Raw genomic sequence first — 72,089 nt, forward strand, 5'->3', positions numbered from 1 at the left:
ATTGCAGCATCTGCAGTACAGGCGATGCAGATGACTGCTTAGGAACCCAATTGCTCTCATTAGATCTTACTTCATGCATCTAAAATTCAACTCCCCTTTGCATGTGTGTGAAAATTGAGCAAGGTACAATCCCCTGGCTCTTTTCTTTTTTTTTAATTTATTTTTGATTTCTCCCATAATTTTGAATATTCCTGGATTTAGCTTAGAGGAGGGAGGGAAAACTTCCAAACTCCTTCCTCTCCCCAGATATTTAGTCAGTACTGGTTTCTTTTCCTTTTTTTTTTTTTTTTTTTTGTTTTGTTTTGTTTTCAGTAAGACCTCGTGTAAAAAAGCAACCAACAAATCAAGTTAGACTGTTGTAATTTGGTCAACCACTCGGGTGCTATCCATATCCACCATTTCAACACACTCTATTTCCTCACGGTTTTCAGGATTCTTCTTTTCTTTCCTCTTCTTCTTGGAGGGTGGCAGGAAAGTCAGTATCACAGGTAAAATGGCAAAGCAGTGAAAGAAGGTGACTAATGCTATTAAAAACAAGCACCTGAACAGTGTACGGGTCAGATTTGAAGGCACAGCTGCAAGAGGAATCAGACCAACAATATAGCAGAGGTAGCTCTGCAAAATAGCTACCCCATGCACTTCCAGGGCATTTTTCACCCATTTAGTTCTTGTGAGCTCTTTGCCCAGGACAAAGGTTGATAACAGTGGAGCACAGTTGTCAATTGTATAATTAATTCCGTAAATTAAGCACAACACAGAAATACAATCTAGTTCCACTTTCCACAAGGTCATAAAACCTATAACTCCAAATTCAACCGAGGCAACAGTTAGAGTGAGCCAGACATTGATCAGAGAGTCTGCGACCAGGAATGCAGAGAAGAAGAGCAGAAATAAAGCACTAATGCAGGAGTTTTGTAAGGGGGCTCCCACTGAAGAGGCATAACGATCCATGTACACAAATGATGGATTGAAAACGATGAATTTCACCTTGGAGGTGAGAGAGAGCTTCCTCAGGGTCTCCAGGAGGTCATAAAGTTCTTCCCTCTTGGTTTCCATTGTCTTTGCCACCAAGAACATCCTGGAGGCCACAACATCAACTTCATTGTTGTATTTCTTGGAGAAGATGATATCCTCTGAAAAATGGGCAAACTGAGGGGTCTTCAGGAAGGAGTTCCTCAACATATCAGTGAAATTCTTCTTGGGCAATCCGGTAGATATGTTGAGTTTCCTAAGGTAATTTAAGTAGCTTTCGAACCAAGATATCCTCACAAAGCCCTTGGTATACTCCAGCACGTCCTCCTGGACACTGGTGTTCCAGTACTCGATTGACTCGTAGATGTAGAACCCAATCACTGGGCTGTAGTTACTGAAATACTTCTGCTGGGCAGCTGTATACTCGATGGTTCGTGTCGCAGTCGCTACGATGTTGCTCAGCTCTGACCCTTCACTGACCTGCAGGTAGCCCATTAAGGCAAAGGAAATATAAACAAGGTAAAAGAGAACTACAAAAGGCTTGACATAAGTGTTTGTTATCCAGTCACAATAATAGCGTTTCAGGAACCACACCAAAAGATGACTCTCGTAAGTGTTCGTTTCCTCTGAATCATCTGTGTCCTCACTGAATTTGGCTGTCAGAAGAAACCTATACCATGCAGGCTTCTCTTGCAATACCTCTGGCTTTGGTACCTTTCTGCAGAAGATACTATGCTGGTAGTTGTTTTCTATGTAGCCAGTAAACACCAGGCTGGAACCATAAAAGGAGAGTACATAGAGGTAGTTGAAGAAAATTGCAATACAGGAATTGCAGCAGAAAATCCTGGCTGCTTCAATGTTAGTGAAGGGACTGGCACCTATTCCAAAAGTGACCAGGTACATGGCAGTGGTGAGAGAAAACGAGAGCATGGAGTCTGCAAATACGGCTGCAGTCCTCTCTTTAACGTGTTGGTCTTCTCTAGTTTTTCTCCAGGAGGACAACATTTCAAAAGTCCCATATAACCCATGACCTACAATAGAGAACAAAGTGAGTGTTTAAAGTACTTGAATCAACACGTGGAAAAATGTAATGTGGACATGCTGAAAACTCAAAGATGACACAGCCATTACCCGTGCTTGAAGGAAATGTCCTGCAGAAGAGAGAAATGATTATGGAGGTGTGAGCCACAGGAGTGCATTTGCTACCTGACTAGGAAGCCTTACTGCCAGAGCTTGAGAGTTCTACATCACTGAGATTCATGGGTTAAAGAAAAACGATTCTTTTTTCTGGTTGGCTGTTTCATTTCATTATTTCGGAGTGCCTGTGATGGAAGGTGCTTTCAAATTAGTTTTTCCTGGTGATGGTATCTGACCTGTGGTGAAAACAAACAACTACAACCTGAAGTGCCTATGCAGGAAGCAGAGCAGTAGTTGGCTGCTTTGTAGAAAATCTGTAAAAAATGGAAATTCCATATAAGCTGAAAATTGTCAATTAAATTAGTCACTGATTTGTCCACGTCCTGTACAAATTTTCTGTCAGGAAAAAGAAATCCTAGAAGCAGGACAAAGAAAGCACAAATAAATTTTAGAGATGCAGAGTGGTAGAGCTGATACAGAGCTGCTTAAGGCATTGGTCTTCTTTATATATCTAAGGGCTTGTAAAAACAAATACAGCCATATTTTCCTTGGCAATGCCTACATTTGATAATGTATTTAATTGACTCTTAAAATGGATATACCATTCACGAAAGGAGATTAAGATCTGCTGACCTAAAATCTTGTGTTTAACCCCCAAGTGCAGGTAAATCAGGAAAAGTACATGGTTTTATCTTAATCCTTGGTTAGTTGTCTTCCTCTTAGAGTTTCTATTTTGTGACTGATAATCAAGATGCACTTGGAGGACATAGACATCTGCTCTTTCATAGTAGACCTGAGCTGGGAACTCAGCCATTGACCAGCTACCAGGTGAGAGGGGCTGAGGTAAAAGTAGGCTGATGATTTACAGAGATGAACAGAATATAGTCTTCGTAGCACACCTAAAATGTAAGACTGTAATATTTTCTCATAATAATTCGTATTAAGTTCATCTTTACTTAACAGACTCCTTCTATCTAATCCAACCCTCTTTGCTGCCTTTTAATTCCTCCTCCTCGTTCTTTTGCATATTTTACTGTCACCTGTCTACCTCTCTGGTCTGCTCTTAGATTATCTTCAGAAATTCCCAACAGCTGTGTTTTGCTCTTACCCATCTTCCCTCATAATCAGTGCTAAATTAGTTGCTGATAACAGTGAAGTGTAATCACTGGACTTTTGAAATTGATGCTCCAGTCAAGCAGGTCAAGGTAATTCACAGATCTCTCTTAGAATTTCAGGCTGTCTGCAGAGTACCAAAAGTGCTGTATCAGCTCTGTTCTCTCCACCTGTAGACAATTATCACTTCTGCTACAAGGGCTATAAATAGCTGTCAAGAAACCTCAAATGAATCAGGTATTCTGGGAACTGGAAGACCATGGGATATATAAGGGGGTTGGAACTAGTTGATCTTGAATGTGCCTTCCAACCCAAGACATTCTAGGGGTCTATGATCATGTTTATTCTTAAATGCATCATATAGGCTAAATATTTAATTAACTTCACAAAATAACCCTTTTGTGGTCAGCACCTTTAACTGGAGAGGCAGTTGTAGCTGATTCACTCCATCCTTCCTGAAATCCAGATTTTAACAGATGACAGAGCTGGCACTCTGTTAATGCTGAAAAGAATAGGTATTTTATAAAGAATTCACAATACAGAGCTCACGAGATAACAGGACAGCTGATGTATCTCCTTATCACCGGGTAACAAAGCCCGCACTCTCATGTATATCAGATATTTTACCTATTTTGTTATTTAGAGTCACGGCATGGACCTTGAATGTCCAATTTGTAGCAATATTACGGTTCTGGTTTTGGCATTCATCTTAATTTTCCCAAACAATGTTTTACAGCTGCTTTCAGAGGCCAGGTCGAGACTGTCAATTTGATAACTAGCACTGTGCCCCCTCTTAAAGCTAATGGGGAATACTGGAACTCCCCAGACATAAAATCAAGCAAAAAGCACAATCAGTGACTGGCACCCCGTTGCTAATTATGCTTCAAATAGTTATGTTCTAGGCTCAGTAGGGAAAGCTATTAAGCTTGCTTTCAGTGTGTTCTTTGTAAAGACAGACTGACCTTTATTTAAATGTAACTGATCACTTGCCAAAGCAGGGAGTGAGAGGTTTAATCCATTTATGGCTCCCATAAGTCCTGCAGACAGGCTTCTCTGAGAATTTCACATGGCATCATATGCATTAGCTTTGAGTGAGCAAAACAGAATAAAATGAGGTCATTGAATATTACAAATTACTTCCATCATGAGCTTTAGCTATAGCATGCTTTTGTAAAAAAAAAACATTTCAACGTTAATAGGCTCTTGCCTAAAAATACTCAAATAGTCATATTAATTTGGAAAGCCTTTGATTCTGCAATGAGAGAAAGAAATTAGAGCTAGTTAAATATGATGCTAAACATGACTTTTTAACAGGTATAAGATTTTGGATAATGTCTGATAACATGATTTCCAATATCACACACTTTCTTTAAGTAGGAAACATAAAACCACACTTTCCTGATATATAGTTTTCAAGACTACCCTAAAATGGAATCTGATTTAGAGAACTGCTCAAGTAAATGCATGAAGAGGCGTCACCACATGTGCTCCACAAAGCCAAGAGAAAAATATTTGGATACTCTTCTATTTTAGGATAGGTTCCTTTTGTTGTTTGCTACACAATCTGTGGGCTAGGAATGGGTATTTTCCTTCAATTGTACAGTTTGTGATTTCTCTGTCCACTTGTATAATAGCTACAGAATTATCATTTACCTTTAGGAGGATATGCCTAAATGAAAGTTGCACACTTTTTGCATCAGCGGCACTACTGACCTGACCAGTATCCTCTGAGAACAAAATTAGGCTGCAATTCATGCACAAACCAGGCATGGCAGTCAAACGATTAGCTGTATTTAGCTAGGATGGGATTTACTTAATTTACTCCTCTAAATATTGAGTGTAAACACAACTTGGAGTAGCAATCTCCAACACTGTCTAACTCACTGATGCTCATGTAAGTCTAACCCACTGAGATTAGAGCAGATACCTCCATGGAAGCATTTTGTGAGAATTTTTTTCACTTTTCTGCTATTTCAAAGTTTCCATTTTTTGCATTCATAACCAATTTGCAGCAATTACCTCTATTTCTCCAACTGATGCTATGTCTGCTCTACATAATATTAATGAGAAGGCGGCAATTTTTTCCTTGTAAATAAATTCTGCAATTGCTTTAACTGATTTTCTCTTTTTAATAGAGATTTAGCCACAAATCTGCAATCATTTAGAGCAATTTGTTCATTATTCACGGTCATTCAGTAAATAATAAATATGATCTCAAACAGCTAATGGGCTACTGGAGATCTTTTCCTGTTGACATTTACTTTTATGATTCACTGGTCATGCCCTACAGTCAGGCTGCACAACCATGAGCTAACAAGGAGTACACAGAAAGACAGGGTATTTTTAAGAAAAAGGGGTTCTGAAGGGGCAAAGGAAAATGTAAAAGGGATAGGAGAAAGGTATTGGATAAAATGGGGATCAAACGTTTTTCCTTATTCTCTTTTTCTGCTACCTAGCATTTAGGAGATACTCCTACCATGTCTTGGATGACTGGGAACAGACGTTCTGGCTTTTGTAGTCAAAGAAAATAAAGAAGATAGTTACTGTTAATTCCGAGGAGCTTACAGTTTTTACATGCTGAGGTGGGCTACCTTTAACTTTAGAACTTAATAATAATACCACCAACTAAACCAATCACTTGGGCCTAGCTTAAACACAGTACTTTTATGAGTAGCCTGAAAATGCTATAAAAAGTTTCATTTTCCTCCTTCAGAATCAAGCCTTGCAATTACACATGCTCTGCAAAATCAATGCAGAGCATGCACGAGAAAAAAAATGCCCTTGCAGAAAGTTGTGAAAACTAAAGCAACATTTCCTCTTCTTTAAAATTATCAAATTATTTACCTAATTTTAAAATACTACTTAGGTGCAGGCACTGAAGTTATTCTTTTTAGTACCATTTTAAAACCTCAAAAAAGAAATGCATCCTTTCCGGTTAAGTGGTTGCTCAAGGGGTCTTTACAAATGGGCATCGGCAGCCCAGGCTTAATGTTGGCTCTGCTCCTGACTGGCAAACTGCAAGACCAAAGCAGAGAGAGGTGAAGGGATTTAAGCAGCCCCAGAGCGTGTGAGAGGGCAGTAAAGTGACCTCCTGGTCACTGCAGTCAAAGACCAGTTCTCTATTCATTTGGCTTAACTGCTTCCCTGAAATAAGGGCTGTTGCCTGCTTTTTTGTTTAAAGATTATGGGATATGTTCGATTTTGCACTAACATTATGTCAAGTTTTGATCTCGTGAAGATTAGGTTTGCATATTCAAACAGACTTCTGTAAGAGAAACTAAGGTGAATGGCTGAGAACAATGTTTTGGTTCCTCTTTTTGCAGTTTTACCTACCTGTGAAACTAGAGAGTAATAGTACACTCTAGGTCTTGGGGTTTTTTTCCTTACTGTTTTGAAGGTTGTATGTCTCTATATGTGCTTGATACTTGAGTAAAATCTCTCTGAATAAAGCACCACTTACAGGTTGTGAAGTTCCAGCCTTCTGTGTGGAAGGTTGCATTACAGGGGTAATCAATTTTATTAATCCCATTTTAACGCAGAGGTGCACAAAATGCTAATAAAGATTGATCTCCACCTCAGTGAGGCTGAAGGCTGCACCAGTACATATGTTGCCCATTAACTGCCAGAATTAAGGCCAATAAAGTATCAAACTGTCTTCCTAAGGGGGCAGACTTCTCTAGTGGCAGAGCTGAGTTAGGGGGTGTTTCTCCCTTCTCAGGCATTAGTTCCCCTCTCTTACTAAAGTTTGCTGCTCCCACGTGGCTACTAACTAAAGGAATGGTTGGGATTAGAAAGCAGCCTTTGTTTTGTGTGTGGTTTTTTTGTTTGGTTTTTTTTGTTTGTTTTGTTGTTGCTGTTGTTTTGTGTTTTGATTTTGTTGTTGTTGTGGGTTTTTTGTTTTGTTTTGGTTTTTTTTGGTGTGATTTCTTTTTTTTTTTTGAGGGTTACTTTTAAACTGAAATCTTTTCCTGATGCTGATGGCACAAAAGACTGGCTGAAATGGGGAATGAGTCATGGTAGGATATATGGGAGCCTTGTAATCTGGGTAGGCAAAAATTTGAAGTGGAAGCATGCTCTAATGGAATTATGGAGGTTAGGTATGGATTTTGATTTAAGGTTTTTGCTTGTATTGTAATGGATGCATCCTTGTAAGCTATCAGTTCATCTGGACAAATGTTGTCCTACTTAGGTTGATTTAAGCATGAAATCACCCCACTGAATAGGAATACTTGTCTGCAAGAGGAATTTAGTGTGCTGTGAAAAAGGGTGTGAAGGTACAGAGGGCAAACTATGTTGCACCAGCTTTCTTCGTGGGTATCTGTGAAGCACAGCTTGATTCACATTCAAAGTGCAGTGAAATATCATCTGCAGAGACAAACACTGGATGAATTAACATGAAATAGCTAGGATGCTGTAAATTCATATCCCAGCTTGCTGCCAATGCAGGCAAGGTCTCAAGAACTCCACTTGTTCAAAAATAGTACGTGGGAGATCAGAATATATCATATCGCAGGAATGCCCTTTCCAAAATGGTACCTGCAATAACATATGATATAATGAAGGTGCAATGAATTTTCCTAGCTGACAGTATTAAAAATAACAATGTACACTGCTCAACTCTAGGACTGCTTTCCACAGTAATGTCAACAAAGAAGCTGAGATAATTTCCCCCTGCTGACTTATTTTTTCCAGCTAGATCAGTGAGCTCATCAGCTCCCATCTTCTGACAAGCCAAGTGAAACTACTAATCCAGACTCCCTTTGTCACAGGAGTTGCAATCAACCAGTTGTTGACTGAATACCCAACCTGCCTCATGTGGCCTCTCCCAGCAGGCACAATTTCAACTTGGAACATATAGCAGGTTCAAAGTGCTACTGAATATGACAGGCAGAGCAAGAATATTTGCATCCAGCTGAAGCAAACATCTGGCTTCATACCCTGTTCTCACTAAAATAAAATAATGATCCTTCAGCATACATACAGAATCAGCACCAAGCCTAATTTAGATAACACTTTTCACCGAGTGGGTAACAATTTACTGGCACGGGTTGAGCCGACCAGTTAAACCGTCATTACCATGCTGGTGCAACAAACTGGGTGTTACTCTAAGCAATGCCCACCTTTGTAGTCCATAAGTGGTGCTGCAACACTACAGTTTTGCTGTGTGAATGTCAGACCTCAAAGAGGGTGCCTATCATAAGACATCCCACAGTGTGCAGACTTGTCTGTCCCAGACAGTTCTGCCAAGCTGAGAAAATGCACTGTGAATCCTACCTGCTTTTTCTACACTTGCCTAAGTGTTTCTGGGAGCCCAGTTCACAGTGTAAAGTCTATAGGACACTAGAGAGTCCTACAGGACACTAACATCCTCTAAGGTACTCATCTGATCAGTTGTGTTTCCAGGCAGCAGTGTTCATCTCAGGAGAATTGCAGCAAGGGGACTGCAGGCTGTAGACAGTTGAGTAGTCTTAAATGCATCATCATTTGCAAAGTGATTGAAGTCCCAGCCACCCAAGCACAGCCTGACTTCATTTCATCCTTCCAAGCACAGGTTCAAAGGCCAAGTAAACCTGAATGCTATGTGCAGGCATGGTACATGGATTAAGAAGAACACATGAAGAGCAATATGGGATGGGATGTAGTGGTATAAGCATTGGCTGTACATATTGCAATGTTTTATTTACCTCTTATCACACAGACCCTACATGTCTGTATTGTAGAATTACAGGTAGGACAACATACCTCAAAAATATGACAATACTACTGAGTAGGTTCAGTATTTGCAATTATTGTTTGAAAGACGAATAAATTTTACACATAGGTACTAAGGTGTACTACAGCTGCAAGTGTTAACATCTGACTTGGGATCTTCCCAAAAGAGAAACATACTGAAATTAAGTATGTCAGTCTTTTATGCATCTAGACGTGATACCATTAGAACAATCTCTGGTTTTGCTTTACATTTGAGTATTAGCCATTCACCCTCAAGCATCAGGCTGATCTCTTCAACCTGTTTACAACAGCACTGGCCATTCCAGTCAGAAAGCCCCAGGCACGCCCATGTATTCTTCAACTTATTACCAGCATCAAACACACAGTGAATTGGCACAGTCACACCAGATAAAAATCTGCCTCAGTCTCTGGAGAGAGTTGTGTTTTGTGCTGTATTCACTTGGCAACAAAATAAGAGAAACCAAAATGTTTATTAATATGCACTCAGTATCTGCTGTGTTTCACAGCTGTGGGTGGCTGTGCCCACAGAAGCGCACCGCTGAAGAGAAAGTGTCCCCGTGCAACACAGTGTATTGGCTGGTGCACGCAGAGAACAAATCTTCAGCTGGTGCTCAGTGCTTCACACTGCGAGACCACAATGATATTTTCAGTCATAGATCCTGTAGAAAGACTCTCTGGGCCATTAAGCCCATGCTCAAATTGCTTAATGCACAGTCAGGAAAATGGGGTGCGTCTGGAAATCCAGCACAAGGTTAATGCCTCATTTAGGTCTTGTGTAGCACTCCCAAGCACAGCTCAAAAGGGTGCTAAGTTCCTCATAAGACGTGTATGGATCTGCTGCACCAGAGTGATTTTGATCCCAGTCTTCTGGCAATGAATATCTGCCATAATATCCTACATTTTCTACATTTCTAAACTTAACTTTTGAAAATGCAGCACAGGATCAACTCTCTGTTCTCCTGTGAAAGTCTGTTTTGGTCAGGCGTAGCCCTTTCTGCGTTATACTGCAAAGTACACACTTGCACAAAGAAGGCACTGACAAAAAGAAACCACCCTCACGTTCTAGGTCTCACCCTAAATGGTCGGGACACAGTCAGTGATGCATGAGGTACATGATGCACCCCACCTATAAGCTCCCCAACACTATTTTTTGATGTGGCAAACAAGCAACAATGAGCCAATGTTTAGAAAATGGTACAAGTCACAAGCTATTTTTAAAAGCATGATCTACATATTAGTATTGAAATGAAAATCATTCTATATATAAATCCCTAGCTTTGAAGAAATACATACACACATATGCTCCTATAATTTCTACCTATATAAGGGGAAAAGAAACAAAACCAATGAGAAGTTTTTTAATTAAGTAGAATTAAGCCTCATTACTCATAGTCCTAGACTTCACCAAAATCCCTAATCAGCAATGGTGGTAACATAGTTCACCACTTTTTGTTTTTTGAGTATATGCATTTTTAAGCTATTCGTTATGAAAAAAATCTGACTACTTAATATTTTTAAAGCATACCAAACTGTTTAAATGAACAGTTGCTTATAATAATGATTATATGTGTAATTCAGCAGTTATGTGGTTAATCCTGGACAGTCCCATTGATTTCAATAGAATAAAAAGTACTGATTTAGGCTTTGGGAAAATGCTGGATTTTTTTTCTTGTATCACCCTTATTTACTATTGAACCAACGTAATATTTGCAATTTTCTTGTTACAGTGATAGCAAGAATGTCAGATAAACACATTTCAAAACCAGAAATGTATTTGAGAGAAAACCTGAGTGGTTCTTATATTTTCAGAAAGACAGATAAGCAAACTAAGTTTTGGTTCAAAATCTACTTTTATATATAAAGCGAATATTTAATTCCACTTAAGAATCAGCAAAGGCTTGTTTTGGCGTTTAAATAGCAGGCTGTCACCTCTGTTTAAGTGTGTGACTTGCTTTCCTCTGTTTTCACAAAAGATATGGCAAAAGTTAAAAGTCATATTTCATTCAGTGCAACAGAAGGAGCTGAGCGTTAGTATAATTTGGTTTTAGCTGCTGGAATAGTTATGTCTGCATAGGACACTCATCTGCTGACTACCCAGACCTTGTGCAGGTCTGAACCGAAAGCATTTGAGCCAAACCTGTGCTGTATGTGCAACCCCATGCTTCTGGGGCAAACAGCAGGGGAGTGTCCGACTCTGGCTGGCCTTCAAAGGTCTCCTTGCCCCAAAGTCCCACACTCCTCCATCCTCTTTAACTCAGAACCATCAGAAAATTCTCCAGGAAGCACAGTGTGCTGTGTCTAAGCTGTTATTTGAAGAGACAGGGAGAAAGGCGCACGGAGGATGACAAGAAGAGGAGGGCAGGGATCTGCAGATGCTCACCACCACTGCTGGCATGGGGTGCAGACCCTGGGGTGTGTGGGGGTAGTGGGATGCACCAGGGATGCTGTACAGGAAGGGAGAGTCTGATGCCAGGATAGTAAAGGAATGACAGATATGGCTTGCAAGATGAATTCCTCCATGAGGTACCTCCAGCCTCTCTAGCCAAGGAGGTGGTTAGATCTGGAGTTAGTATGTTAAGTATCAATGGGTTCATCTCACATATGACATGCTATGACTCATATCAGCAGACAAAACTGCAAACTGATTTTCTTCATTTGAGTTTTTTGACAGATTTTATGCATGCGGTGTAAAAGAAGTATTTAAAAGTGAAAGCCTCCTGCAATCACCTGTGAAAGGTTGTTTACCAAGTTACAGACCAGCCAAGTGACATACAGCAAGCGACAGCTCCTGAAGATGGAGTAAGACTCAGTGAAGTACATCTGGGACGAAATCATGTTTTAAATCTGCTTTAAATTTCTAAGCCCACAAGCTAAAATATCATTTGCATCTAGGAGTGTTGTCCTAGTGGAATATGGGCCAGTGGAATATGGATTTGTTTACCACACTTCAAATTCCCTTTTTCTTGTGAGAAAGCTGCAACAAAAACATCTCAGGCATACCCTTAAATTCTCCTGTTTAAGTGATGTTTGTCACTGCTCTTACTCACAATATATAGATAAGCCATATGTGAAACACAATGTTCAGAAAGTTGAAAAAATTCAGCTAAAGCACATTCAACCTACTATTTAAAAAAAAAATAATTACAAATTTGGAACTCAGGCTTTCCACAAAGCATCTAGACATATTCCAATTTCATTTAATCCACTTCTGGATTAAATAGTCCTCTGCCAGAGATTTCATGACCTGAAAATGGCTGGCCCCCTCTCTGTCACACATGCCTCTGGGCTACTGGCTATTTGGGGAATGCCATTTAGTTGAAACCCAAAACATGTACCATCTCTCTCACAGATAAACCTAAAATGAAAAGTATCATCAGTTCCTGTCCCAGGTCTTCATTGACAGGTCCTGTACACAAAGTATACCACAAACATATACATACAAAGGGAGAGATAGCAAAAGGATTTTTTTCTCTAACCTCTGAACTTCCAGTATATTCTTATATATGTGAAAGTTTCTCTCGAGGGACTTCATTACTTGAAGAAAATCAGGATGCTAGTGCCAAACTCTCGGTACCTGTGACTGTTTGGGACATCTCTGACAAAGCTCTCCATTAAACCATTGCATGCACTGACTTCTCTGCAGTTAAAAGAATGCAGACAGTAAAAGTGTAACAGCTCTCTGTTCCTTTTTGCATAAATGATTTAAACATGCTGTATCACCTGTTTTCATATGACACAAGTGTATTTTGGAGCACCATCAGTTAAGGGGAAATGGCCATTCTTATTCAATGCCTGCACAGCACTTGGTTTCAATATTTAGCTGATCTCTGGACTGACTTACTACAGATAGAACTCCTCTTTTCCAAAAAGCATTGCAAATTATCTGAGTCATTGTCAGTCTTATGAAGCCAAGAAGCATACGTGTGCAAGGATTTCACTGGGCTTTGTGGTGGTGAGGGGGGAACATGGACACATGTTGGCTGTGTGTCACATGTGGTCAATGCATTTGCACTGCTCAGGAAAGGGCTAGTACAAGTGTCTAAAGTACTCTGCCACCACTTGCATTTCAAGCTTATTTCCTTCCCATGCAATAGTGGTTTCATAGTGTTTGGGCTCCTCAAGGGGCTTGGGAAATCATTCTTCAGGAGAACTGGAATGAGGGAGACCAGCACGTGAAGGTGATTAATCACCTCCTCTTTGGGCGGAAAACACTAACTGTGGTGAGAGGACTCACTGGCACATTGAGTGAAGGGTGGCCCAGGGGCTTCCTTCTGCTCTTCCATGTGAGGCACAGAAATGCTGGGTGATGCTTGAAGGACTGCAGAAGATGCATGGCTGCTTACAGACATCAGGAAGAGACTGAGGGACTGAGGACAGAAAAAGGAGAGGAAAAAGGCGTGATGAGGAAAGTGACATGCCTAGGATTCTGCTCGGGGTATATAAACCCAGACACTTTTATGCATTTCTTAGAAGAGGGATGAAAGGAACAAACCACAAAATGTTTTAGGACTGTAACTGAGCTCACAGGGTTGAACCGGGAAAGCTGAGCAGATGGAGTGACAAAAACCCAAGTGTACTTCCAGGGCACTCTCGGAGTGCTTTGGTAGTGTGAAAAAAGAAAAGGATGAGTGGTGGAAATCACTGGGAAATCTGAAACAGCTGACATACAACTGCAGGGTATAGTTGGGACCTATTTGAGAGCCAAGGAAGTTACTGAAGAATACGAGGGAAATGGTAGGAGCAATGGGCCTCACTGTGGCTGAGAAGAGAATCAGAGAGGAATTTAAAGGAAATCAAAACAAGATGGCAGAGGGGACCCACTGAGAGGAGAGGAGAACACAGGAGAAAAGATGAAGGAAGCTTAAGGAGACCAAAAGATGCTGAGAGTTGTGCTGGCATCAGGAAGGAGATGCTGTGGCCTGGAGCAGGAAGATGGGTGAGACCTGCTAGAGGAGGCTGCCAGAGATTGCAAAAGAGATGGATGAGATGGGAGAAAGGGACATGGGGGCAGCAAGCTGAGGGAACCAACTGAGGGAGGATGTCCTTCTTCCCAGCACGAAAAGACAGCAGAGGGGCAGTTGGAGAGGAAGAGTGAGAAAGCCTAGCTTAGGGAATAAAAAAACAGGGAGACTCGGTAAGCTTCACACTTTTATTAACCGACAGCAGGAAAAATACTATACAAACACTTGGGTGTGTGTGCTACCTCTGTGTGTGGACTGAAGGGCACTGGGGAGACCTGGGGAGGGGCTAGTTTTCTCTCTTTGAGACTAACTGTATGTAACCAATGTTGACTCTTCAGCTTTACTGAATATAGCAAACATTTGGATGCTTGATAGGGAGGATAATGAATGCTTTTCAGTGTATATATTTGGCATTATGTTGCAATTCCCTACCAGCATGTTCTTCCAGAAAACTAAAGAAGAATCCAAGACATGTGCCTTGCTGGCACTGAAGTGCAGCTCCAATGGGTTGCCTGTGTTGGCATGTGCTGGCCTGAGCACCCTCCTCCTCTCAGGGTTTTTGTGCCAGTTGTTAGCTGCCTGCTTGGTTTAACTGCCTGTTCCTTTCATGGTCTCTAACCTTCAGCAATCCTCTCACTTGCCCTTCTGTGCTTTTCACTCCATCATCAAACACACTGACCTCCCCTCTTCTTCTGCTTCCTAAATTTTTCCTTCTGACCTTCTTTCCCAGCTGTCTCTGACCTCACATCCCATCACCGCTACTCCAACTTTTTGCATCCGTAAAGCCCCTGTACAGGTATCCCAGCTCACTCCTCCACCAGCACTGCTCTCCCCCAGGCAAGCCATGTAGCAGGTGTGCGTCCGATAAATTTGTGTTTCTCAGAAACTATCAGAACTTCTCTGCATCTGTGAAGTGCTACTACGAGCGCTGGTACCTCCAGGTACTTCACAAAGTGTTCTGCACCTCACCTGCTCCTGTGCTTCCTCCTGACAACAGCCCTGTAACAGTCTCCTTCTCCCCCTTGACGTTCCTCCACCTGTGACTGAACCTCAGGAGGACCCTGCCTGGGTCGTGCCCGACATTTCCACCTGTTCCTTCCCAGTCATCCCTCCCTGGACCTCTCTGTTGACTGCCTTTGCTTCCTCTCTTCCCAAAGAGGGCATGCTGCCAGGGTGGGACGTGATGGGAGGACGCAAGGAGGTGGCAAGAAGTTTTGCTGAGTTTCACACAGGGCTGGCTATCATTTCCTTTTACAGCATGCTACAAGCTCAAGCCACTCTCATAACTTCTACCTGGTTTTCCCCTGCCAGCATCGGAGGCTAAATATAAGCTCATGGAGCTGGCCCTGTGTCCCTGCCCATATCTGGCAGCGCCTGGCATTCCACCGCGATTTCAGAGGGCCGATGCTTTTCACGAACTTGGCAGCTGAAGAGAGCCACTTCTCCCTGAATAAGCTGTATTTGTTTCTGAAGGAATAGGAAACACATTGCTAGTTTTCTCTTCAGTGCAAAAGGCTATGCTGCAATTTTCTTTTGAGTGCCTGTGTTCCACTCCACCTCCGGGAAAAAAAAAGTCACGCCAAAAACTTGTTCAGACAGTGCTGTTTGTTGTTCAATGGTTTGTTTGGTAACACTGTGGTTTTTTTTCAGGAAACTGGTATTTTTAAAAAACTGGCAGTTATTAAACAGTGTTTAATGCGTAAGGGAAACTTATGATGAATATGTTAGCATCTGTGCCAGACCAAACATCTGTAGTTTTTAACGAAGCAGGCAACAGGAAATCAGAATTTTAATTCTGTTTTTCAGCTGACATTAATAATCTGCTATTTTAAATTCAACTAAGTTGTAGAATTTATTTTTTTTGGTCCGTAGGGTCAAAAATGAATAGCCCTAGTTCAACAAAGTATTCCTATTCATGAACTAGACATGTGAGTAAACTTGTCCTTAAATTACTTGTTTACAAACTGATAAATGTAGATGGTAGTTTTAAAAAACCACGGAGGCATATACTAATTCAAAGTAAGTCCAGACAAATGGTGGGAGCCTGCCAATTTTCCAGGTTTTAGGCTTCACTTTCATGTTAGAAATACCTGTATAAATCCAGAGCTGAGGACTAACAGTTCCTAGTTTGACTTGACAAAATATCCCCAGAGAAAACAGTGGCTGCAGCCAGCCTGCCCTCCTCTGCTACCTCGCCCCTGGTACAGCCCCTTGGTGGGGGCTCAGGCCAGTCCCAGGTACTGTCTCCTGCCTGGCTCTCACAGCTCAACCTCCAGTCACCAAAGGGGACCTTTACTCTTTTGGTGCCTACTGGGGAAGGAGGTCTCTGGCAACATCTTTCCTGGCTTCTAATTTTTTCCACTCAGTTAGCAACCAGTGAGGGGAACAAAGAAACCTGCCACAACATAAAAATCATCACAGTAGTGACATACTCAGACTATGTAGAGACACCTTTTGTGAGTTGGGTTATCTGCCTTAATTAAAAAGTAAAGTAAATTAGAATAAACTACCATGAAGGTGATTAAAACCAAAGCATGAAGTGTGTAAACTCTTATGTCATATTTAACAGGCAGGGTAGGCAAAACATATTCCTGACTACACTTACACAGCCTGAGCTTAAGACTGCAATTTGGTAAGTCATGGCTATTCAATAATTTTAAATTGTCCTGTTGATGCAAAAGTTAAGAATTCAACATCTACAGAGGCTGGTACCTTTCACTACAGCTTTTTTGTTCTTGGAAATGGCTGATGTAGAAGGGATGTCACAGAAAACAGGATGAAGGAAAGCACCTTGACCGGACGTTTTTGCAGACATACTGCCTATATTATTAGAATGGGCTTGTGACTGGACGAACTATTCAGAAAGTAATTACTGAAAATATGAAAAAGTCGATAATTGCAAAACATTGCTGACCAACTTCAGTTAATACATCTTGGAAGGGCAATGATAGTCTCCAGATAAACTCAGTGAGGAGGAGAAACGGTGTGAGATAAACAAGCTATAATTCAGCAAGGACAAGGGCAAACTTCTACATGTTGTTTGGAATAAATGACTGTGAAAACAGGGTAGAAAATGACAGGAAGGATCTGTGAATTACCATGTGCCACCAACCAAATGCCAACCATTTCATACTGCTGAGAAAAAAAATGAACGTCATATGGCGATGTATGAACAGCAGTGCCACATGCAAGATGTGCAAAATCATCCTCCTACTCTGCTTGCTGCTGAAAGCCTCAGCCTGAATCCTGTGCCTAGATTTAGGCGCCACACTCCATGGAAGATGTGGAATGGCCAAAAGCAAGAAGATTGCTGGAAGTCTGGTTAGCACAGTCTGAGGAAACCTGGGATGAAATGGAAGAGGACCGGGCAAGTGAGAGTGGTCCCAAATTTGCAAAGAAAAAGAAAAGAAATTATTCACCAGACGCAGTGGATAAATAAGGAGGACAGCTGAGTTGCAAAAGGGGAATTCAGGTTAGACATGATGCAAATGCTGTAGTGGTAGTGCAGTGAAACACAGGAGGAAGCAGTCACAGAGGAAGACAAAGTGCATGGAGAAAAGTATCTGTTATGAAAGATGTAATCTTGTCCTGTGTCAGAGGGCAGATGATGTCTGGAGAGTGTCCCTCCACCTCCGCAATGCTGATGAAAAGTTAAAATTCCTCAGCTGCTATAAACTGGGAAAACTTCATTAATGATGTATGCCAGTAAAGGGGCCTTGCCTGAAATGTGTCCAGTGTAATCATTTTTTCTATCTAATTTTTGTTTCCAGCCCTGAGATTATGAGTAATAGATAGAGGGCTACATCGTTAGCCAGAAATCCTTTGGCTTTCTAAAGGTCAGTTAATCTATGATCTAATCTGATGGTCACTGAAATTAAATGGAAGCAGTTGAGCAGGCTATAATGGAGAGTGGTTAGTGTCTCTAGCCTTCAGTTACCTTGAGTTAAAATATCTTTTATAAGCGAAACAACATATAGGTATGAAATATATTTTGAAACGCGTGACGAATCTTTCTGCTGTACTGCAGCAACAAAAAGAAGGCAACCCTGCCTTTCTAGCTATCTGCCAGTTTAAAACAGTTCTCATTAAAAACTCCAAAATGCCTTCAGTCCCTTCTGTTCACCTGTTGATATTCCCATCCCTTGGCAGATTTTATGCAGCTGGGGAAGCAAACAAGATTCACCTGAACTTGGCTGCTCTATCTTGACTTGTTTCACAGTGAGAGCTGAGATGCCCTTTTAAGAGTGGAATACTTCAACCAAGCAAGACCAAAAAAAAAAAAAAAGAGAAAAAAAAAGGAAGAGAAAAGCAGAGCTGGCTATACAGCTCAGCACTTTAAGGAGTACTAAAATAGAAATGTGAAACTTTTCACAGTTATCTATAAGTCTCTGAGGTTTTCAAGTCTCAGCACCGTCATTGTTAGTAAATTAAAGATCTGAAAAGCTGTCCCAGTGAGCAGATGCTTTGATCCCTAAACAAAGGTAATATTTCATATTTTTGAGTAATTTTCCCCGTGTACTTTCATTTCATATGGCTGGACTTTAAACTGCTTTTCTGCTACTCTTGTAACATATCTGGAAATCCCCTCCCATGTAATGTTACATGTAAGATACACTGCTTAGTTTGAAGAACTGAATTTTATAATACATGCACAGGCATAAGAAACCAAAGACTCAGGTCAGAGAAACACCCTTCTTTTGACTCTGATTTTCTCATGCTGCATTTTCTCTAGATTACAATATAACTTAACTTTCATGGATGTCATCTGAAAATGAAAGTTCATGTAATGTAGCTGAATTCTCTCTGTCACTGAATATATTCTGTACATTAACTGGTAGTGTGATGCACTGAAGCATAGTCTTTAATTAAAGTGCAACAATACCACAGTGCAACAGTACTACAATACCTCCACGGCACAGGAACCTGGTGCTGGATATAAAAATAACTGTGTCATATCACTACACAATGTAACTAAGTCAGTGGAGACACTCACACTTGAAACCTGAAGTATTACTGAGCACTGATTTTCAGCTGGGGAAGCAGTGATGAAATCAATGCATGCATTATTCTCCACAAATGAATAATGGCATGAACAAGGACATATTAAACACCTACAGCGCACAGAGCTTTTCACACTGGTTATGAACCAAACACAAACAAAGAGGCTGTGAACTCTCCAGAGCTCTCATTTTGTCTCCCGTAAAGTCCTCCTGCCTGTTTGGGTACAATATGCAGCATCCCCACAAATGCCCTGGTCCCAACAGGAGAGGGCACTGACTTCAAGTTGGGAGCAAGATCACCCTTCTCTCCTCCTTTTCCTACCCTTGAAGAAAACAAAACAAACTGAAACCACTCCGTACTCCACAGTGAGTGAAGGTAATACCAAAGCCAGGGTGGTGAGGATGCCTCTGCTGACACAAGAGCCAGGGAGTAGCCAACACTGCTTCCTTCCATAACCCTCGGTCACGAGATGTGCTGGCACTGACACCCGTTCCTGACCAGGGGTGTCAAAGCTCTCTCCCTCAGGGCTGTGAAACCCTCCCTACGCTTGCTCAGCCAACACAGAGACTTCTGGAGAAAAGCAACCCAGAACCAACCACCACCCTTTTCCCACAGACAGGCGCCTGTCAAGCCAGGACAGCACCGCTCTGCTCTCTGAAGGAGCCAGCACTCTCTAAACGCTTAATGTGGGCAGTCCCTCTGGTTTGCCAGCACAGCTGACACTGTCAGTGTTGCATGGGGACCCCTGCAAAGGTCTTTCTCTGAAACCAGAATCAAACATCCACAGAGAACAGCAGCTATGCTCCCGCCCTGCACAAAGCATGGCATTCACATATCCTTGTTCCTTGCTACTGCACAGGCTTCACATCCTACGGCAGGGTGCTATGCCATACCGGAGCCTCTGGCGTGATTTTAACATCCCGACACTGTAAAAACAGTTTAGGAAAAGAGGCAGTGTAGATTTGGCATGGGGCAGCGCTGCAGGGATGAGGCAACGGGAACCATGCAGTGATGCTTCTCTGCTTGCTGGGAAATGTCAGGTAGGCACAAACACACAAAAGAGAGAGAGGAGATAGGAGATAGTTACCTAACATGACGAAGGGAATTCCAAGGAAGGTGGAATTGTATTTCCCACCAGTGAGATTGATGATCCCAGCTGCAGTCAGGGTGGCAAGGGTCACAGTCAGCAATCCCAGCAGGCCAAGCCAGGGTTTGCTGCGGACACAATCCTGCATGGAGCAGCAGAGAATGGCCAAGGTGACCACAAGGACTAAGCTTGTGATCAGGTAGCGTTCTGACACCCTGCTCGTCTTCTGGAAATCCTCCTTCAGCGAAGAAGAAGTGAAAGGATACATTTTGACTTTCCTGTTGGATTTCTGGAAAAGTTCAACAGTGTCACAAAAAATGGATTCCCACTTCTCTGCAACCATGTCATTCAAGGAGTTGATTGCCTGCAAGTAGTAGGTGAGCTGAATGGCTTCTGCAGACTTCACCCGGTCCTTGCTGTGCACAGTAACCCCACCGAGCTGATGCCCGTTATACACTTCCCTGCCATCCTTTAAGTGAGTAATCGGATAAGTGATTGCAAAATTAGTTCGATTAGAAGAACGAGCAGCCTTTAATTCCTCCAGTACATGCACTATGTCGTCCACTATGCATGTCTTGTCATTGTTCAGGATACATATATGGGCAAACGTGTAATTGAAACCAGGTCTTTGAACTTGGATCCTGGTCACTGCAGAGTGCAACTACAAGGGAAAGAGAAATCACACACGTTATTCATCAGTTCATCTCACACAGCAGCAGCCAGAACAACAGCAGCTCCTCGCCGCCGTCCCTGTCCTATTTGATCTAAGCAACAACAACAAAAGTTCTGGTGATGGCGGTATTAATAGCACACTCATTGCAAAAAAAAGGAAACATGCATCAAAACAGAAGTATTATTCCCCCATGTCCTTTGCTGATAACTGTATTGTCTTGCTGTATTGTGAGTTGCATCTGTGCCATGCGCATCTGCTGTGTGGCCTCTCTAAATAAGCAAACTCAAAAGGTCCAGACCTCCACTTTCAAGTGATCTAGGCCAGAACAAAAGGGAAATCTACAGACCAACCATGTCCAGGGACACTGTTGTGCTCAGGATTGCCCAATGACTCTCTCAAAAATGAACCTGAGGTACAGAAGGCAGAAGGGCAACATGATCAGGTGTGCCACCTGTGCAGGATGTGCCAGCAGCCTGGCAGTGTCAGGGCACTAGTACTCACTTAAAGGATGGGCTACAGCTGCATGCCCTACATATAGAGAGTGTTGGCACAGCAGGAAAAAGATAGCTGGCAATAACTAACTTGCCCTCTTTTCCTCTCCCTCTTTCCCCCATCAAATCCTCGGTAAGTCTGAGAGCAGGAAGCAATGACAGAGATGGACACTGGTTTTCCTTTTCTCTTTTTGAGAGGTTCTGTAAATTAGCGAGGGTCTCCTGACCTCAGGGTCTACAGGTTATTGTTAGGTCTAGCAGCTTTTACTGCAGCCTCCTTTGTAAGTTGTTTTGCATGGTTCTGAAATTTGCCATGCCTGAGCTCTGACCCCAAAAGCATTCAGTTATTTTTGAGCATGAGAAAGACAGAAAAATCACCATTTCTTCTTGAAAAAATATAGAAAACTCTTGCAACCTTTTCTGAATCCATTTTAGTCAACATAGAAGATACAAGAAATCTAAACAACGGCAAGGGAATAGCCCTAACAGGCTGGGTTAGCAACGTTTTTAAAAAACAAAATATTGAGTTCACTAATGTTTGGAGCCTTAGCAAAGTACAAGCCGTTTTTTTGCAAACTTTTCTTGCAAAATGATAAGGCCTCACTCACCATGATTACCACTTAGCTCCTTCTGTGCCACCCCAGCTGTGCAGAGAGTTCCAAGACCTTCCATAAGGATGCTGCTGAGGCCAATACTAGAATACCCACCACAAGTCTGAGCAGACTTTCCCTGTGGCTGTGATGTCCTTCACGGTGGGTAGTCCCAGAGAAGGTGATCCAGGAAGGATGTCCCTCCACTCTTTTCTAGGTGGCACAGGGGGTAACCAACAACCCAAATGTCAGGGCCCCCTGCACACTCCTGTGCATCTGCTTTGTGCATGGCTTGGTGGGAGATGTGACCTCTCAAGGTGTGAGCAGGGACAATGCAGAGGGGCACACACCCCTTGTGCTGCCTGGGTGCAATGATCCCATGGACCTGGCTGCACAGCTGGTCACTTGGATGCCACATCTGATGCCCTGGGGGAAGCAAATCATGGGATCTGCTCTGAGGAACTGCATGGATTTATCCTCTGGTCCCTGTTACACCGGGGGAATTGATGCAGAGGTGCATTGCAAATGTGTGGTGGCAAAAGAGAAGGAGAAGCCCTCCTTCACCTGCAAAGTGGGGAGACCACAGCTCTTCCAGGGAGCTGAACAGCCAAATCAGGAGGACTCTCTTTTCCCTAAAAGGGGAAATAGTTATTTCGTGCCTTCAGATTTTGAGCAAGAGACCTGGCTACAGGGATTTTTTTTTTCTATCTACTTGCATGTGCTGTTTTCCACTGTAATCCAAAGAGGAGACTCTTCTGCCCAGTAAAGAGGCTGGAAATAGGTGATACTTAATGGAATTGGCTCCTTTCTGATGATAAACATTGTTTAAAAAATATAGGAGATTGTGTACATGAGAGCAGTAGAGCTTATACACTCCTCTGGTGGCAACGGACAAAATGGCTAATAATCATGGCTAAACTGTTGCATCTGTTGAAACTAAATAGTCATAGTGACTTTTGTGTGGTATTTGAGACCTATTTGTAGAAAAAAACCCAAACCATCATTTATATGGTACCATCAATCTGATTGTTTTGTTATTACCTTGCACAATCTGTGATGGGTATAAATTGAATTATGTTGCCTGTGTTCCTCAGGATAATGTGACATCATAGAGGCAAAGATTACAACATTCCTATACTCTCAACCTTTTTCTCTAGCAGCTTGGGGGTGTATTTTTCCACATTTGAGTAGTTTTTATTTTTTTGACAGAAAAATAACAGTTCAATACTGACATTAGGAAGATAAGTTTGAGAAATGAACTAAACTAACAAATTTTTTCACAGTACTGTGAGAAAATGATACCTGCCCATGGTGAGGAGCAAAATTTTCCATTGTGGTGGGAGAACAAATAACTGTCCGTGCAATGGATTAGGGTCTTCTGCACAACTTTCTCATAAAAAAAACCCCAAACAAATTAGAATATTTGAAAGAACATGCCAAAGAAATGAACCTGTATGGATAATTCTTCCGGTCTGTTGAGCTTGGGGTTGCAAAGCTCCACTTTGAAAGAGCTGTTATGGGATACAAATTCAAATGTACATCATTATAGCGTGAGGAGAATGCCCTGATTTACTGAGTCAAAGACACATATCTGATTTTAATTTTTTTACAATGGGAGCTACTGTATGGTTTTCATTGACAACAGTTATAAAATCAGACGTCATATAAAGAAGCACAGCTGAGGGCAATGAGGAGGAATAGAAGGAATTTCCTGCCTTTATTAATTCACAATACAACTCCTTCAGAGAGGATCCATGGAGTGACACAGTGCAGAAAAAACTAAACTGACATGCAACTTTTATCAGTGTGTGTTGCTATTTACCCATCCTGTCTTTCTGCTGCATTTGTTTCCTTCTACATCTGAAGCACTTTCTTTTTAATATTTAGGTTATAAAATAACCTTATCTGTCACAGCTGTTACATCACCTTTAGTGAAAGGCTAGAAGCTAAATGTCATACTTAACATACTCCTTTCCTCTTGGCAATGATCCTTTCTGACTCGAGTGCCCGTTCTGCAGCAGTGGCCTGTGCTTTCTGCGAGACTGTGCTGGGCTGGACCGGGCACTGCTTGGGGGGAACCTGCCCATGGAACCTCCCAGCTATGTGGCTTCAGGGAGGAGAGGAAAGCAGGCAGACAGCTCTGTCTCCTGGCACACCCTGGCAGCTGAGCAGCCCCCAGAGCTGGCTGCCAACTTGTGCAGTTTAGAGCAGCTATGAGATATATCCTGAGCTTTGCCAGTGGTCACAACATTTGGTCTCCAATTGGCAGCAAACAGCCAAAGAGGAGAAAAACTTGCCTTTCCCTTCATCCCAACAATGTATACTGAGAACTGCCCCAGAACAGCCAAGGATTCCGCTCTGAGAAGCCTGACTTAGACTTTCATCCTCAAGAGAAATACATCACTATATCTGCACTTTGCTTTTTCAGATCAGATCCTAGCAAAAACCCTCAGCCAACTCAGTGCAGGGCAGGGCAGGGCAGGGTATGCTGCAGCACGGCTGCAGGCTCTCTGTTCTCCCCCTTTACTTGCCTGTGACTGCCTGTGCACCACAGGGCTGCTGCCTCTTCCCCGCCGAGAGCTGCAGTCCCACAGCACTCTCCTTTCTGCTGCCATGCTGGAAACTCAGCTGTGGCCACATAGATTTTTCCACTTGCATCCAGAGCCCACTCTCATAACCCTGGGTGACTGGCTTCCCCAGAAAACAGAAGGTCCAAAAGCTTACAAGGGTACACACATCCTGCGAATTCAAGGGATTACACAGTCTGCAATTTGGCTTGCCTATGGTACACCAGGAGGTCCTCCAGGAAACTTCAGTCTGTTAACAGGGCATGCTAAACGCTGTTGTGTGATGGGGACAATATGATAATGCATAATGCATATTGCACTCCTCAGTGCAGAGGATTTTAATAGCAAGTAACCATACTCTGAACAAACCTGGCATCTAGTTCTGGGACAAACGACTGACTACCAGACTCTCATTTATTCAGCTGTTTTCTTATCCTTACCGATCCTATTAGGAGAAAGGGAAATTTAAAGGAATAATAAAAGCTGAATGGACGTTTTTTCTTGAAGGGAGACATACACTGCATGCTCATCACTCACAGCTCTTTCAGCTAGCTAGCAGTGCAAGGAACCAAAAAGCAGTTTACTGCTGAGATGCCAGAGCACTGCAGTATGAGAACTGCACAGTTCCCTTGCCATGGTGGCACACGGTCCTGAAAGTGCTCAGGCACAAAATAGTAACTTCCACCTTTTCCTTTCATTGTCGTTTAAACAGTGACCATCACTTGCACTTCCCCTCTCTTCTGAAAATGGTGCCGTGTGTCCCGCACCATGCCAGAGATTTCTAGAACAACGTTTTCTCTTCTTCGAGCCTTTAGTCATTTGCACTTGGTAACATCTTGGTCTCTATTTACTTTAAGTCCCAAGCTCACTCAGCTATTTATTTTAGAAAGGGAGGAAAGATGGCTTCAATTGGGAGACAAATCCCTTTTGGCAAATCCCTCCACACCGAGCCACATTTAAGCCTGTGGCACAGCTGAGAGATGAGAGGTGGTGAAATTGCACTGCCCCACCAGCTGGTTCTGCCACGAAGCGAAAGCTAAAATCCTTTCACTTATCCTGGGCAAAAACATTTTGCACCAGGGCCTCAGAGAGCAACGGCTAAAAATTCAAGTTGTTTTTGTCTGCTGGTCCTCCAACCTCTGCCACCAGCACAGGAAGACAGGTGCCAGGAACCAGAGCCCCTCTGTAGGCTCAGTTTGGGTGCCTTGGGATGGCCAAGTCCCGCACTGGGCTCTGTGAGACAGCTCTCCACTGTACAGAGCTTTGCACAACTTTCAGCACTGGCATCAAAGCTGAACCTGAAGGCAAAGGGGTTGTACTTGGAGATGTATGGTCAGGACAGAAAGAAAAGCTTGTTTTTACTCTTAGTTCCATGCAAAAGATGCAGGAAGATACAAGAAGGGGTAAGAAAAACCTGTAATCTCCTTGCTTTGTTGAGAAATCCTTTCTTTAATTCAAAAGTGAGCAGCTATTACCAGAATTTTGTCAATTTAATCAGGTAACAAAAAAGTCTGCAGCCTCCCTGTGAAGGAAACAGATCCCATCCCAGCAGGGAGAGGTTAGAAACTGCTGATTCACCTGCAAAATGATCCAATCCCAGAAATCCTTTAAGCTCACATTACATAATCTCCTGCCCCAATCAAAGTTGCAGACAAAGGGGATGAAGGACAAGGACCCAGCGATAGCCACTGGTGTCCCACAGAGGTCTCACCTCACTGGTGGCACAGCTTTGCTCCCAGGGAAACTCCGTGGTGACAGTGACAGCAGCATGCAACGGGACCCTTCAATATTTGCCAAGGTCCTACACCCAGCTCATGAAAAGACATTCCGACTGTCTTGGGAGCCACCATCATTTTTATTATTAGGGATGTGTACAACTACCTCCTGCTTATCATATATACCTCAAAAATATATTTGGTTTTGCTGCTGAGCAACATGTGATGTTTATAGGGGACACCACTCACTGTAAGGACTCGATTATACTTTGCTACTTGACATACAGTTGATGAATAATCAAAAAGACAAAACTAGCTAGATATATGGATGTCCTCCTGTACTGCCAATGATCTGGCACATAAACATGTTTTACTCACAGGAGTATGATCTTTGCAATGCCCTATTACTTTGCTGTTACTGTTATTATATGACTGTTCAGTCTTTCAGTCGGTATCTGATGGCTCAAATTAAATATTAGCTTTGCTCATCAGTGTTGCTACTCTTAAAATTTTTTTACTGTCATTTTCACCAAGTCTATTTTTTTCTCTGACTCTTGGAGTCTGAAGTATTGTGATTTTTTTTTTTTATCTCAGCTTTCATTAAAAAAAAAGAAATGTAAAGAATGTTTGATCTCATGGTTATGGAGGAAAGCCCGAGAAGGCTTTGAACTCATTATCTATTACTGCTTAAAATCTCATCACTGTTTTGGGTTCAAGACTGAAAAACTAGAAAGCAGGATGAAGACAGTAATTTTAAATATATGCTTCATTTTTATGTGAAGCTGGTTTACTCTTTTAGTTATTTTTACAGGTAACTTGTGCCAAGGAAAATGAAGAGAAGAAAAAGCCTTTAATGGATAGCTATAAATTTCTCCACTTTTTCTATGATCTCAGTAATCTCTGGCATGTCATATCTTTGCAGTGTACTTTTTTTATTCACGTTAAGAGATGGCCTCAGATAAAACATAAAAAGGTTATGAGAGGGAAAAGACTTGCACAGCTTCCAGCTTAATTCACGAAAGAAAACACTCTGGGATCTGCAGACATGGGCAAAATGAAACTTTCAGGAGCACATTTTCATCAGAAGGTGCAGGAAGGGAAGGCAAGGGAGCCCCAGATGAGGGCTGTGCCCTGCTGACCATGGGTGCAGGGCAGGGATTCAAAGGAGGCTGGTGGGCAGTGGCCTCCTGGACCATGCCAGTCTAGCCAAGGGACGAAGAGCGTGCACACAGCCGACAGAGGAAGCCAATGGATCCTAATGGCTCAGGATAAACATTAGAAGTCACAGCTGCAGAGCATGCAGTGAGGATGGCTATGAGTAGCTGGACTCTTTTTCTATCAGTCCTACAATCAGGTTTCCTGAAGAGATGCTAAGATACTAATTATGCACGGTATTTATTTTTGTAACTAATTTTTTTCAGCTGTCCAAAACACAGTGAATTATACTTTCTCCAAACAATTTTCATAAAAATAAAATCTAAAAATTGTTCAAACTACAAGTCATCAACTGAGGGACAACTATTAGTGCTCAAAGTGGCAGATGTGCGTGCATTTACATTTCCATCTGTCTTCTTGGTAGCTACAGAAAATCGCTAGATATCATTTTTCTTTTCTAATCTGAAGTGGAGAAGCTTTTCTAATCAATACCATCTTAATTCTGACAATCACCCTTGTAAATCTGCCTGAATTTGTCCCACCAAGAGAAGTCCACTCTGGTTTTTGGGCTTACTGCTGCTGGAGGACAGGATGCCTGGGCAGCAGAAACCCCTCTGCATAGCCTGATGTGCAGCTGTGAGATTGCTTTTTCATGATGGGGAAAAAAAGAACAAAACTTCGCTCCTATGTCTGATCTTGCATCAGTTCAACCACCAGTGGCTTTCTCTATTCACCTCAGATCCCTCCATAAACACCCTTCCACCTTTATACTACGTCTCAGAGGGCTGGAGACACGGTGCAGGCTCTTGCCAAGGGCTCCTCCAGCAGAAGCCTGAGGAATAGTCCCTTCTGCACTGCAGGGAAACCTCAATATCTGCAAGTTCACAGCCCATCACATTAATTAACAATGGCTCCTCCTTCTCTCCTCCAACAGGAGAGCAAGGGTTTTCCTGCTGTAAACTCCAACTTAAAGGTAAGGCCTTGTCACCGCTTTTGGGAAGCCCAGATGTGTCAGTGGGGATTGCTGGCAGCTCTCCTGGAGCCTTGTGGCACTACCTGGGGTGCTGGTGGCCTGGCCTCAATGGCTGTGATGCACAGACATTCCTGGCCTCTCATACCTGCCTTGCCCACCTGCTGTGCTCTCCCAGAGGGGTGATGCCCCATCACATACACACAGTGTATGCAGTGAAAAATCCTGTCCCCATGTGATCTGTTTGTCACAGGGGAGACGAGGTTTGACCTTCCAAAGGCAGGAAAGGCGAGGCAACATGGACTGCTGGGGCATTCCTAGCACAGGCTGCCTGGCTGGCCGCAGCACAGGGTTGTAGGGCACATCACAGCACAGACTGAAGCAGGAGGGAGGGCAGAGGGCCCCTGTCCTGGCCAGTGCTACTGGAGCAGGGCATGGGGGTAGTGGGGACCAGTGGGATGTGGTCGTCCTCCCAAGCACAGGCAACTTCAGGACTTCTGCTCTATCCACGGACCAGCACCTGCAGGAGAGACCAAACCCTCTTGCCTGCAGGAATCACACGGAGGAGTTCCTGCTGCTGACATCTGGAGCTCAGGGGGGTTTCTGTACACACTTCCACACTTGCAACATGCTATTTATCTTCTCTCTTCCTCAGCTGTGCCCAGATCTTACCTGCATATCTTAATTCTCATCTGTTTTCGCATAAGATACATTTTAGCCCTGCAGCATTGTGCTGCTATGACAACAGGCTTGCACTTCTACTGCTCTCACACCCTTGTTTTTCTTGTATTAGGACTCTTCCCCTCATCTCACAGCCTTGCTCTAAAGACATGACTTCATCCTTTATATTTGTCAGCAGAATGCACTATTTGTTCTACAGACTGTTTCCCTGGAAGTGTTTTTAGTGCCTGAGAGAAGGTGAAGATCTACTACATCCATTGCCAGATCCACAGCTGAGTGCTTGTGTCCAGGTATTCAGAAGTAGTCAAAGTTTTAAAATAAAGGGTACCTCGTGCTAGTCAGGGTCAAAACAGACCCAGGTTTTGGTTCCACTAAACAACCACAATCCACTTCCACCGACTTTGAAAATAATGGTTTAAGCATGCCATGTCTGTATAGCAAAGCATTTGGAAATACCACAGACATAAAACATAAACATGCTATTTCTAAAGATGGTTGTTTCCTCCAGGAGTTTCCTCACACATACAAAGTAAGTGAGGAAATCTGTGAAGACCGCAGACAGAGCGTGCTGGTGCACACATGAACAGGAACAGAATAATTAAGGAGCAGAGAGAGGAAATAAAACCCCAAAAAGTATGAGGTCTGCAAGATTTTGAAGTTAAACTGTTTTGTTCTGCAGTAATCAGAAGTTCTGAAGCTCTTAAATAAACGTGCCTTTAGATGGAAATACCTAATTTTACTTTGTTTGCATGTTCAAATAGATATTTAATCAGTTATCTATGTCAATTAACGGCCAGTTCATATGAGAAGAGCGATGTATAAGCACTTCTAAAAAACTGTAGTTAGTAGAGATTTCTTTAAAGAAGAAAACCTCTTATCTACAGATTTTCATAGAGGCAAACTGCAAACACGATCGCCTTCAGTAAGGAGTAAGGCATGTTACATTTCAATCCTTTTCATCTTTATGTCTTGACATCTTAAGTGGAGTTTTTGCCAAAAAAACATTAGCGCTGTGTTATTGTTATAAACACAGTAATGTAAGTGGAAAAGAGGATATTTTTCTGGGGGAAAAAAGGAAACCCTAAATTTTTTTTAAAAAGTCTTCAGTAGTATAATGTAGTTAACTCACTGTAAGCATAGAGGAACAAACAGGTTCAAAAGGATGGCTCTCAAATCCTGGCTAAATTAGACCATATTTTCTGAGGTTCAAATATCTGTCTAGGTCTGTATTTCCAGTGAGTCTGTATGACTTCAACCTAAAAAGTTTCTAGCTGCAAGTGGAAATACCACTATGAAATGGTAGGGGGCTGTTTTAACACTATTCTTAGGTGGGATTCTAGGCTTAGTTGATCTCTACAGACTTTACATAATGATCTGAACTTCTGCATGATTGTCCACACCAAATATCCCAATTACTTTTGGTTCTCCAAGCTGTTATTGGAAATACAGGGGTAAGAGCACACTTTCTTCAGTTCAGTGTTTTTACTTCCTACCTCTCTCTCTCTCTCTCTTTCTCTCTCAAGAGTGAAATCTTGAGGAGGAAAGGTCCTGCACACCGACAGCACAAGATGCCAGTTCCCTGTGCTCAGCTATAGAGCAGGTACTGCAGCGAGTAAAATTTCATTATTGTCCTCCCACAGTATATCAGTCTAGGGATGCATCTCTTCCATATCTGAGATTCTACCGAGGTTTTTTATTGGATCACGTATTCAAGACCAGAGACTGAGGATATGTTTAGATTTTTCCCTCTCTTCTGCAAATGACTATGCCAGCTGGAAACGCTACATTGGGATGGTATGCTTAGAATGGTTCAAGCATTTATGAGAGCTATCAGAACTATGGATAGAGATTTACACAAAAATACTAAATAAAAGAGGACTTGGCCTCATCTCCAAATCAAAACTATTATATAAGGCAGCCACACGCCTCCCTGCTAACGAGCAGTAGACACCTTGTGTGAAGCAGCTTGTACGTTCAGCAAGACCCGCCGCTGTCATGTGAGCAGCCAGTGTGGCCCTGGCAGATGTGTGCTGTCAGGGGGGAGTCCTGTGGTAGCTCCTGCTCCGGGAGCACTGCTCGAGACCTGGGACTGAGACAGTGGTGAGACTGAGCCATTTCCAGAATCTCTTTCCAGCCAGCCAACGAGGCATTGTGCAGTTGCAGTAACAGCGAGTTTCTCAGCTCTGATAAACGTGCCCATGAGGAATTGCACTAAGCTAGCCAGAGTGTTTTAGAGATGTCACCACAGAACTTATTTCATTGACTAATTAATTGATTAGGATATTAGAATAATTAACCAGCTATGTTTCAATTTCAACTGCTCAGACCCCCAAACTTTGTATCTCTTTACTTAAGGGGACAAAAATGAAAGCTGACTTCTTCCTCTGCCCGAATCAGGGGAAATCTCCTTCCCTTGCCACATGACTAGGGCAGCTGTAGCTGCTCAGGGCTCATTCTCTTCCCTCCTTGGCAGATGAGGTGGGATATGGCAGGTAAGGAAACCAAGAAGAGGTGCGGCAAGAGCAGCCAGCATCTGCCTGGGGCAACCGTTCTCCTGTGTCTCCCATTCTCCTGCTTGTGGGTGGAGACGCACCAACAGCCATGCAGGAGGAGCCAGCATCCAACCTGACAGTTATTCTAAAACAAAACCTCTCCCTCGGGGAGATCGTCCTCCAGAAAAAGAAACATAAGCAAATGGTGCCGTTTAGGTTCTCTGTCCTGATTGTGCCTACAAGGCACAATTTTCAGAAATGTGTGTGGGGTTACCTACGGTTTCATCCAGGACACTTATTTCCAAGCTATGTACTTTGAGTTGGTTGGCTCTGGACCGGGGTTGGGGCTGCCTTTGCTCCCTTCTCCCATTCATGCAATTGCATATATATAAGGAAACTTTGATGGCCACCTTTTCCTTTCTCCTTCTCTTCGTGGGCCCTGTTAACACAAAATGATTTAGCCCTGTATCACAACAGATGTTACAATATTGGGAGCTAGGAGCCCTCCCTTGTGTTTTGCTGTTCTTTGACCCACAGAGCTATCCACAAGGTTGGATAGGCAGCTGCCTGAGTGCGTCTCTGCCCACAAACAGAAAAATAATCAGGTCAAAGAATATAATCTATTCTACACAAGGCATATTGGAATTAACTAGATAAGTAAAGAGTTGGAAATAATGCATCAAATATGCCTGACAATGTCTAAACAGTCAAATGGTAATGGAGTTCATTATCTCAATAGATGAAAAATAATCATTCTGTTGGCCAATTCTGTCCATTAAAAATGAGGTTGTATTAAATACTGACAGAACTTTCTAAGTTATACCTCTTTCGCTGATGTGATAAATCTTATGCAGAAGTTTGCTTGCGGAAAGATTCTGAGTACCATTTATTTGTGTGTCACTGTGCTATTGACAAAACTACAGATCCCTAGAGAAGGCAGTACAGAGAAAAAAATCCATTATCATTATTATCCTATGACTGAGTAAATGTGCGCATACTGGATGCGACTGCAATTCATGGTACAAGAAAATGAAGGAATGAAAATTGTCTCTCTGGAGTTTTCTCATTGGCCAGTAAAATTCTTGTTACTGTACTTAGTGAGTTGACACATTAAATGTTTGCTCATTACTGTTGGGTAATATGTCAAAAGGAAAACATAAAATACTGAGTGGCTTTGTACTATAGTTCTGTATGTGCCTACAGTCGAAATAAAATATAAATAAATCCACTGTAACAGTTATTTCCTTGTTTAGTAAAGAGGGAGGTCTGACTGAAGTCTTTTACAATAGGTGTTTGCATCTGTTTTCTCATTTTAGAAGAGAGACTCCCTGAAGCAATTAAAAAGAATTAACATTGGCTTTTATATGGGCTGACAGTTTGACGTTCAGAACAGAAGAAAAAGGAAAAAAAAAGCAATGCTGAGTCTCTTGGGTTTCCTCAAGGCAACAGCAAAAACGTGCAGGATAGAACTAGCCACACCTCTGGTTATTTCCAAATGTTCCTTTCTTTTTTCCTGGGTGAACTTGACTCTCTCAGCACACAGTTTTTGCATCTATCCTCCCAGGTTTCCGGCATGTTATGACACATAGTCGGGTGAGATGTCCTGTTAGATTGTAACTCGCACGCTCCGTGCTGCTCAAGTGACAGGGAAAGATGCTGCCCGCTCTAACTTGAACCGGCAGCACAGGCTGCACCATGCCTGCAATCTACGGCAGAGCTAGATTTTCTCTTCATCTATGAAACCAGCATTTTCTGTGATGGTGGGGTGGGAATGAAGGGGGAAAAAATACTACCCGCTAAAAATAATCTGTTGAGTTATGTCATTTGCCTTCATGAGCAGTGAGAAGAAGGTTTTATGCTACCGCTCTCTGTGGAGAAGTGCAGCCCAGACACAGCAGCAGCCCCCAAAACCATTCTCGGCAGCCTGGCAGATTGGTACCTAACTGCTTTTGAAGTTTGAGTCTATCAAAGCCCGAGACGCCGTAACTCGGGAGCACGACTGCCGCGCGAGTATAGAGACACAGAAAAATTACTTAAGCAAGCAGACTGCCCTTCTCGCTCACCCAAAGCAAGCAAAAGCAAGTAAAAGCAAAACAAGGAAAATAGGAAAGGAAAAGGAAAAAAAAAGGAGAAGAGAGAGGATCCCGCGGCGCTGGCAGGGAGCGCGATGCCGGCTCCCCGCGCCGGGCTGGCGTCCCAACTGTTGCAGGGAGGTGACCGGGGAGCTGCGGTGGCAGCGGCGGCAGAGCCCGGCGTGCGCGGGTGGGTCCGTGCCGGCGGGCAGGTGCGGGGAGCGGGGCGGGACGCGGGGCGGTGATGGCCGGGGGACCCGCCGCGGTTACCTTGAGGATGAGATCGGTGTGGTGCTGGTCCAGCATGTTGGCCTTGCGAAAGGAGGTGATGATCACCCGGCCGTACCTCCCCGGCGTCTGCAGGTCGGAGTAGAGCCGGTGCTTGGAGCGGTTCACCGGGAAGAGGCTGTCCACCAGGTTCCTCTCGATCTTGGCCAGGCTGTGCGTGGGAGCCAGGAGGTGCTCCACGTTCTCCTCCACCTGGTAGCGGCTGAAGCTGGCGCCCAGAAGGATGGAGATAAGCACGGGCGCCGAGGCGAAGAACACCGGGTGGCTGGCGACGAAGTGGCCGAGCCGGGAGAAGGACGTCCCCAGCCCCCTGTGCAAGACCTGCCGCAACATCCTAGTGCGGAGGGCGCGCAGGAGGGCGAGCGCCGCGCCGGGGCCCCCGCAGCTCCCCCACGGCCCCCGCAAGACCATGGGGCAGCCCCACCGGGCGCCGCCTCCCCGCCGGCCGCGGCTGCGGGGGGCCGGGGGCCGCCGCCGCGCGTGTGCGTGTGTGTGCGGTGTGTGCGCGCCCGCCCGGCTGCGTGCGCGGGGCGGCTCGGGCGCCCGTCCTCCCGCAACGCCGCCGTGCCCGAGAGGAGTTTCCCAGCCCCTCGATGCCTCACTTCCCAACCCGCCGCCCCTCGCCGCGGAGCGGCGGCGCGGACCGCCCGCGGGGGGGCAGGGGGGCAGCCCCGCCACCGCCCCGCCGCGGGAAGGGGAAGGGGCAAGCGCCGCTCCCCGCCCCCGCCGCGGAGTTCGCGCGGGAGCGGGGCTGCCCGCAGACTGCTGACTAATCCCCCGGCCGCGGCAGGCGAAGCGAGGCGGGGCGGGCGCGGAAAGCCCTCGGCGGCGCCCCCGCCGCCGCCGCCCTCCGCCCAGGGGCGCGGGGCCACGCCGGGCGGCGCCTCGCACGGGGCGGCGGGCGCAGCGCGGCGCCTCCCGCCGGGGCCGCCCCGCCGGCCGCGCTCGGGACGCCGCGGCGCGCCCCGCCCCGCCCGGCCCCGCCCGCCGCCGCCGGCGGCAATCGCCGGCCCCGGGACCGCGGGGTAGCGCAGCCCGGCCGCGGCACGGACGGGCGGGAGGGCGCGGAACGACCGCCCCCCGTGCAGGGGGAGTTGGGTGTGTTTCTTGGGGGGGCTTTCGCGCGGGGACCCGCCGCCACAAACGTCCGGGCACTTCCCGCGGCGGCGGGGCCGGGCCGCGCCCCGGGGTGCCCGACGGCAGCGCCCCGCGGTGCGGCCGCACAGGTGCCGCGGCGGCGGGGCCAGCGCAGCCCGGCACTGCCCGCGCGCCAGAGTGGGCATGTGCGGCGCTCGCACATGCCCATTAGGGAGGCCGGTGCCGCCGGCGGGGCTGTCCCTGCCCGGATCGCGGTCCGTGCCCGCCCGGCATCGCCCCCGGAGCCGCCCCGGCACTGCCCCGGTTCTGCCCCGCGCGGGGAGCCCCGCACCTGCCGGCACCGCGCCGTGCCGGGCGAGCGCTGTCGCTCCCCTCACCCTGAACCGGCACCCCGGGCGCTGCCCACCTGTGTGTAGGTACAGCCCGTCCCCGCCGGATGCGATCCAGGGGTACGGCCTCGTTTTTAAACGCAAGTTGCATTTAAGTAGCAGAATCGAGCAGAAGCGCTGTGGCTGTTGGCATATTTGGGCACGCTGATTCCTAGCGCTGTCGCCTGGCCCAAACTGCTACTTCCCAAATCAAAGGTGCTCGTGTTGGTAGTCCAGTTACTCCCCAGGCCAGTGATTTTACCAACCGGAGAAAAGGAAGTTTTTGTTTGACAGCTGTTGCACGTGTTGCTGCATGAAACGGCAGCGGCTCCCTGTTTTGGTTATTGATGGCTGACAATCATCCTCCCTTTTACATTTCTATGGTGTCTGACCTGACCTAACGTTTTGTCACGGACTCTTCATGCACAAAATCTCCTTGACATAATTGCTGTCTTCTCACAGCTAGGTCACACAGCTTGAATGCTAAACTCTTTCCATGTTTCACTCCAATGTGATGAGCGAATGGCTTAATTGAGCACGGCCAAGTTACGGCAGGTAAAGTCCCAACATCCCCTGGTTCTTCTGGGTTTCGTGCCCAAGACTAGGAATCCTAGTCTGAGAGTGGTCTGCCTATGGGGTCAGTGCAGCTGCCTGTAGAGTGCGCCAGGGCTGCTGGGGTTTGTAATACGTTCATGCCTCTGCTCAGTTCCACTCCCACAGAGGTGGGTCCTCACTGCTTGTATCAGTCCTACGTAAGTTTAAGAAAGAAAATTAAATAGAATTTAAAGAAAACGTCAAAAGTGGAAATAGAAGCAGAAGCACACACATGGGAGAGGATTGGACCTAAGTTTGGGTGAAATTCAATATTAGGTCAGGTCTCTGAGCCTAGCTCTTTGTCTCCCAGTCCAGCACTCCCCTCTCATGACCCACTTCTGCACACAGATCTGAGCACAGGCTGACTCACATCATTGTATATCGGGGGAACATCGGGATGTGCCTAGTGCTTTACGTCATTAGCAACAAGTGAAGACCTTTTGTCATTGCTGCTGATAGTATCATCTGTGCTGATTGTTTTTGGCCTCCATTAAACATATTTTATCATCATTAACACTGAAGAGAGATTAATTAATTATTTCCGTAACCATTCAGTGGCTGATTTGCAGTTTTCTAGGGTACCTCAGGAACACTAGTTTGAGGACCTGACATCCAGCTCAGTTCTCAGCACCTTAACTTTGGGTAAGCTATAGGTGATGCCACGAAGACTTGTAGAGTCATTAGGGTTGGAAAAGACATTTGAGATCATTGTATCCAACCATTAACAATATATATCCATTTTGCGGGTGCATAGAGGAAAAAACTGATGTATCAGCAGTTCTGTGGAATGTTCCTCTGTCTTCCCAGAGCAGTGTCAGTTTTATTGCCTGTTGTAACCAACATCAAGCTGCACTGTTGGCTGCAATGGAAATATCTCTCCAAAGGTAGGCATGGCTTTTTACTCTGCAAAATTCTGCCTCCCCTTTGCCCAAGGAATCGCCCTGCCTTTGTCTGTGGGGTTGCCCGTAGGGGAGGGATGAACATACAGGGGTGGGAACTGAGGTAGCTTGACACATGCTGTGTGTGCTGGAACTGCCCTGAGTACATTACAATGCCACAAGCATCCTGTGAACGTTACCAAACCAGAGGGGAAACCTGCATACTCCTAACTCTGCAGATACTGAAATCACCTTGTTACTGATCATCATTGCTCTGTCACTCCAAAAATTGCCATCAAAATACATTCTGGGGTGATGTGGTTGTCAGAATAGCCAGAGGCCTCCCACAGCACTTTGTGAAGACCAAAGCATGGCTGAGCTCTTGCCTCTGTTGTAGGGGAAAGCCTGTAGCACATGCCATGCAGTGAGTGCTGGGCATTAACCAGCTCTACCTGTCTTTTGGAAGAACTGGAAGGGTAGGATTTCTATCATGTATATATGCTACTCTGCTGCAGCTCTTGAATGGCGCTTTACAAAATAGATAATGATGTCTCATTGCTCTAGAGAGATTCCAAACTAAATTAAGAAGAGAATGATGGGAAGAGATGACCATACAATGAGGTGCAGATGCTGGAAATAGGGATAATGAGGGGGAGAACAATATGATTATGTCCTTTCAAAGTGAATGCCTCAGGGTAGCTAATGTTGGGGACAGAGTGTAAAAGGGACACGGGAAAGATGTGACTAAAAGATGGCATCTGCATAGGGTTGAAGTCCGCTCTCAAGAGCAGACCTGTCTGCTGTGAAGCATTTGTTGACTCTCTGTACAAAGAGACTGCCTTGACCCACGCTCAGGAGCTCTCAAGGACAAACAGGTCAGATGGATTAGCACGAATTATGTGCTGTCATTCCCAGGGCCTACAAAGCCTTGGTGGGTTAAGAACCCCACAGCCCAGGTCAGACGGCTTTAGGATGACTTGAGCATCCAGAAATGAGCATATCTCTATGCATTTGCTCAAATCTTGTTACAATGGCAAGTTTCAAAACTAATGTGAGAGGAAGAGGTTGACAAGGTTTTATTTAAAATAACCTCCTCCTACCTACCCCCCAAAGTGGTCCAATGAAAGAAAAAGCTCAGAGAAGTGATGGAAGAGTGGATTCCTGATGAGTAACTTCAGATGAGTGAAGAGGGCCTAGGAGAAAAGAAAGGTGTCAGGAGCAGCTGGGATGGCTGTGGGAGGTATGCAGAAAAGCAGGGTTTTGCATTGTTTAGTTAGGTATGAGGAACCAGAGAAGATATTTTAGGAGTGTGTGCAGGGGATTTAGTGCTGCGAATGGGGAATGTTTTTTGCAACAGGGCACTGAGCAATGTGTGATGCAGGTTCCAGCTGGAGCTTGGAGAGAATGAGGTTACCCACAGTGAGGAGATGCGTAACAAAGACTTTATTTTTTTTTTAAGGGGACTAAAAGGAAAATTTTCAAGGAGAGTTTAATAATTATGGTTAGACTTTTAAGGGTTGCAAAAGCTTTTTTATTGGCATTCTCTGTGTTATGCTCATTTATACCTGCTGAAAGTCTTGCTGGTGACATGCAAAGACATTGTGCTTTGTGCCAAGGGATCAAAATGACATGTAGCCAGTCCAGGATGGCAAGGGAGAGCAGTAGCTCTCATTGGATCACCCAATCAAGCTCTGCTCTGTATTTCTTGGCCTTAGGTCTGGGACCTGGGCCAATGCCAATTAAATTGGTGAGGACACAGACAAGGTTAACGATAAAGTTAATCTCCCATTGCTGATTGGTGAGGGATCCTCACAACTTGCAGCTTTTGTCCATTTGCAGTTAACAGAAAAGCAAAGCAGAAGGAGGCCTCCTTCTTATTTCCAGCCTGGGTCCCATCACAGTAGGAATATTACACAAAAGTATCACTCCTTTCACTCATATGTGCTGCACTTCTCCCACAAGGATGGCAAATTGCTTGTACTGAAAAGGGCTTTCTAGAAGCAACCTTGGGAAATTGAAAGCCAGTCTCAGTGCAGTTAGTTGTTCATATTTAATCAACAAAACTTCACTTTCCTTTTTTCTTTCCTCAGTCCCACCTTCTTTTGGATGGCACCAAGGAGCGGTGCACCATAGGCACAAACAGCATGATCAGAGTTTAGGAACCCGAAAATTAAGGTGATTATTTAAACAGAGAAAGCAGAAATGAAATAGAGGAACAAAGCAGCATCACAAAGCATCTCTCTACATCAGTCCTTTGGGTCATGAAGGATGGGGCTGTGTGAACAACAGCTGCCTTCTTAACCCGATGTACAGACCACGAAGCAATACCCTACCAAGGGATGGCCACACATTTTGCAATCTGCATCTGCAGATTTCATTGCCAGAATTCAAGATGGCTGATTTCTCCTGAAACAGGCGACTGACAAAATCAATTGTGTTGTAATATTTTCTTTGGTGTGTATAAGCCCCTAGTGTTCATCAAATGGAAGGGAAGAGAGAGGCAAAGATGGAGAAAAACTGTGGCTGCGCACCTTGGCGCTGCACTCCCCAGTGCCCTGACGTGCTGCCACCCGTGACAGGACACACATGTTCTAATTGAACCTGCTAATGCAGATTTTGGGAGAAGTCATGGGAACTGGAATATCTTTTTGCATCTGCTAAAAGGAAAGAAATCTTCCCTCCTGCTCCAGCATGACCACATCTCTTTTTTGCAGTGTGTCCTGTAAAATGCAAATATGTAAATGCTCCTTGCTGGCTTGTTCCTTCTACTGGATACAGAGATATACAAAAAGAATGTAAATCACCAAGAAATACTCTGACAGCTGGCACCTGATTCTTTCCCAAGTGCCCTGGTGGTCACTCTTCGGCAGCTCTTTGCTGATTCATGAGGACTGCTAAGAGAAAGCATGTGTGACATCTTTTACAGAGTATAATAAAAAGAGGAAAGTGCCCTGTGTGGCTGGAACTGCAGCTCTGTGGTCTGTCTCTGAGATGCTCCATTAGCCTGCTGCTGGCAGCGATGACACAAAAACCGGAGATCCCCAATTGTACCATTAACATGAACAGATTGAAAAAACCCCCCTGGAATGTAACAGGGAGCCTGTGCTTTTTTTTTTTCTCTCTGCTTGTATGAAAACTCAGTAGAGGGGAAGGATGGATCTGTTCCCTTGCATATTGGCATAGGCTGCACAAAAAAAAAATTCTGCTTTTGTTTGGGTTCTCCCATATTATGTTAGATCTAGATTTGCTTTTGAAGCTGAAACATTTGGATCCCTCTCTGGCTATATTTTTGGCTATGCCATTTGATATTTGTGATTGACCAGATTACTAATCACAGCCTCTCACCTGTTTGTTTTAAAACAGTGACTGCTGATGCTTCTGTCAGCCTTAGGAAAGGTCTTTCCTTTGCCATAAATAGTAATGGCCTGAAAAAAAAGTCCTTCCTTGCAGAAAGATGGATTAAGTTCTTATTTTGAAATGCAGTCTGAGTGGTCCTGATGTACTGAAATGTTACAGCTAATATAATCAGACGAGTCAATTTACAGCTTTCATACTACATTTTAAGAAACAAAACAAGCAGACAGGACAACACAATAAATCTGCTTGGTGTCCCAGTCTGGTTGATGTTAATTGAATGCAGTTGTATTGGATAACTGGATGATACAGCTTCCTAATAAAACACACAGGAAATGCACAAATTTTGTCAAGAACATGGATTTGTCCAAAGAAGAAGAGGACAGACTTAAACAATATATTCTTTGGGAAAAAGGTCTATGAGCCAATAAAGAAGCATAGCCATATATATGTTACCCCTGGTACACAATATTAGAATTAGAATTCTTATTAGAATAACCTTGAATATTCTAATATTAGAATACTACTAGAAAAACTATTATAGTATTCAGGATTCAAGGGACCAAAATAGAAAAGAGGAAAAATTGTGTGGAAAAATTATTTTAGGAAAATAGGAATTTGCAATTTAACTATCACAGTTATAAAGTGTATAAAATGTATGACTTATTTATCTCTTAAAGCAGTGCTTTACCTTTAATGCAAAGAAGTTTTAGTGTAAAACAAAACATTAACTTGGAGTTTAGTAAATATGCCTGGAGATACAGGGATTTTGGCAGAGGGTAACTCCTAGAATAGTGTGAATGTTTCTCTTTTGTTTATGTGTCTTCACACAAAAATAGGCAAAACAAGTAGGTTGCAAGTGAAAGCAGAAGAAAACACATGGAGCTATTGAAATAGGTTAGAATCTGATTTCAGATTTAGGAATAAATGCATACATATGCACACATATATATGCAGATGTGTATGTTAATGCACACACATGTACACCATACATATGGCATATATATGTGTTTATTTATATATATTTGTGCTGGTTTAAAGGTAAACCAGCAGGGGAAATGAACTCAACTCAAAAGAGGGATTATAAGTCAGAATAACAATTTAATAAAATAATACAATAAGTACAATTATACAGACAAACAATTGGTTTTAACCCACAAAACCCAAATATATAACCCAGCACCCTGGGGCATGAACAGAGTGGTGTTCTTTGGGCCCCCTGAGTCCAAACAAAAAAAGTGAGGGGAAAACCTGTTGGTGAGAGTGCTGTTGCAGTCTGGTCAAGAGTGGTGATTGCAGTCTGGTTAAAAGTGGTGATTGCAGTCCAGTTGAGGGTGGTGGTCTCAGTCTGATTGAGAGTGATGAGCTGCAGTCTTCCTCTGGATCCCACGAGTGGTAAACAGGTTCCAAAATTCCAAGTTTATATATTCTCCAGTTCAGGCAGGAATGCTCAGTCCTTCCCTCAGAGCGGGGAATTCCATAAAAGGGTATGAGGACAGGAACATCTTCCTATCTCACAGGCCTCTACTGCTAACAATTTCTGGGAAATGGCATGGAAGGCTATAGAATACACAGTTTTGGGTTACACCCACACCATGATGAACTGGTCTCAGCTGTCCTAACTAGGACAATATTTTAATATATTTACATAGGCTTAAATAAAAGCAGGGGATGTTTAAGTCAGATACTAAAGGAGCTTTTAAACAGTAACACCTTCCTAATAGTAATGGGGAGCACTCGGGTCACCTTGGAAGGGTGCAGGCTTTCCAATAGTGGCGGATTTTAAAAGCAAGCTGGATAAATGTACAAGGTGTGACATAAGTATTGGTAATCCTGCTTTGGTGTAGAAGAATGGACTAGGCATCTCTGAGGACTCTGTCAGTCAGCACTATTTCCTGTGACTCCAGGATATGGCCAAAGGATAGATTAGGGGTTACATATCCACAACTGTTGAAGTATAAGAAAAACAGTTTGTGATTTGCAGATACAAAGAGACTTATTACTGAGCATAGTGAACAGCTCCTACCGAGCTCACCTACAAGAAGAGAAAATGTGGGTTTGGTGGAAGTCCCTGGCAGAGCTGCCAAGCTGTATAGACAGGGCTGTTCCACCTATTTCTCCCCTGCTTTATTTCCTCACACTCTGACTTACATCCCCTTTACAGCCTTTGGCTAGGCTTTGTGTCTCTAAAGCTGTTAGTAAAGACAATTATCTGAATATAAATTACAGATGTACAGCTTTGGGACAGCACACTCTGACTCAGAGTTGTCTTCATACCACTCTGTCACATTCTTCCACCTGCATCTAGATTGCATATTGAGTCGTATTGACAGTGTTGTTGGCTATAAAGTAAGAGACCTTCAGTAAAGGACATTTAAAAAAGAAATTGTAATTTTTCTCCAGTCTTTTGGAATGTGTGTATGAACCGGTATCAGATTGAGTAGATTTTGGAAAATATCACAGAGGTTTTTGCATCACTTACAGGATGCAGCACAATGATGGACCAAGGACTGAAAGCTGCAGGAATCAGGTTCTACAACTGCTGTGTTTCCATGGGCAATTCACTGTTAGTCTCCCCTTGCCTCAGTTTCCCCATCTTTAAAACTGGGATGATAAAGGTTGTCTGCCTCTCATAGGGATTGGAATCAGCAATTTAACAGCATTTAAGAAATACAGTATGATATACCAATGCAGAGTTATATTCAGACCAGAGAACCCTTATTGTAAGATCATTAATATTATGCTTTGTTATGTTTTATCAACTGTTATTAGATGTCAACATAAGCCAAGTAATATAGTGAATAGTAAAGGGGAAGTGAGTTTTAACTACTCTTTAACCAGCCCATTTTCAGCTTCCCACAAATGGATCCCAGATGGCTGTTGTCACAGCCCTGCACCAGTGCTTTCTCAGCATACACCAGAAAATTGTACCAGGCACGTGCTTGTCAAGAGTTTGGATGTACCTCCGTGCTCCTATGCCTTGAGCTGCTGCTGTCCTTTCTGTCTGTCACAAACATCTTTCCTCTGCATTGCTGTAAATACCCATGAATGAAGCCAGGGACTGGCTATATAATCAGGAGAAAAGAGAAGAGGAGCAATTAGGACCTTTAAGAAGCAAAACAAACGAACAAACAAAACCTAGCCACATTATTATAAAGCAGGGGATTTGCTATTCATACATCCCTTATGCTAACATATGATCACTAAAAAGGTAGGACAGCCATATTTGAATAGCCCTTAAATATGTCCTGTTACTTGCTTACCCCATGTTGCCATGTAAAGAATATGCAGGACAGTAGCTGAATATTTCTTTGAGTACTGTGTTTGAGGTAAGACAATAGTCTGCCTGGTTTTGTTTTTAAGCACTAAAAGTCTCTCATGACAAAGCACAGAATGTACAGTGCTGGAAGAAACCCACTGCAGTAAGTCACAGGTGTACCTTTTACAAGCAGGTGAAACACATACAGCATTTGAGAGAGGGCACTTATTCTTAAGGCAAACATTTTCAGTTCAGAACCATCAGATAATTAGGCAGGTGTGTATTCAAAATGAAAAACCACCATATTCCTTTTTCTGTTACATGCTTGTCATAGGAGTGGCTTGATTTTCTGATTGTTTCTGATGTTCCTGAGACAAAAAGAGAAGCGTGGAATTAACCTACTGTATGATGTACACTTAATCTTTATAAGGTTTTGGGGTTTGCTTTCTATGAAACCTGCATTCCAAGCAGTGGTTTCTGCTCATGAATATAGAATTACATTACTGTAAATGTTACACGTTGCTTTACATTTTAATTGAGGAGCTGATGTTCTACCTGGGTAAGTGCCCATCAGCATTAGATGACACACAATTAAAGCACAGTGTCAAAACCTAATTTTCAAAGGTAAATGTTTAAAATCGCATGTGTGCCTATTTTTGGATCAAAACCCCTTATCAAGCTGTACACTGGCTTTCCTAGCAAATCCAAATGTGCAGACCATGGCAGTATGAATCATCAGCTTGCCTCTGATCAGAATTCAGGGTATATTCTGGTTTGTGTATAATACTAATTGAGTTTGGCTTAGCACCTGAAAGCACACACTTTATTTTGACTGCATGGGAATATCATACAAGGAAGGACTTTTATATTTCAGTGAAATTTACTGTACATTTGAGGAAATCATTAAGAGTAATTTTTTTCCTCAAGGCTGCTGCAAGCGTACATTTTTAGTTCATGGAAGATGAATGCTATTCCTAAAACTCAGTATTTCATTATTCTGTAATGTTGATATCACCGTAGTACTTAGAACCTCCTCTTGCTGTTCCTGTAAAATTCTTCCCAAATTCAGTAAATCATAATAATCTCAGAAGTCACTATTTGCACATGCTTAGCAGATGGTTCCTGAGAGATGGTTCCTTAAACCACACTATATGCTGTTTGGGGCTTTGCAATTGCTTTTTTTGGAAGCCAGGGGCTGCTCTGGTCCCTGGCAATTCTGCTAAGTTCAGAGAGATTGTTTTCTTGGTTTTGGTTTTTTTGTGTTTTTTTTTTTTTTTTTTTTTTTTTTTTTTAATGCGTCCTCCTCTGATTTCGTGGAAGGTGAATTAGTCTGACTGGAATGGAGAGGAACAGAGGTCCATGAAGATACAGAAATCTTAGGAAGCTGATGGAGAATAATGGTGCAGAGGGGAACTGGGACTAGTGGGTCAAATATAACAAAAAGAGAATGAATCCCAGTTTCGAGGAACATATCGGAAAATGAACAGGGAGTTGTGTTTTTCACCACCATTACACATCACCTCTCTTTGTGTTTCTGTGTCTCTCCTGTTGCCAGAGAAGAGTAGTGGCAATCATAGTAAAGGAAGTGTTTTATTCTCCCTTGAAAAGTTTCCTTCTTGGCTTGTGAGATCAAAGTCTCTATACTAAGACTTCAGATCTGCCAATGGGTCCTCTGAGATGATACTGCATTCAGGAATTCATGTGGGGGATGGGAAGCCATTTGCTTTAAAAACAGCCCCACTCTGTCCCCCGGCCCCATTCCAGAATTTATATACAGATATATATTAAAGAGCATTCATGTTGCAGAGTCAGGCACTGAAATGTTCAGAAACACCTACTTTGAGATGCTGATACGACCTTAAGTTGGCCTCAGTGTGAACATACATTTCACTTACATGATAACACATTAGATTTTTTTGGGATTAAGCCATTCCTTTTAAGCTGTCCAGGATCAATTAAGGAGTCAGAGTTGTGTATGGAATGAGTCTGTTTCCTGGAGGCCAAACCCTCTGTCATTTGCTGTAGGTGCTGGAATGTAGCTGTGACTGGAATGAAGAGGAAAGACGATTTAAAGAAAAGACTCGTGAGTTATGTAGCTGTATACCCTCTTGCAAATCAAACTTTGTTCTTGTCTCTCACTACTACGTCTGCCTGCCTGAGGACTCTGATACTTGAGAGCTGGGAAGCACAATTTTGTCTGGGTAAAAGTATGGGAGGAAAGGGCTTGAGTGGAGAAGAGCTGCAGTAAGGTGGGTGAACTCAGCTTTGGCTTCTGAAAGTTATCTGTCTTCTTGTCAGGAGATCCTCTGAGTGAGAGAATATCAAGATAAGTGACACTAGTCCCTGGGTCACTGATCTGTAGCCAGAGGTCCAGGTGGCGTGGAATGGCCTGGACAGAGGTGAAACTGTCTGCAGCTTGATAGAGGAAAGGGAGCAGGATATGAAGAGTGACCAGGCTTTGGCACAATCAAGCTCATAGGTGTGAAAAGAAAGATAATGAAAAAGGGAAACCTTCAGTAAGGTGGAGTTCAGGGTCGAGAGTGACTGCTAAGCTCCCCCGTCTCTCGGTAAAGCTTTGTAATTTCTTCCCATTTGCCATTGCTGAGGCTCTGCTGCTTTCCGCGTTCACTGGGGATGCCACCAGCCACAGACTATAAACAGAGGATTACCTGGAGAAAAAAAAAAAAAAAGTCGATTAGTTTTTGTGAGGAAAACAGCGCCTTCCATTTACACTGACTGCGATGGTGTGTGTTCCCCTTGCTTCCAGTTCTTGGAAAGAGCCTACCACGGGGCTCGCTGGCTCTCTAGGGCTGCTCTCTGCCAAATCCTAGCCCTGTGGCAGGGCCACATCCTCGCTTCTGCCCGGCTGCTGTATAAGGCATAGTCGTGCCCTACGTCCGTATCAGATCCTGAGTTTCCTGCTTTTCCCTGTTATGTCCTCGGTTTCCCTTTCCCCCTCCCTTCAGGCCCCCTGTGAGCTCCCACCGCCTCCGCCGCCGCCTTCCCCCCCGATCCCGGGCAGCCCCGCGCGCTCCGCTCCAGGGGAGATGAAAAGGCGAGGAAGGGACGGTGGGAGGAGGGAAGGCGCGGGCGAGGAGCCCGCGGAGGGCAGCGGGGCCGCGGGGCGGCGGTGTTGGGTCGGGCAGCGCTGTTGGGTCGGGCAGCGCTGCCCGGGCGGGGGCCGGGGGTGCCCGCCGTGTCCGCCTCGCCCCGCGGGGGCTGCTCCGCGGGGATGGGCAGGGACCCATAGGACTGCTGTGACATTTTGGGAAAACCGGCCAAAATCTCTGAAAAAAGCAGCTGGTGGTGCTGGCGTGAGGCTGTATAAAGCATAGGGGTGTTACCCTGCCAGCGTATCGAATGTGAAGTAATACAGTACTTCTGCCCCAAAGAAACGGTCACGTTCCGTTCTTTGGGGTTTTGTTCACCTCCCAGGTGTAGAGTGCTGCTGCAAAGAAGAAAGGCAATTCCAATTCCGAGGCGGAATGTGTAAGCAGCCGGGGAGTGCCCAGGTACAGCACTGGAGTGTAGGGAGTCAGAGGATTCCTCAGCAGCAGCGGCAGCAGCAGCAGCAGAGTGTCTGTGAGCAAGTGTCAGAGTGTCTTGGCAGCAGTACAAGATGTCTGCAACTTTCCTTCACTTATGCAGAAAACACGTCGTGTAGGCAGTGCAGTGGTGCGTGAACACAGCAGTGTAGGCTTGGGTTTGAAATATTTGCATTGAAAGCAAAGGCTTGTTTGGTCGGTGTAGGGAGACTGAAAATTTTGTGACAGAGGCTATGGCATTTCTCTCCCTGGCCATTAATTGGTTGTTACAAATCTGCAGTGCAGTAATTTTTTTTCTTTCCCCTTCCTTTCCACTCCTTCAAATTATTTATTCTAATAGTAATATTAGTTTTAAGTGGTGTAGAACATGAACTAGTTTCTTTGGTAACCAAGTCGGTTACACACCCACACAAAGTTAGAATCTGCTAGGTGCAGACATTTTCCCTTTTAGAAAAGATGTGGGTTTTGAAAACCACAGCAGTAGGGCAGCAATATATGTTCTCAGGGAGTAGTTTCAGAAAAAGTTCCATATACCATATGTAGATTTATATATAAGTACTGATCTTTTGTTTATACACACATATGTAACTTGAATATATTACTTATATATTGATTTCCTCATTGACTTCAGGATTATATACTTCTTATCCCACTATTTCATCCTTCCCACGTTCTCCCTCACTTCTACCCACTTGTAGAGAATAAGTGGCTATGAAAGAGCACGCAATGGGGATACAGCACAGGTGAATAAGCCTGCAAATACATGCTGCATTGTTTCTTACTTTATTTGGTGTAAGTAAAAATTTACACTGTTCCTTAATCTACCCCCTGAAATTATAGAGGTGAACTGCAGCAGCTTTTGTAGATAACTTCTTGTTAGGGATTTAAATATAAAAGTGGCCTTTCTGGTTTTGTTGGATTTTGAAAGCAAATAGGTACATGCAGGATTAAAACCAATTTGTGAATACAAATTGCAACAATTAATATGACTAATAATCCCTATGATATTGTCTTGATCATGATCAGTAGTTCAGTCTGTAGCAGAAGCAGAAGCTTGGAGAATTTTATTGCATTCTCTCTAGTGACACATCAAAATCTGACAAAATTAGATTATGTACATTTTTAAACATACTTTCTTTGTTCCTGTATATGAGGCAAGAAGACACTAGTATCTGAGAACTGAAAGGTAGCTATAAACAGAGGCGGAGCCTGACAAGGCCATTTCATTGTTCTTGTCTGAATGAAGTGTTAAAAGGGAAACAAACAATAAATAAGGAAGAGTGAATTGGAAGGTTTTACTTTCTTTCCTTTCCTGTTCTGAATCATCAGTTATAATAGTAGGTATGTTTTTAGTCAAATGTGGTTTTTACGCTAATTTAATGCCTTTTAACTGCAGTTCTGAAGAGGGAAAAGCCTGACACAAATATATAGAGCACCTGAAAGCACTCTTATGCAGTACTTGTTATTTCGTAACACACCTTACTGCGCTGCAACAACGTACAAAACATGCAGTGCAGCTCTGCACTAGAAAGCTGGAAAGGTTACATTTCATAGTTTACAGGAGCCGGTTGAGGACTGAGCCGGGTGGTGTGCAGTAAGCACTTTTTATAGTACTCTGTAGTTAAAATTTAATCTCTTATAAATAAAAAGTAATGAAAACATTAGTGGTAAAGAAAACCTGACTTGAAGAAAACTGACACTGATTGCTGTCCTCCTGTGGGTCACTTATTGTCATCCCATGGCCACATCACTTTCCTAAGCCTGTAGGGAATGTTTCCCTCTGGTCTTCTGCACATTCTGCTGTCTCCTCCTGGTGCCAGACAGTCCTTTCTGCAGCATCTTTCTCAGGCGTTTCCTGTCTGTCATTGCCATAGAGACAGCTTGTGCCTGTTAGAGACACCGCAGAGATGTGCTCGTTGGAGCCCAGGGATGCCTGGAGGAGGCAGACCATGGGCAGACCTGTAGACTTAAGATGCTGTGGAAAGCCAGGTCTTCATCTGCATAACTGTTTCAGTACAGAAGGGCAACAGGTTCCAGAAATCCCCTGCAAGTGAAATCAGCTCATGGGGTGCAGCCGAAAGGCTTAAGGAACTCATTCCCAATGCCCTGGGTCATCTGAGCTGTGGTCTAACACCATTTCTGTTAAAGATGATGCACAGCCTTTATTCATATTCTCAGTAATAACTGAAATTTTGCTTAGAGCAGGAAGGCTGGGCTTGTAATACAAGAGGAAGGCAAGGACTTGAGGCAGCTTTGATTTCCACTTCTGGCACAGTAATTCTGTGTGGTCCTGATCAAACTGTCTCCCTTATTTTCTTCTCTTCAGAATAAGGGTATTACTTTCTTTCACCCCTTTGTAGGTTGAGCAGAAGCCTACAGACACCATCCAGCCTAATCTCCATGCACACACATGCTGTTCAGTCACTTCCACACTTACTCCACAACAGAGCAGTTGCAGCCCCTGAGGAATTCTGTAAACTTGAGCACCTTTGGTGCCTTGCCATGGGCATGCAGTCTTCTGCATCCAGTGTGGAGAGGCAGGTTGGAGGCAAGGTGCCTCAAAGCATGGTCCATCACCAGATATCCTCAGTCCTGCTAGTAGCAAGTAACACTGGCACTTTGGGTCTAAACTGCAGTTGGAGTAACAGGAATGTAGGTGCAAAATACTAGCTGACAGTGTCGAATGAGTGTAAACCTCTTCTTAGTCCCAAACTTGGAGTAACACCACTGTTGTAATAGAAGTGTATATGGTTACTCTTATGGTGGGCAGCAGCTATAGGGCAGAATGTTGTTTCTGCTGAACTGGTGCATGCCCTCTTCCATGCTTGCATGTGGGAGAAGTAGTAGTGGGAAAGAAATGGGGAGCAGGGTGAATCATGCCCCCACTTTCCCCACCTGGCCACTGTAGTGGGGAAACTGGAGCAGCACACTGCACCAGGGACAGACCCAGAACATGTGGCATGTCTATGTGCAGGTGCCTGGTGAAAAGACCCTTGTCCTGTGCTGGCCAAATGTTGTCCCTGATGGTAAGAGAAGGTTAACAAACATGCACTGAGGCTAATAAAGCTTGACTCTCAGTGGGGCTAATTAGCTTCTCTACAGCAACACGGCAAAATGAGTGGCAGCTCTGCAACTAAATCACTGGACACAGTCCCATGCAGAGCTGCTCTGCTTTCCTTGTCTGCTTGGGGAGAATCTCCTACTCCTGCATCAGTGGCAAAGCCACAAAGACAAGGGATGCAGCTGCCAGTAAGGAGTTGAGGTGCAAAGGTGGTATCCATCATTACAGCTGTTTTTGAAATGATAGCTGAAAATAGCAAAGGCCATCATTTACAGATACAATTTCCTACTGATACCCCAACACTTTCAGCCCTGGTTAGAGCCATTTTCTTGCTTTTTCTTATTTTCTCTATCTCTTCACAAAACATGTCAGTCCACAGCAGCCCTTAAAATTGTGTAGGAATATGTTAGCATGTGGGCTGCAGTAAACACTGCTGTTATTGATGGTGAAGAGAAACCAGCTTGAAAGAAAACTTGATGTTAAGTGTACAAAGAAGCTGAAGAGAACCTGTGCCTACAAGGTGAATGAGCCAAGGGATGCCTGGGGAGGGAATAAGTTGTCCAAAAAAGGAAGGGATGGGGGTCAGTTTTCCAGTTTTTATGCTCCCAACCTTCTGTTGTGAAAAGAGAAACTCATCATACAGCCCTCATTTAGAAAAGCTCCTTTGTTACTTTCAGTTTTGTGTCTATGTACTTATGTTTGCTTATTTACAGCCGCAACTGCTGTTCTCACCTTGAAGGGAAGGGATGGAGGATGTGGCTTACTTACCCTCAGTTTGTGGAAATCCACCTGCATATCTGGTCCCAGGGTCAGGCCTGGATTTCCTTTTGTTTGGAGTCTCTCAGTGTTTAAGATTGCCAAACAACACTAGCTCTGAAGTGAAAGTGCTGAATGTCACAAAGGCCTTATAAGAGCTTTACAGTGCTTTCATAAAAACTTGGATTAAGCTCATAATAATGGCCTTTATGTGCTGCAAATACATTAACACACTTCTCTGAGACAGAGCCTGCTTCCATTACTCTGGTTCCTGTGGCACACAGGAATTATTGCCTCCCAGAGAAGTGTTAAGTGAAATGTCGCCAGGGGATTATCACCTCCCTTTCCTGCACAGTTTTGCTGAACTGAGCAGTAGAAGAGGGGTTCCCACTGCCCTGCTAGGAAGCCTTGAGGAAGAACCCTGGTTTGTGCTTTGGCTTGATATTACTTTTCAATAAGGAGGGAAGAAACATTGTTTTGCTGTATGTTTTTCTGGTATGAAGGGCTGTTCCACAGTTCACTTCCAACACTTCTAGCTGCCTTTGTGGAAAACAAGGCATGATCCAGGAAGATTCACCTAATGTGAGGCTTTTTCTCTCTCCATTTCCTTACATGCTCCAAACACACCTCCAGTGGGATTTTACTGTCCATGCATTGCTTACAGGAATCAACAGCAAGTTTAGTTGCTTGTACTTTTTGGGTTCATCGTATTCCTTGTCTGCCAGCCTTTGCTGCCAGCATAAGTAAGGATCTTTTGATCTTGTATCTTTTTTTTTAATCCTGGTCACTCTCATCTTCCCTAAGATTAATGTGCTGTACTGGGAATTCTGGCTATTATTCACTGTGATTATTGCCTAATCGCGGTTTATGCAAACCAGTGTTACCTCAGACAAGGTGTAAGTACTCCCTAGCTTATGTACACACGTGGTTGATGGCAAGAGGAAAATTGCTTGACGTGCTGATATTTTATGATGTTAGATAGGTACATCCTGGAACGTATTTCAGATGTGTAATGCTGTAGTAGCAGGCAATTTTCTACATTTTCTACAGCAAATATAATACCTGGGACAAAGATGCATGGATTTAAGCAGTGATATATTAAAAACTATTTGTGGTGCAATGCTGATGTCATTTTAAAATGTTAAACATTGAAAACTGCATTTGAGGTTTCCAAGGTTCTGTCATAGCAGTCCTGTCTTTGCCAAGTGGAAGGACTTGCTTCCTCTTTATTTTGCATTTTTCCATATGCTCCCAAACATGCAAGACACCTGATGTACAGGAGCAAAGGTACAGCCCCTTCCTGGGGAGGATCCTGGGCAGGGCATAGGGGGAGCAGCCATGGCCTGTGGCTGGGGAGAGGATTGTGAGCCACTGCACCACTCACTCCTGCCAAATATGATCCCTCTTCTTGCCCTGAGAAAGTATTATTAAATCTTTGTGAGAGAAATAAAGATCATAAGCAGGCAAATAGATGTGAGGGAGGAGAGGAGGGGAGGTGGGGAAAGCAAGGATAGAACCATTTCTTGCTGTAGCATGAATATGTATCTTGGGTCCATTTAACCATAGACTTTCCTCCTCCTCTGTCATTACCCTCCCACCCCCTCTCCAAACAACCTGTGTGGGAATTGGGAGTGAGGTGAGGGAGGTGCTTTGGGAGTTAACTGAATGTAAAGAAGCACGTGGAGCAAAACACAAGAGCTTGGGAAGAGGCACCAGCTGTAGGGATGAAAAAGTCAGGTGTCGTAGGGTAGGTCTGCAGCTGAGAGTGACTTTCAAGGAGAGCATGTAAAATCCTCCACCTAGACCCTTCTAGAATTGTGGCCAGGCATACTTTATTGAGGATATTTAGGGGTGATGTGGGCTGCAGAGGGGGTAAGGAGTGACCTACATTGCTGAGGGTATAGCTGGGGATTTTGAACTGAACACCCGCAGGGTGGAGGAAATTGCCTGCTTGTTGAGTTGTAGAACCAACGCATCTAGAAAACTTTGGCTTCTTGTAAGGCTTCCTGTGAGACACTTTATATTCTGTGACTCAGCTCCCATAACTGCTAAACAGAACAGCAGTGTATTTGTCAATGTCATGGGAGTTAGTGCATCAGTGCTGGAAAATTGCTGTGAGGTCTTTGGATGGACAGAACCACGAAAAGCACTTCAGTCAAAGGATCATCGTCAAAACACTTAATCTGGTATCTTACCATTTATGATTTAAACCAGTTTTTTTTTATACCATGTTCAGCAAAATGAGCTAGTGGTTCATTTAAAAGTGACTTGTAGTGTCTTTTCTGGTTTTGTGATTTTAAAAATGCTGGCTTTGTTTTGTGTGCTAGTTCCTTTTTTTATAAAAAAAAGAATAATTTGTCTTTCTTTTTTTGATTTCATGTTTGGGAGATGTAGTGTTAGACCTGGATGAAAATTAGAGGGTTTTTCCTAACATTAACTTTTATCCCATCAAGAAAAAAAGGCTGAATTATAAAAAATTTAAAAAGTAAATTCTGATAAGGAAACAATGAAATGGGCATATAATGCAGTTTCTGAATTACATTTTTTCTAATTTACCCTAACTGGAGCCAAATGTAGGTCTTGCAAATGGTGGGAGAAGGCTGTTTTTTAACAGGAAAGGTGAGGCTGCTCAAGAAAACTGGTCCAACCAAAGGTGGACCAGTAGCTCACAATAGGGAAATTGTGACCTGTAGCTCACAATAGGGAAATGTGCCATTACAATGAAATCCAGCCAAACTGCTTCAAAACATAAGCATTTTGTGTCAAAATAAAATATTTACATCTGAATGGGAGTACTGTTAAAAGTTTTTGTTGTTAGTGAAAACAAAAAGTATCATTAGATATTGTCCTCCCCAGCAGTATTTTATTTTGTAGGATATGCATTATGCACTGAAAAATATTTGCAATATAAAATTTCCAGTTAATTTCTACGTAGGATGAATCCAAAATATAAGGGGTCTAGTGACTATCTCTTAACCCCTCCCATACTTTAACATGTTTGTTAGTTACTACTGAGAATGAGTGTTTTCTGAAGTGTTAGCTATCTGGTAACAGGAAGGGATGATTTTATGAGAAGGAGTTTGCTAAATTAGTAACTTTGTATTTCAGTGAGTATATTAGTATGTTACCTTACTCTTTCTATAATTTGTTCCAATTAAGTTGGATTTAATATTGTCTGGCATGATACAAGTCTCAAGTACAGCCTATGCAACAAGATATGAGAGTTCAGATATGTATGTATGTGATATAATACTATATTTAAGAGAATTCTGTTAAATTTAAAACCCAGATTTTAGCCATCTGATATACAACACACTAAAAAATCTGCATTCTAATTCCACCTACATGTAATTGCTGAAAAACTATAAGGAAAAAGTCGTATGACACCTACAGTACACCTATAATGATTTAATTTGCTGCAGTGTCATATATCAGCAAAATGATAACTAGCCAACCCTTTTGTCAACAGAGCACTATTAAATTTATCAGTTAAGTTGGTAGGTAAACAAGAGAGTTAATGAATGAGAGACAAGTTGGTCATGATGGGCAAGAATTTAGGGATTCTGCGTTGCCTTCTCCCTTATTCATCCTTTCATATACCTGTGCTATTTTGATTTGGCACCAATTTTACTCCTGTTTTACACTTGTCTTGCACTGCAGTAAATAATTACACAAAGATGAAGACAATTACAAATCAGGTTTGACACATTTCATAGAGAAGATTGCAGGAACCATAGTTAGGACTCCTTAGGTGCTTGGCCTGGTTTTACAAATCATTTGCCATGTGACCTTGGACAATTAAATTTTCTATGTTTCTGTTTATCTAACTGTACTACCTCCTGGGGTGTTATTAGGTGTAATTCATCCATCACTCAATATGCTTTTATAAAATATTTTGAAATCTCTGCTGAAAGAGACCAGGTAAGTGCAGAATAATATTTAGAAGGATAACTCACCTATTAAACTTGGTTTGTAGCCTCTTTGATTTACTGGTCCTTACCAACTGAATTTGATTAAAACATTTAGCAAGTAGAGATGGAGAAAACCAGGAGAGGGTTATCAAGATCATGTGTATTTCAAAACATTAAAAATTTCAAGGAGTGGTTAATGGGTCTCTTTAGGCATGATATGACATTGAGTCCTTCAAAAAAGCTTAAATAAATTATATTTGCATTAATATTTATTACTCAGCAAGGTATTCTCAACGTTTTTAACTTGCAAGCCAACTATGAAAAAGCATGTAGATTTAAAAAAAAAAATCTGTAAATATGACTTGTTAGAAAAGACAATTTCCAGCTTTTCTTCTTATCTTTTAAATGAAAGTTTTGGTTGCCTTGGAGAGAAGCAGAATTCACAAGGTACTTGTCTGAGCTCATGCATTTCTGTGACTGTAAGGTATAAGACTGCAAGTCTCACTTGAATTAGGCAAAAAAGCTTTTTTTTTTCTAGAAATTCTCTCTTGGGTTTAGGACATCACCTTCATAGAATTTAATTTTCTAAATAGAATCAAATTATTTCCTTATGAAGGTGATTATTTTCAGTTAGAAAAATTTCTATCTAGATGACCCTGTAAACAAATAATTATCAGTTCTGTCCATAATAATAAACAATAAACTCTGTCTGATGTTTCATCCACTGAAGACTGTCCATTACTCTCCTTACACCAGCCCAGACTGGGAGGGTTTTGCAATGGCTTCTTTGAAGTTTACACCAAAGAAAGTGAGAGCAGCTGGAAAACTAACCCTGAACACAGAGGTGCCAAGGGAGAGCACAACAGAATTTATAGACGTGATGCATGAATGAAGCAAGGTGCAGGTCTTAATGTAGGGGTTTTTTTGCCTATTGGAAAGTACCCCAGCACTTTGGGTGAGGAAGAGAGCAGAGCACTTTGCAGACAGCCTGCTGGACACTGTAAACAGATAGCGAAGGAAAAATGGATATGTAGCCATCAGGGACTGTAGCTGTAGAAGTTGAAAGAGCTAATATTTTACAATGAAGGAGGTATGGAGAAGTATGTATTGTACATAATATCACTCAGGACATGACTGCATATTGTTCCATTTAGAAATCGGTCCTGCATGCTAAATTGCTGTGGTAACATAATTTCTTTCCTGATTAATGGGACATTTCTCTCTTCAGAATTGACACCACTGAAAAAAACCCAAACAACAAAAACCCAGACAACAAACACTTATTTTGCTTATTGCAAAATCCTCTATTCTAGGATTTGGGGAACTTGCTTCTCCACCCAGTCAGAATAGACAGAAGCCCAGCCTGATGCCAGACTCAGGTTGCTGACCCAGCTGTTCTTCAGTGAGCACTGCAGCCCTTTTGCCTCCTACTCCCATCCCAAGCTGCAAACTAATAAGGTTTTTTCCTTCTGCTGGCTGTAAAGAAATAAAGCAATTGAAAGGCTGTCGTACCTATGCTGAAATACTAGTGAAGGGCTGGCATATTATGGGATAGGAGTATCAGTACATAGATATAAGAAATGCATAGGTATCAGAAGATAATTAAACTGTTTTGAGAGTCATTTTTGCAGTTTACTCATTCTTAAGCTGAAAGTACATCTTTATCTATACATCTATTCTGGTGACACCATGGTTTGTCTTTAGTGGGAGTTTAATTTTGTCTGATTTCCAGAGAACGTTTTCAAGCCCAGCAGATGAATGTCTGATTCTCTACTGTGTTGTTCTCTGGGTAGTCACTAAGGTTTGCAGAAAATGCCCCTTTGTGTTACCAAATCTGACCCTGCCATTCACCCTTGTGGCAGAATTTCTGGCTGGAGTATGGGCACCACCTTATTTTTCGTTCTGCAAGGCAAAGGAGGCTCAGACCACAGGACAGGAGTCACCGTTAGGTTGCTGCTCTGTCCTCAGTATGGCATATCTTTATGTTTCTTTTCTTTTTCCTCTAAACTGGGTGAAGAGATTCAACTCTATGTGAACTTCTGTTCAACCATGACTAAGTCTGGTTTAAAGGGTACAAGGTAAAGTCTCTCATGCTTTCCTTGGGGATACAAGGCACTAATAAAGACTGTCCTTACGAGTAAGAAGCTTCTGAGTGTTGGTGTTACCAGGCTGGCACATTCACCACCTCAGAGGTATCATCATACCTGGGTGGCTGACGATCATATCTGCAGTGATTAGCCACTGTGGGTGCTTGAACACAGGCAATTTCTTTTATTATACAGCTGTTCAATATAGAAAATAATGGAGGCCTGAATTGCCATGGAATGAATGCACTTTTGCACCATTAGCTGACTTGGAATGAGATCACTTTGTGGGTAGAGCAGTGGTGTCTGTGACCACAGTGTCAGGCCTGGTGAGGCACCCTGTTCCAGGGTCCCTTACACAGGGTTGGTAACACTAGCACAGGTGAAGTTGCTCTCCTGCTGCCTCACACTCCAACTTCTGTATAGGACTCAGCTCATCATTATGCCAGTTTTATTATCAGCCAAGAAGTTGTAGGAAGCCAAACCCTTTGAAAACCAAAAAATATTCATCAATAGTTTATACATTCGTTGTGGAATAAATTACTTGCGAGCATCGCTGCACTGCTGTGTTTGGAAGAGTTATAAGCCCCTGGCTTTGCTTACTAAGTCCTGGCCAAGCCTTCCTTGGTCGTTTCCACTCTCTCTGGCATTTCCTTTTTCCCTTGCTTTATTCATAAGGAGGTGATTTTTATCACTCTCTGCTCAGTAATAATGTGGTTCCTATCCTTCCTGCAAGAAGAAATTTCTTATTCTTTTTATTACGTATAATCATTCTTTCCTTAATTTATAGCATGTCATGTATTATTCAGTGACATTTCTTGGCTCTGATTACAGGTTCTATATAATCTTACACACTTCAAAAATGATTGTTTAAATTACAATAAAATAATATCCAGCTCATTTATCTGCTGAATTTGTCTTTCATTTGCAGTTATCAGGGCCAATGCTTTATACAAAAGAACTTTCTTGAGGAGCCTTGCAGAGAGGTGGAGCTAATGTGCTGGGATTCCTTGAGAAAGAGAAAGAAACAACTCTGGGAAGCTGCCTCGTGGGAAGATGCTGAGGTTTGGAGAGAAATGGCAGAGAGTCTGTGAATCACTGGAGCTCTGAACCAGGGTGCATTGAAGACAGGGAGCAATGTCAGATGATGGCAAATTGTCATCTCAGCAAGTTTTTAAATTCTTCTGAAGGTGGAAAATTGAATTAAACATTCTTGGCCTACTTACCATCTACAGACAGATTCAGAGCTCATCCTAGGGAACATGTGCCTCCATTCCTCTGCTCTCCTCTGGTGGCCTGAGGCAGCAGAAGATGAGAGTGGTTTGGTTTGGTTTGAAAGGGAAGAAGATTCATACAGGAGGTGAGGCCAAGGGAGGGCACCTGCTTTTAGGAAGTGGAGAAATGAGGAGAGGCTTGAAAAGCTGCTCTTCCTTGACCCTGATGAAATTAATTTTCACACTTTTTCTCAAGATCAATGAAATCATCTGTGTTGTGGTATTTTCCCATCAATACAGAGAGAAATTTCTATTAATAGTTAAGTACTGTGGTAGTGTTATGAAAACCCTGTTGGAAATTGGGCTTCTGTGGTCTTTAGCAGTGGACACACACAGAGGACAGCATACCTTTTTCTTTTAGCTCTTATTTTCAGACAAAACTTGCTGGTCTTTCTCTTTACCCTTTTCCTATGTATTTAGAACATCTCTGGTCCTCTCCTGGATCTCAGCTACCTCCTCTCTGTCTGAGACAGAGAGAGAATTTCCTCCTGTGTGGTTGAACAAACAATAAACTGCAGTGCAGTCATGCCTGGGCTAAATCCTGAAATAAAGCTACTAGAAGTGTCCAGGCTTTTCTCTTTCCTTGTAAAGACCCACTGACTCAAGGGAAGAGACCTGTGAGGGATTTTTCAGAATGCTGTTGGGACTGAGTACAGTTTATGGGAGCTACTGGTCTAAACTGGATACCCCTTCAGCTCCCTGGTCCTTATGAAATAATGCAAGATGTCCTTATGAACTTACCTAATTTCCCAGAAAGATCTATTTTTTCATCTCCTTCAGTCTACCTCCACTTAAAAAGAGGCTATTGGATGCTCCTGTAGCTGTAGCAACTCCTCTGGCCACCTTTGTTTGTCAGGAGCTATTTCTTAGGGAAATCATTCCTTTATGCCTCAGCCCTCCTCCCAACCAGCTCCAAGTTCAGGTAACTTGAAGTGAACACAAATCCTGCCCAGGAATTTATGTTGTCTAACTTCATCTTCTCAAGCTAGTGGTACGTCTAGGCCAAATTGATATCCATATTTTGTATTTTGGGCTCCTTTCTAACCCATAATGTAAAGGCAGAATGGCACATACCAAGGAGTGGACATGTCTCTTCTGGGGTTACTTCCATCTGCTACAAAGATATTGCTGCTGTGTGATTTCTGGCCAGATGTCCAGATTTCAACTTCCTCACTTTTGAGGGAGAGGAGAGGTGCTGGGTGTCTGTGTCTAGTCCGAGACCTTTAGCTTATCCTTTTTTGTACTCACTTGGATTAAGTGTGGGTTCAGCTGTAGTGGGCGAGCCCTCCCCAGCTTGCATTCCCAGGATGGCACAGAGACCACTTATAACATTAAATCAATTCCTATTAGCAAAACTGCCTGCTGGAAGCTTTCATTTGCACTCCCAATGCCAGAGAAAATAACGTATTTCTTGCCCTCCTCACACAGACAGTTCCTACAGACTCTTTTATCAAATAAAAGCAAGGAAAGGTTTTTTTGTTGTTGCTTTTTGTTGAAGATTCCTGACTGAAAACCCGCAGTACCCACTTTTCTCTCTGGTTAGGATCCAGCACTGCAGAAACTCATTTTCACTATACTTCAGCTGAAAACTTTAAAGACTGCGGACAGGAGCTGGAGCAGTCTCTGGATGCTGATTCTTGTCAGGTTTATAGATGTATTCCTAAGCAAGTAGTTTCTGCTCTCTGCAGGATGTTGCTTCTATCTCTACGGGCTAGGTTATGTAAAAATAATGTCAGAAGCCTGCCTTAACCTGGCAAAAAAAGGGAAATAACGATTGTTCAATGAAATGCTGCCTTTTCAATCAATCCTCCTCCCTAATTAGTTCTGCATGGTGGAGGTAATCTTTCAATAATAATGAAAAAAAAAGAAAGAGCAATTTTATTGATGGTTGATGGGAGAAAACCTGAATACATTATTAAAAGCACCAATCAGTTGTATCTAGAGGGGGTTTAATAAAAAAAAATTTTGAAAAAAGTAATGAGATAGGTTTTTCAATAGGAATATAATCTTTATGTCTAATGTAGTCTGGTGTGACTTGGGAGGAGAGGGTGCTCTCACCACCTTTATTTCATGCACTAGGAAAAGTTACTGTGGACCTCAGTTGGCCCTATTGGAAAAAATGCATTTCTAAGTGTGCAGAAGAACAGAGTGGGACAAGTCAGCCATGAGATGTGCTTGCAGAACACTAGGAATGAACGCATATCTGAGTTGATACATCTTAATACAAAGACCAATTGTGACTTATAATTCACAGAATCACAGTATCACAGAATATGCCGAATTAGAAGGGACCCATGAGGATCATCGAGTCCAACTCCTGGCCCTGCACAGAACTGTGGCAGTAAATCTGCAGTATATGAGAAAACTGTGGTTTAAACATGTTTCAAAATGGCTTTTTGTAGTCTCTTTGCTAACTCATGCTTTCTTCTTCCCAAGACCCCCCACGACAAGTGTTATCCCATGCAGGAATGTCCTGGGAAGATGTCCTAAGGTGTTCTCATTGGACCTTGTTAACCCCTTCCTGTGACTGAGTGTTCCTGTAAGCCCCTTGAGACTTCTAATTGGTTATTCTGTGAGTCCTTCCAACCCTATAAATGTAACCCCCCCAACAATAAACTCTCTCTTGCCTCCTCTCCACACCGGTGTGCTGTCTCTGTGCCTGCCATGGGACCACGTGGGTGGGGGAAGGAGGGGAGAACACCTCTCCCCACCAGGCTCTGGACCTGAAGAAACCCCTGGCGCTGGAGTCCCTCCCGTCCACCTTAAGCCGTTGGAAATGGTTCCTCAGATGGAAATGGAACTAGAACTGGGCTGCCCCACACCATGGGAGGAAAGGGATCCAGACAGAACCACTCCTATTTCGTCAGACATGGTTCCTTTTTTTTTTTTTCATCAATTCCTCGTTAGTAACAATCCTCATTTTGAGAAGTGGTACAAACGAGTCTGAAATTGTAGGCCTAAAACGTTACACTAGCTTGCTGTACGAAGTATTTCCTGCATTAAAAGTCTCTTATTTTACTGCAATATTAAATCAAGCAAGTAGCATGTGGGATATGATCCTTTGCTACTGACTTGCATTTGAGGAAACAGAGCTAATAAAACTCACGCACTTATATCCCACAGGCCTCGGTATGGAAATAGACATTAAGCCAGGAAAATAAATCCCTTTCATCTAGGAGAAAAAGGCAAGAAAAATCAGAAAGGCTTTTTTAAGATGGTTAAATTGCTTCACTATTATAATGTCTTAGGAAACATAACACTATTAAGAAGACCCTACAAACATATGAGCTTATGCTCTCTAGTAGCTCCTCCTATCATAACCTCCCTTATTAGGAGGTATTCAGGTCCCCTGAAAAACCCCAAAATAAGGCTGTGAAGTCTCTCTCCTGGCTTTCATTTCTGTGGTGTGGTATTGCCTGGCCAGTTAGTGGTGGCAGCTGGGATGCTGGAGACAGGAACAAAAGGAAATGGATCTGAACAGTGCTACTGGGAAGAGGAGAACATTAGACAGAAACTTTCCTATGCCCTTTCTCAGGAAAAAAGGGCTGGTGGATGTTGGTTGTGTGCTATCATTTTGCACTACTGTCCATGAGTTTGGAGGTGTTGACTCCATTCAGCTTTAACTATTTTAACACAAGTGTAAATGCCCTGGTAGTGATGATACGTAATCTCACATCACAGCCATGGTTCCTCTCTGTGTGAGCCAGGGCAGAAGCTAACTGATTGCAACTAGGCTTTAAAAAGAAATGTAATTAGATGTAAGTCACCATTTCAGAGCAGTTGCACTGACAGCTAGGGGATTAATTCTGCTCTTACTTATTAAGCATATGCTCCAGATTTTTGATATAATTTAAGTTGAAGAGAATATTACATGACAGGCTTCCCTTTAAACTTTTACAGCTTCTTGGATCTTCTTCCAATGTTAATTGTAATCCCAAGTGATGAGTCTACCTATTCAACACAAAGTTAGTAAATTGTTCTGCCTCTGGTGAAATGGTTGCTGGGTGTGGGGAGTCATTCTACTGCTCCTCTCTGTGTATGCAGTCAAGGCTGGGTAGAGGGATTCAGTCCTGCAGTGACAGCAATGAGCTCACTGATCACAGGGAAAAAAAAAATCGTCTTGTAAACTTCTTGGTCTTCCCCTCTGCTCTGCTGTTCCTGGTTCTTCCCCTTCTCCATTTAGTGTGTAAGAAACTTTGGAGCTTCCCCATCCCTTGGGGCTATGTTACCCATCACCCATTGCAGGCATTACAGGTTGTACTTATGAATTGTAAGACAAAAAAGCTCCTCTTAACTATGCAACATGCTGCTGCAACACTGAGAGTACTGCAATCCTTGGGCTTGAGTTTTCAATGGCCTGGGCAAGCCTTAAAGATCCAGAGAACTCATGTAAGCAGCTAATTTTCAGCAAAGTATACTCTGTAGCGTTCATGGGACCAGGACAAGCCAGGTTAGAGGAAGATGGGGTGGATTTGGAATTGGAGCTTCTGTTTCTCTTGAAGACATCACAGTATGTTTGATAGTTATTTAGCTTGGGGAAACTGGAGAGGGGTCACATATGTCACCCAAACCATGGCCCACGGTGAACCACCAGAGGTTGAAAGATGCTAATGGCATCGGAGCAAACATGGGTGAGCAACCACTCCTCTGAGGGCAGAGCGGTTTCCCGTGAGCAGCTCTGTGACTATTTCCCACATTTGACAGTCATACTACTCGCTGAGACAAGCTCAATAAGGAACTTGAAGCAGGCAAGAGAACTGCATTATGAAAAGAAGCCTTGGCTTTTTCCCGCAGCAAAAGGCTCAGCTACTTAATACTGGTGTAGCTGCATCTGAGCTATGTCCCCCACCTCGATATTGTATTATTAATTCTATAACAATTGTGTTGCTATTCTGTGCCACGGATGGGTTTTTTAACCATTTCATTAGCTCAGTGGGAATGGTACACAGAAACAGTTTAATTCTGTAGGATTATAATGACTCACAACACTCAAAGGAGCAAATTCCAGGATACTAGAACAAATTTGGACACTGCCAGCCTCCTCATGGCACAGGCTTCAGCTAAGATCACTCTGACTAAATATGCAGCTAAGGCACAGCTGAACGTGACTCATAGGAAATAGTATGCTGACCTGAATACACATGCTGAGTACATGCTGTGGGTGGGTAGCTTAAACGCTTTGTAAAACCATTTATTTTAGTCCTATTTTTTCCACCTCCCGATCAACAGTGAAAACTGAGCTTTAGTAATCTGAGTTTCCCCTTTGCCCTGCAAAAGCAATAAATATACGGTCCCCCTCTCCCAACAACATGGGTTCTGTTAGAGATTTATGTAGCAAAGCTTCTGCCAAATCTGGTGCTGATGAGTAGTGGGAAGGATTTGCAGCTGGGAGATGCTGGAGGTGGTGTGAGGTGAGGGAGTGGGTTTGGGTGAAGTGATGGGATGCCAGGGTGGATCTGCAAGGACTGTAACAGCTGGGTGGAGGCACAGGCAGGTCTCTGCACGGACACACATGCTGCACTGGCTAAGTGCTTGGGGGTTTTTTTGTGTTTGTTTGTTTGGTTGTTTTTTTTTTTCCTTTGGTGTATTGTCTAAGGTAGATATACACTGCTCAACTAAGTCACCAGTGCAAAACCACAAATGATGATAGGATTATTATGCCTGTTAGTTTACAATGGAAAAAAAGGTCACAATTCCTAATCCTTACTTTGAGTTAGAAGAGAGGCATACAGTGATGAAACTTCTTTTATTCATCCACTCAGGTCTTAAGCACCATGAGCATTAGGCAGCCAGCATGTTTACAGCCTCATATAGCAATTCCCACTGACTGCATTTGGACACACACTCCACTACAGGCGAAACTTGCCTCTGTAAGGGGAATTCAGGGAAAAAAGAGGAGCTTATGTTTTCTTGACGTTAATGAGAAGGATCTGGCACTAACTGAAAGTAATTGACAACATTAGGGCAATGATAAAGGGCTGGCCTTGTTGCCAGAAAGACAGATTAGAGGAAGAGACATTTTTTGAGTCCAGTAATTATTCCAGAGGCAAGGAAGTGCATTCTCTCTAAATCCATGGGGGTATATAATGGATGTACTTAAATTTTCGTATTGCTGCACAAAAACTTTCAGTCTCTGAAACAATGAACTCATATTTTTTCTCACTGTGGAAAAATATAGATCAGTATTGTAGTGGTCTATTGGTAACCATTGTCTGCAGCTGAGTTCTTGCTAAAGAAAAGTGAGTCCACGAACATCGTACCATGATATAGTGTGTTACTGTGTGCAAGCTGAAATGTGCTAACTCAGAGAGAAGATTGCCCCAAGGCAGGAAACATTCTTTTTTCCCAGCTTTTTTTCCCCCTTCTTATATGTGCTTTTGTGTTAAATACTTACAGAGGGTAACACTACTGTATGAAATGCAATTCACTGGTGTTCACCCACACCAGTGGCATTTCTGCTGTGTTTGGGCATTTGATTGTATTTCATTGACTAAATAATCCTAAAGGTATATAGGACTGAAGGTAATTGGGTGCCTCAAGACCAGGGCAGGACTACATAGCTGGGACTTCATCACTGTTTAAGTATGGAGTGTGTGTATAGCAACAGGTCTACTTGAATTACTTTAATGGATACTTTAATTTAGAAAATATTTATCTCTATGGAAAGAGTGTAGCTCATCTGAAGATGTCATGTTTATAACTGTTCTTTCTTACAAATAAGAGTGAGGCACTTATACAGCTTTAGAATATAGTATGCTTTGCACTTAGCTCAGCTTCGTGCTTTTGAGTCACCAAAAGTTTGTGACTGGTTTTAGAACAAAGACACCAAATGAACAACAGCGAGTCATGGTATTTACCTCAGCATTCCAGGGGAATGTGGGGATAAAGCAGCTATGCTACTAGCTGTGGTATAGAGCCTCTCTTGCAGAACTCCTTGGTTTCTGCCATTTGTTAGGAATTAAATAGGTTGCTCCCTTTGTTGAATTCCCTCAAGATCTCTTTACAAAACTAGGCATCCAAGGATAAGAGGGAAGGCCTTTGCAAAAGCAAATAGTTGTTTAAAAGATAGGTAACAGGGGGTTAAAATAGTAAATTCTCTCAGGGGAGAGAGGTCCAGAATGCTTTGTACCAAGACCTGTGGAATTGAAAATATATATTTGTGAATTCATTTATGTATAATGTTCTGTAAAAGTGGGTGAATATAAACTTTTGACAAACTTGTATTGATGATACTGAATCCTTCAAAATAGTTGAGATGAGAGCTGATGGTGCAGAACTGCAAAAAAGTATTGCATGGCTAAGGGACTGGTCAGTAAAGTAGGAAAAAAAGAAAATTTAATCAAATATGGTACATACTGGAAATCAACAATCCTGACTTCATACATAAGAATGATGGACTAAGCTGGCCATTAGCACTCACCAATCTATGCAGGTTGCTGACTACATGGAAATCACCTCAGGCTCAGAAAGTGTCTGACTTGCAAATTGGTGGAGGCTGGAATATCCAGGGTAAGTAGTTTATATGCCTCCTTGCTACACTCCACTTTAGGTGTCTGGTTCTGGCTGCTGTTGAAGGCAAAATTCTAGCATCTCTGGACCATCAGTCAGAGACAGGACTGCTGTTATTCTTACTTTCTTATGCTTTCAAAAATCTCCCTCTTTATTGTGTTTACTGTCTGAGCCACCGAGAAATACTTCTCACTTCAGACAGAATTCAGAGGAAACAGAAAAAAAAATCACATTCAAATATATTGGCTAAATCCAAAACATTTAATGGTTTGTTTGTGTGTGTCTGGAGAAAAAGAGAAATGAGATATACTGAAGCCATGATACTTAGAAAAGTACCCCTGTTCAGAACAAGTTCATGCATTTTTAGGTCAAGATCCATGAAACTGTCTTATGGGTTTATTGTAGTCCAGCTCTTGCATCTGAAAGATTTATTTATAATTACTTTCTTGAGTTGTCCAGCATAATACTTGCTTACATTTTTATTTTAGAATATAGTCATATAAGAACATATATTCAGTCTTACTGGTTTTGGAGGAAAAGATATTTTAAGGGAAAATACCATTCTGTACCTCAGATTCAATAAGAGAAAATGGGGTTTGCGTGCTATTATTTCTCATTTTGATGACAGACAACACAGTTAAAATAGAAAAAAGGAAATTTAAAAACTTGCATACTGCTTAACACCCAGGAATTTCTGGATATGCAAATTAGAAAATCCATATGCAAATATCACCAGAAAGCACTTTGACAATATTTGCCAAAAATGTATGTGCATTTAAATCCTTGTATAGAGAGGATCATACAATCATAGAATTATACAGGCTGCAAGGGACTTTTAGAGATGGTCTGATGTCACCCTCCCTGCTAAAAAAGGGTGAAATTAAAAATTAAGACTAGGTTGCCCATGGCCTTGTCCAGATGAGTTTTGAACGTTTCCAAGGCTGGAGATCCCTTGAACTTTCTGGGCACTGGTTCCAGTGTCTGACCACTCTCGTGGAGAATTGTTCTCCATTTGTCTAAGTGTTTTAACTTTAGCGAATTGTCTCTTGTTGTTTTACTGCCAACCACTGAGAAAATCTTGGTTCTGTCTGCTCTGTAACCATCAGCTGTGGGCAATGAGTGCATTGCCTCAGGCCTCCCTTCCCAGCCTGAACAGCCCCAGCACCGCCAGCCTCCCCTCAAATGCCTGTGGTGTGGCCCTCCAACCATCCACTGGACTTGATTCACCATGTCAGGCTGTTTCTTCCACTCTAAACCACACCCCTTCCCACTACCCTGTCTATAAACACACTGACATGAAAATCTCAGGATAAGCTGAAACAGGAGTTTCATGTAAAATTTGCTGAGTCCCAACGTACAGTAGCAAGCCCTGAAACATCTGACCTGTCTGCCTTGACGTGCAATTTTTAGCACTAACTACTAGTTGAAAGATGGTCACAGATCATATTTGTGAATATAGTTTAAACATAATAACATGTGAATATTATGGAAAGATCATCTGGTCAGCTAAAGGTAATAGCAAAAAAGTATGCACGAAAGTGCCATATTTTCAAATCAGTGCAGCATCCATGTGGCTACCTTTCAAGAATGGGCTGTGGTGTTTTAGAGTTGCAATAAGGAGTTGCTCCTCAGCCCCTTTGAGAAATAAACATTCTGAGAAAACCCTCATTAGTTTATAGATTTTGGGTTTAAAACCAGATGGTTTCTCAACATAGGGTGTAAAAGAGGACCTAGTTTTCAAATTCCTTTTATTGCTGTTTACTTGTGTGATAAAATTGTTTGAAAAATCAGCCATGGGCTTACTCAGGTGCTTAAACATATGCCTAATTGAGAAGGTATCCTACTAAAGCCATCTAGTTAAATTTACCTTGAGTTGGGAATGTGTTTGTGCTGTGGGAAGAACTGGTCTTCATCCTTCATATTTAATGAGAATAGGAACATTTGCAGAAAAGAAAGCCCTTTTCTTTTAAAATATTTGGGCTTTTTGTCCCTGGATATAGCCATTTCCTCAGTCTTAGCAGAATATTCCATTCCAGGAGTAAAGTGTGGCATACTTTTCCACAAGCAAGATTTCTTGTTTTAAATGTCACTTAATTTGTCAACTTTATTGCAGGATGGGGAAATGGTGCTGAATGCAGCTGTCACCTTCAGTGCTTGGCCTTGGCAGGTTTTCCAGCAAGAATGAATTCTACAGCTTGTCTACCCTCCAGCCTTTAGTTATCTGGAACTGCTTTTTACCATTATAGCTGCTCAGCTGCAATTAAGAGGGCATCTGAGTATTTGGGAATTCCTTGGACCATTAGTTTGAGCAACCCTAATTACAGTAGGAAAGTGTTTTTTTTTTTAGTGTTCTGTCTTTTTAATTACCTAGAAGAAGTTTATTTGAGAGGAAATTATCTGTTTGGTTGGGAAATTTGCTCTTTTGTAAACCCAGTATTTCAGCAACACAACTGTAGCTTTTACCTAGAGCTGGGCAAAATCCATCAGTTTTGTGTCAGTGGACCATTTGTGAGAATTTCCACCATTTCATGCAACTCTTAATGTTTTTCTGTTACTGGTTTTTTTTTTTTTTTTTTTTCAGTTACCACAAAATGCCCATATTTGCCTCAAAATACAGGCAGACACACCCACAGAGTCAAGGATTCCTGTGGCCCAGTTTTATGTACCTGAAGCTTCTTGCTCTTGCCCACAGACATCATGCCCAAAAATTTGTTCCTGGCCACAGAGTCCACCTCTCCTCACCAATTCAGGGCTACACAAGTTAAAGGAAATTCCTGCTGTTCAGGAAAGACCATCTTGCTTTTGATTTTTATTATGTGGTGGTTTTTTTATATTCTTCCAAGCTGTTTCTGTCCAAAGGCCAGACTTTTGCTTTGATTATGATGGCTGTAAAGAGTTCCTAAGCCTCCAAAAGACTACTTAGAGGAGCCTTCCCATTGACATCAAATAGCTTTAGATCCAGGGAGGCTCATTCTGAAGACACCAAAACCAATTCAGACTTTTTTTCAAACTCTACATTGTAATATTGATATTTGAAACTTATCTGCTTCTTCCAAACTGTTCTTCCTTATTTGAATTTAGAATTACTAGTTTCTTAAGCTATAATATATATAATAAAATATATATATATAAAATTGATGCTCTAGAATCACTTGTAGAAACCTTTTAATATGCTCAGTAGCTGTAAATATTGTCAATAAGGTTTCTAGTAGATAATTATACTGAGATTGTTTAGCATGCATTTCTCTTGAATACTATTTATTAAAAGTTCTGAGTCTTAAAATCACAGGTTTCTTTAAGAAGTCATTAGCCTCACTGTAGAATGGCTTTTCCTGACACTAGAATTTCCTGCAAGTCCTGAGTCATTTGTCACCATTTCAGTGATAATGAATTTTTCAAAAGCAGTTCATTCTGTGCTTTTTCAATGTACAGTTGTCAGGCAGATATCATCTGGACAAAATGTTAAATAAGCAGTATTACGAAGAAGAAGAAAAAAAAACTTTGACAGCAAATACAAGCAGCCTCTGCTTATCGGGCTGGTGGCAGCAGTGCAGTCTGCACCCACAGGCACTGCAAAGTCACTGTGGTTTTCTACCACACCAGCAGAAAACGCTGGGGCTTGGAAAAGGAAAGTCAAACATGCTTCTCACTATACCCAGGGCAGCTTTTCATAAGTCCTGTTCTTGGTCTGTTCTCCTTGTCTTCTGACCTTTGTGATGGTGCATGAGTGGAGATAAGTCTTTCTAGCTTGGAACTGGACTGCAGTGATTTAGGAGGGATGTTTGTGTGTTGTTCTCAGGTGACTGAAGAGTCATCAGCTTTTCTGATGAACAGAACAATCACACAAAAGGATAGTTCTGCTCTGCCAACTCCAGAATGAATGTCTGAAATAGTTCTGTATTTTACTGGGTTCCATGTGTCTGGACAGTCAGCTCTGGCTGATGACATTGGCTGTGCAGGAACAAGAACAAGGGAGAATACCAGAGGATCTCCACTTTTACTACAGGGAGAGCCCTAGAACTTAGTAGTCACAAAGGAGGTGAAAGGTAGGCAGCAGTTTATCAGTAAATTTGTCCTTACAATGTTTTCATGTGTATCAGGGAAACTCATGTCATGGACATATCACAGACGGAAAAGATGGGAGTTGGCTCTCTTTCCTACCTGATGGTCAAGTCAGGAGACAGACAGAAAACTGGCATGTTGCATCTCAGTGACAGGTTGGTTTGACTTGCTCCCTACAGGAGAAAGCCTGCATTGCTTAGTTTTTGAAGTGTGAAGAAAAATTTCTGACTCATAGTTGGGTTAGGCAAAGAGAGCCTGAAATGCACCTTCTTTCCTAGGTCAGGGAGCTCATGGCTTCCTGATCTTCAGTGAAACATTGTACCATAACAAGAGGATGATCCAGATATACCCATGTCCAAGTAGTGACATCTCATGGGCTGCATCAGTATGTGACCACCTTACATCCTAGACATTAGAATCACCCTAACCTGTGTGGTGCATGCTGCTGCTCAGTTACTTTAACCCCTGCTCAAAGCATTGAATGTCAAACTTCAAATAAAGCCAGGTCTTTCCTTGGAAAATAATTTTTTTTTTTCCCTTTCATGTGATTTTTATTGCTAAATCTAAACCATTGCAAAGCTAGATGTGTAATCTAAACTAGGCATTTGGGGAGCTGTTTCATGTATTTCCATCATCTGTTTCAGGACAAAATGCGTTCCCCTCTGGAGTGCATCCATCTGTCTCTGTTGACTACACAGGGACAAAACTCATTGAGTATAGAGTAGACTCTTAGACGGCTTCATGTGATGAATCTTACCCTTACTGTACTGGCTCTCGGAAGAAAATGGTGGTACAGCAGGCAGGGGCTGGAAGACATCTAATATCTACTGAGCTTATCCACAGCCTAACACACAACATAAAAATAATTATCGACCTTTTCCTTTTTGAGGAGGACTCACGGAGAGTTGACACTCCGCAGTTGCTGAATGCTTTCAACAGCAGTTGGGGTTTCTGTGTAGTGACAAGGAGTACACAGCTCTCCCCAGGATTAGGCCTTTGGTGATCTCATGCTGCTTCTGACAGCTCAAAGCACCTCTTATAATGAACAGCCAGAAAAGTTTGGCATTTGTGTATAAGCAGGCAGAGAACACAAGCACAATTCCAAGAGCAAGGACTGTTGTTACAGTGGTAATGTTAATCCTAACCATGGGAGACCTGGCTCACCAGAGGTGTGATTATTTAATATGTAAAAGTAACGGCTTTGGATATGTGAAGAACTGCAGATTTGATTATAGACAGGTCATGCAAACTACAGTTATGAATTATGCTGTGAATGTAGCCTGTGTAATGTCTGAGTCCCACTGCAATGGACTAGTTGTTCATAAGTACATCATGTGTTGTCCCTACTAGATGATGCATGTGTTCTTAAAATCAGGCAGAGTAAAACAGTAACACACCTCTATGCAGCTTTATAACATGACCTCTAGATGCCATCAACAAGTTGGGGCAACAATACCAAAAGCCTATTCAGTTAATTACAACTCACCAAATAATGGGAATTTTTTATGGTAAAAATGAGCCCCTTTTTTATGTGAACAGGTGAACTTTTCATTTTTCAGCAAGCTTTTTCAATTTCTGATCACAAAGGCAACTTCTTCTGTCCTTTTATAACTATAAATCTTATAGCTTAATTCATTTGCAGAAAGAGGAGAAATCAGCTTATTTTGTTCCTTGCATTGTAGTTTGTCCTCTCTCTTCTGGACTTAAAAAGATGTAGAAGTTGTCTGTCAATAGGAATGTTGTATTTTTAAAAAGCTCTCTCTCTTCTAGCTTTAACTTAATTTTGCCTATCTTAACCAACTTGATGACACAAGTATTAATCTACAGGCAGTCTTGTTCTATCTGAGTCTGCATTTTTTTTCTTGCATAGGTAAGGGAAATTCAGCCCAAAATATCAGTTTGAATCACGAGTACAGAAGAGAGACTGGATGGAGAAGAGGGCAGAAAACTTCAGAGGCACAAAAGGCTACTGCAGAAAGCAAGGGAGCAGTCTCTTTTCCAAGTGCGTGATAGACATAACAAGAAATAATGAACTTAGCTTGTAGGAAGATGGTAAGAAAACATTTCTAAACAGGGAAAAAGTTAAAGACTGGGATACATTGCCTGAGGATTATATTATTTGAGATCTGTAAGAAGAAATTACATGGGTACTTGCTAATGATAAGATAGATGTGGTTAACAACTTTGGGGTCTGAGGTTTCTTCCAGCTCAGTTCTTTGAGTTCTGTGATGTAGAGCTTCTTCCTTGCCATAAAATCATTACTAGGTGGATAAGCCAAATGAGTGAAACCTGTTGATTGACATTTCCTTTGTGGTACAGTGGCCTATTTGGGAACAGACAGTAGAAACTAGGATGGTGGAGATACTGCTTTGCAGCAGGAGCTTGCTCAGTGTGTGTGCTCTCAGAGCTCCAGCTGTGGCTGTGGCTTCTCTTGGTCTCTACAGCACCTTCTCAGCCCTGTACCTGAGGGTTAGGGGATGAGGAATTACATGCTCCTGTACAGTTAAGTCCCCATTTATCAAGCAGAGCGTTTACTCACTATCAGTGAGCAGATCACAAAAATGTTTATTTTTTCTTAGTTGGCCCACTTCTGAATTTTCTGCATCTTAGATTTTATGTTGCTCAATCAGCAGATCTG

General features: G+C 42.8%; 1 protein-coding gene across 1 annotated transcript; it reads right to left on the bottom strand.

Annotated features, from left to right (window-relative positions):
• Nucleotides 1-244: 244 nt before the first annotated feature.
• PTCHD1 (patched domain containing 1) lies at nt 245-34,361 on the bottom strand. The gene is made up of 3 exons (XM_051794859.1): nt 33,681-34,361; nt 20,005-20,665; nt 245-2,003 (listed from the first exon to the last, which is right to left on the bottom strand). The coding sequence occupies exons 1-3, from the start codon at nt 34,107-34,109 to the stop codon at nt 349-351; spliced, it is 2,745 nt and encodes a 914-aa protein (XP_051650819.1). The 5' UTR covers nt 34,110-34,361; the 3' UTR covers nt 245-348.
• Between the last annotated feature and the right edge of the window lie 37,728 nt (nt 34,362-72,089).

The sequence above is a fragment of the Manacus candei genome, unplaced genomic scaffold, assembly GCF_025592945.1.
Source record: "Manacus candei isolate 608988 ecotype Guabito, Panama unplaced genomic scaffold, ASM2559294v1 h1tg000041l, whole genome shotgun sequence".
Classification (NCBI taxonomy): domain Eukaryota; kingdom Metazoa; phylum Chordata; class Aves; order Passeriformes; family Pipridae; genus Manacus; species Manacus candei.

What these genes read in the sequence shown, in the direction of transcription:
- PTCHD1 (XM_051794859.1), bottom strand. Translation starts at nt 34,109, where the DNA reads ATGGTCTTGCGGGGGCCGTGGGGGAGCTGCGGGGGCCCCGGCGCGGCG. An exon ending in ACACCGATCTCATCCTCAAG is followed by an intron (nt 20,666 to 33,680) that starts GTAACCGCGGCG and finishes TTTCCCTTGTAG; the next exon opens with TTGCACTCTGCAGTGACCAG. An exon ending in AATTCCCTTCGTCATGTTAG is followed by an intron (nt 2,004 to 20,004) that starts GTAACTATCTCC and finishes TCTCTATTGTAG; the next exon opens with GTCATGGGTTATATGGGACT.